Genomic DNA, 72,089 nt, shown 5'->3' with positions numbered 1-72,089 from the left:
TATAACCAGAACAGTGCTCTTAACGATCCACAACGACGCTTCGCTCCACGTGCAAGACTCGACATCCTAGGTAATAAGGTTTATGTTTATTGCCTGTTTGCTAGAACTGCTTAGAACTTTTCTCGCATTACGTTTAGATACACATGACACTACAGCATGAGAATCCCTACGTGCTTACACTTTTCTGTCATCGCCCTACTCGCGAACCACTCTCACTCACGTTACTTTTTACTATGAAGATCAAGTCTGGAAGAATTAACATGACACAAGCCCAGCTAGAGGCTCTCGTTCAAGCTCAAGTTGCTGCGGCACTTGCAGCTGCTCAAGCAGGTAGTATATCCTGTAGTTATAACTTACGCTAGGATCTTTAGATCCTACATTTCCTAAACTAGCCCTTGTATTTAAACTTTGCCCTATTCGTACACAATAGGTCAACCAGCGCAACAAGTTTGCACCTTTAAGAACTTCATGGACTGTCGTCCAAGTACTTTCGGCGGCACAGAGGGGGCAGTGGGACTCCTCCACTGGTTTGAAAAGCTAGAGTCAGTATTCGAAATGTGCGAGTGCCCTGAGGCTCGCAAAGTCAAGTATGCAACTGGCACCTTGGAAGGAATAGCGCTAACTTGGTGGAACGCCCAAGTTCAAATCTTAGGGTTGGCAGCTGCTAACGCCACACCCTGGAACGACTTCAAGGAACTCATTAAGAGGGAGTATTGTACACGTGAAGATATTCACAAGTTGGAAGACGAGCTGTATAATTTGAAAATGGTTGGATCAGAGATCGAAGCGTATACTAAACGGTCAAACGAGCTGGCCGTGCTGTGTCCAACTATGGTAGACCCTCCATACAAGCGCATCGAGATGTATCTCAAGGGATTGGCGCCAGAGATCCAGAGCCATGTTACCTCGGCTAATCTCGACAACATCCAGGATATACAGCGTCTCGCTCATCGCATCACCGACCAGGCAGTGGATCAGAATAAACTGCCTAAGCGTGTCAACGCTTCTGCTACAGTCACTCCAGCTGCTACTTCTGCTACACCCAACGACAACAAACGGAAATGGGATGGGGATTCCAGCAGGGGATCAGCTTCCGTTCAGTCTCAAGCACAGCAGCGCAGGACGAATGACTACCAGAATCCGAGTCAGCAATCATCTGGCAGTCAGGAACAGGGTGGATATAGGGGAGTACACCCACTATGTAACAAGTGTAACAGGCATCACAGTGGAAGGTGTCGCAAGGAACGTTGTCAGAGATGTCTCAAGATAGGGCACGAAGCCAAAGATTGCAGGAGCTCACGACCTGCAAACCAGAATCAGCAACTTTCACCACCAGCTCCTCAGAACCCACAGCAGCAGCAGCCACAGCGTGGAAATCGGGGATGTTTCCAGTGTGGGGCAGAAGGTCATTACAAGCGCGATTGCCCTCAGTTGAACCAGAATCAGAACCACAACAATAACCAGGGCAACGGGAACAACAACAACAACAATGGCAACGAGGCAAGAGGTCGAGCTTTCGTGTTAGGACGAGGAGACGCTGTGAACGATATTTGAACTTATAACTTGTTTTGGGTTTTCCCTTATTATGTCTCTGTTACTCAAATAAAGTTTGGTTTGAACATCAATCGTATTGGGTTTTATAAATTATTTTAACTACTATACTTTATGTTTGATATGATGGATGGTTTGATATATTTGAACGCACCTGCCGTATTTAAGGACCTTATGAACAGGGTGTGCAAACCCTACCTAGATAAGTTCGTCATAGTATTCGAGAAGTCCACTTCCCAGGCCACGTAGTGAACAAGGATGGGATCCATGTCGATCCATCCAAGGTAGACTCGACCAGAAACTGGCCTGCACCACGTACTACAGACGGTTTACCAAGGATCTCTCGAAGTTTGCTCAGCCGCTTACGCTACTGACACAGAAGGGTGTCACCTATCGCTGGGAAGAACCCCAGGAGACTGCTTTTCAGCACTTAAAGGATAGACTTTGCAGTGCACCTATCCTCTCATTGCCAGAGGGCACAGATGACTTCGTGGTATATTGTGATGCATCCATTCGGGGACTTGGATGTGTGTTAATGCAGCGCGACAAGGTTATCGCTTACGCCTCTCGTCAACTCAAGGTTCATGAACGCAACTGCACGACGCACGATGTAGAGCTGGGAGCTGTTGTTTTCGCGCTTAAGATATGGCGACACTACCTGTACGGTACCAGGTGCACGATTTACACCGATCACAGGAGTCTCGAGCATATTCTTAAGCAGAAGGATTTGAACACACGTCAACGACGATGGGTTGAACTACTGAACGATTACGAATGCGCCATCAAGTATCATCCAGGCAAGGCCAATGTTGTGGCCGATGCCCTCAGTCGGAAAGACACTCTACCACGGCGCGTGCGAGCGCTACAGCTTACGATTCAGTCTAGCCTTCCTGCACAGATACGAGATGCTCAGGTAGAAGCATTGAAGCCCGAAAACGTCAAGGCTGAAGCCTTACGTGGCTCACGACAGCAAATGGAACAGAAGGCAGACGGCGCCTACTATGTAACGGGGCGTATTTGGGTCCCACTTTATGGCGGTCTACGCGAACTTGTGATGGGCGAAGCACACAAGTCTCGCTACTCGGTACATCCAGGGTCGGACAAAATGTATCACGACATCAGCACCACTTATTGGTGGCCTAGTATGAAGGCCCACATCGCTACGTACGTTGGAAAATGCTTGACCTGTGCGAGAGTCAAGGTTGAATATCAGAAACCAGCTGGCCTACTTCAGCAGCCTAAGATACCGCAATGGAAATGGGAAGAAATTTCCATGGATTTTGTTACAGGCCTACCTAGATCCCAGTGTGGGAACGATACCATATGGGTGATCGTGGATCGACTCACCAAGTCTGCACACTTCCTACCTATAAAGGAAACGGATAAGTTCTCCACTCTCGCAGACGTCTATCTTAAAGAAGTTGTTTCGAGGCACGGGGTGCCCACATCTATCATTTCGGATCGCGATGCACGATTCACGTCAGAGCTATGGCAAGCAATGCATAAATCTTTCGGCTCAAGGCTAGATATGAGCACAGCTTATCACCCTCAGACGGATGGACAGTCTGAGCGAACGATCCAAACGCTTGAAGACATGCTTCGGGCATGCGTTATAGACTTCGGCAACGGCTGGGAAAAGCACCTCCCATTGGTGGAGTTCTCATACAATAATAGTTATCACACCAGCATTCAAGCCGCTCCATTCGAGGCATTGTACGGGCGTAAATGCAGGTCACCTCTCTGTTGGGCAGAGGTGGGGGATAGTCAGATTACGGGTCCAGAGATCGTAGTGGACGCCACAGAAAAGATCGCACAGATACGACAACGCATGGCGGCAGCACGTGACCGTCAGAAAGCCTACGCGGACAAGCGTAGAAAACCTTTGGAATTTTCAGGTCGGGGACCGGGTTTTATTGAAAGTCTCACCCTGGAAGGGTGTGGTACGTTTTGGCAAACGGGGCAAACTAAATCCGCGCTATGTCGGACCATTCGAAATCATAGAAAAGATTGGCAAGGTAGCCTACAGATTGAACCTACCAGCTGAACTCGGGGCAGTTCACAATGTCTTACACGTGTCGAATCTGAAGAAGTGCCTATCAGATGAGACCCTTATCATCCCTTTCAAGGAACTCACTATCGACGAGCGGTTGCAGTTCGTCGAGGAACCAGTAGAAATCACGGACCGGGATGTGAAGGTCCTCAAACACAAGAGAATCCCTCTTGTCCGAGTTCGTTGGAACTCCAAACGTGGCCCAGAGTACACCTGGGAACGCGAAGACAGGATGACAGAAAAGTACCCCCAGGTATTCGAAACCAACGCAACCACTACTGAGGCCGAAGCTACTACTTCGGAATTTCGGGACGAAATTCCAGATCAACGGGGGGAGGATGTGACACCCCAGGAAAACCAGTGAGCGATTGAACTTACCTAGCTTCCTCAGTGAGTGCATACCAAATTTCGGGACGAAATTTCCAATTAGTTGGGGATAATGTGACAACTCGTACTTTACCGACCCTTGTATTACGTGTAACTGTTGATGAACTTATGTGATGCTATTAACTGATTGAATGTTACGTGATTACTTGTGTTTACGAATACGTTACTTGAACCGAATGCCCAACCGAACACAAGCCCATTCGGGCCACACACTAGACTCGAAACCTCGGCCCAAGTGAGGTTTCGGCCCACACTCCTTATGCGTACATGATACATATACCATTAGGGTTAATTTTTCACAAGCTTTGCAAACAAGAACTCACGCACACAAACTCTCTCTCTCTCTCTCTCTCGGAATCGGCGATCACACACCCACCCTTTGAAGCTCTCGACTCCGTTCTCGCTTCATCTCGGTTAGTATGTCGTATGTTGTTGCATGTGCTTATTAGGAATATTGTTACACGACCGATTAGGGTTCATGCTAGTAAACAAAACAGGATCTATGTATTGTTTTCGGTACTAGGTGTTGATATGTTGAATAATAACCGGATTGCATGCTGATGTTAGTTCTGATTCCTAATAGGTCCATGTATGTGTTAATCGGTTAGGATGCATGATAGGGTTGCAAGATTTAAAACCAACCGATTGCTATATGTTTGATTATGATCCGATTGTTTATTCTTGATACTGTTATGCATTTGTTTAAAGATGAACACGTTGAATATGATATAAAAATCTGCTAATTACTAGGTTTGATCTGAATTGTGAAACTGCTTAGTTGTTTGCATAAATTACGGATTGATTGTTGCCGTTAATTATGGAAGTTGGTTAAACCGGTCGCACAAGACATCTTGGTTGCACAAGATGTCCAATCGCACAATCGGATCTGATCACACAAGTTCCACTCGCACAAGATGTTTAGATATGCATGATCGCACAACATCTTGTGGATCGCACAAGCTGGTGCGGATCGCACAAGATGTTGGGCCACACACAAACGTACAAACTGTCGTTAGGCAGTTGGGCCGATCAGCCCAAATAGAACCGCACAAGCCCTAAGCCGGTCGCACAACCCGTCTGGTCGCACAAGCTACTCACGTATTACTAGTTGGGCCGTTGTGTTGTTGGACTATTTACTCTTACGTTGTTGGGCTTAATCATTTATATACTGGGCCGGGTACTGTTGGGCCTAGGTCAATCGCACAAGACATTTGCATGATTGTTAGTCGGGCCGAGACTTTGTGTTGGACTTGTTATATGATGGGCCGGGATAGGTTGGATCGCACAACATGTTGTGGATCACACAACATGTTGGGCTAACTACTAATGGGCTGAATTTGAACGTGATATGCTTTTGTCTGTTATGTGCAATACGTGTTAATCATGATCTTCACATGCTCATATTGTGCTAACTTATGTGATACATACGTGCATTACTTGAACCGAACCTGACTCGTATGGTAACCCTGTTAGGACGTGGTTGACCACTATTAGTTCAAGAACCCTCTTTTCTTTGTGTATCTGCCGAGCAACCCAAGGTGAGTTCACACAGCCAAGGCATGGGGTTCCCAGGGTGGGAATGGGATTGAATGAATTATACGTACATACTTAGTTAACGGAACTTAAAGATATGAGTCCTCAGGGTGAGGATGGTGAATGATAAGATATGGCTAGACTAGTATACCTACTTGAACAGATCTTCGCACACACGCCAAGGGTTGGCTGTGATAATTATGACTGATCTTCGCACACATGCCTCGGGAAGGCTGCGAACTAAACATATTAGAACTTCGCACACATGCCAGGGTGGCCAGCGATACAAATATACATAGTCTAGGATATTTGGGAGTATTAACCCAAATCTTCGCATACATGCCGAAAGGGCCCGCGATGGAAACCAATGCTATATATGAACAACGAACGAACTAATACGATACATGATTAGATGAACGAATGCAATGCTTGCTATACCATTTCTATTACTGGACTTACTTACTGTGAACTCGCTCAACTAGTTGTTGACTCTCTGCTGCATGCCTTGCAGGACCTTAGGTACATTATGGAGCTTGCACAGGGAGGAGCAGGTCGTTGTGGGCAAAGGATCGTGAATGCTATTTCAACACTTATGATGATTCATACATTAATATTATTGTTTGGGTTACTTAAATGCTTCCGCTATACTTAACTATATTACACGTTCAATATGATTGGTGGTTAAGATCCTGGTCATGTCACGCTCCCAAGCGGTGATACTCCGCAGGTGGATTTTGGGGGTGTGACAAAACGTTAACATGACTCAGGCTCAGTCCACTAACCTGATCAACACGGTGGCTGCAGCATTCGCAGCCCACCCTGGAGGTAAACTCGTTATTTTAGGATGTTTAGGTCCTACCCCCGCGTCGTCTTTTCACCCCTAAACCTATTTCGCTTCAGTTCTCACAACAGGTCAGCATGCGCCTGTGCAACCACGTGTGTGTACTTTCAAGACCTTCATGGATTGCAAGCCCCTCCCTTTCAATGGCACTGAGGGTGCCATAGGTCTTCTGCACTGGATCCAGAAGGTCGAAGCTGTGTTCGCTGTCTGCGAGTGTCCCCCTGCTAATTGGGTGAAGTTTGCTACTGGCACACTTGAAGGAAACGCGCTTTCATGGTGGAAAGCGCAGATTCAAATGCTTGGTTTGGAAACCGCTAATGCCACTGCATGGGAAGATTTCAAGGATATGATCAAAGAAGAGTACTGTCACAGGGATGACATCCACAAACTCGAAAACGAGTACTTTGAGCTTAAGATGGTTGGGTCAGAGATTGAGACCTACACCAAACTGTCCAACGATTATGCTGCTCTTTGCCCAAACATGTCTTGACCTATGTACCGAAGGGTCGAATTGTACATCAAGGGTTTGGCCCCAGAAATTCGAAGCCATGTGACCTCAGCCAACCTCAATACCATTCAGCCAGTCGTCCGCCTTGCTCATAAACTCACTGATCAGGCTGTGGAACAGGGCAAGTTGCCCAAAAGGATCAGTGCTACTGATGGAACTTCTGGTGATAACAAGTGGGAAGGAAACCAAAGCAAGGATGCTAACCCCACTCAGGCCCCAACTCAGCAAAGGAAAATTGAAAACAACAAAGGCCCTCAGCAACAGGGTGGCTATCGAGGAAACCACCCCAAGTGTAAGAAGTGTAACCGGCACCACAATGGGGCATGTAATAAAGGTCAGTGTCAACGATGCAACAAGATGGGGCATGAAGCCAAAGACTGCAGGAGCCAGTTTCCGGCTAGACAGAACCAACAACAACAGCAGCAGCCAGGAAACAATCGTGTATGCTATAAGTGTGGAGCAACGGGGCACATGCGAAGGGATTGCCCTAAACTGAACCAGAACCGCAACAACAACAACCAGGGAGCTGGAAACAATGATCAAAACCACAACAATGCTGGGAATGGTGCAAGAGGAAGAGCCTTTGTGATTGGAGCTGGAGAAGCAAGGAATGACCCCAACGTTGTGGCGGGTAAGTTCCTACTCGATGATCGTTATGTTTCTGTATTGTTTGATTCCGGAGCCGATACTAGTTATGTATCCCTACGTATTAGTAAGAAACTTAAGCACCCGCCTGCGTTATTAAGTTCTAAGCATATCATCGAGTTAGCTAATGGTAGGAACATCGAGGCCTCACATGTGATCAACGACTGTAAGCTGGTACTGTCTGGTCAGGCGTTTAGCATTGATCTCTTCCCTATCAACCTTGGAAGCTTCGACGTCGTCATTGGTATGGATTGGTTATCCAAACATCGCACTGAAATCCTCTGTCAAGAGAAAATGGTTCGCATCCCCCACCGTTCTGGCAAACCCCTCATCGTTCAAGGTGACAAAGGCGGAGAAGTCACAGGCATCATCTCATTCTTAAAAGCCCAGAAGTGTTTACGAAAAGGGCACACCGCCATCTTAGCACTTGTCACCGACACACAGGAGAAGGAAAAGAGGATTGAAGATTTTCCAGTGGTACGCGACTACCCCGAGGTGTTCCCTGAAGAACTACCTGGACTCCCTCCTCACCGTCAGGTCGAATTCCAAATCGAGCTAGCTCCCGGAGCAGCACCTATAGCTCGTGCACCTTATCGACTAGCCCCGCGAAACTGAAGGAACTTTCTACGCAACTACAAGAACTACTAGATAAAGGGTTTATCCGTCCTAGTTCGTCGCCCTGGGGAGCACCAGTGCTCTTTGTTAAGAAAAAGGATGGCACCTTCCGAATGTGCATCGACTATCGTGAGCTGAACAAGGTCACCATCAAGAATCGTTACCCTCTCCCGCGTATCGACGATTTATTCAACCAGTTGCAAGGATCGAGCTACTACTCTAAGATTGACCTGCGATCAGGTTATCATTAGCTAAGAGTCCGTGATGAAGACATCTCCAAAACTGCCTTCAGAACTCGTTATGGTCATTATGAATTCCTCGTCATGCCCTTTGGAATGACTAACGCGCCTGCAGTATTCATGGATCTCATGAACCGCGTGTGCAAACCCTACCTCGACAAGTTCGTAATAGTGTTTATCGACGACATCCTGATCTACTCTAAAAGTCAAGAGGAGCATGAGCAACACCTGCGTCTTATTCTTGAACTCCTTCGCAATGAGCAATTGTACGCCAAGTTCTCGAAATGTGACTTCTGGCTTCGAGAAGTCCACTTCCTTGGACACGTGGTCAACAAGGATGGAATCCATGTTGATCCAGCAAAGATCAACTCCATAAAGAATTGGCCTACACCTAAGACTCCGACCGAAGTTCGCCAATTCTTGGGATTGGCAGGATACTATCGTAGATTCATCAAGGGATTCTCGAAGATTGCTCAACCCCTCACGACTCTCACTCAGATGGGTATTGCTTACAAGTGGAATGAAGCTCAGGAGTCCGCTTTTCAAAAGCTAAAGGATAACCTCTGTAGTGCTCCTATTCTCTCGTTACCTGAAGGTACCGACGACTTCGTTGTTTACTGCGATGCGTCTATTCATGGACTTGGTTGCGTGCTGATGCAACGCGAGAAAGTTATTGCTTACGCTTCTCGACAACTTAAGACTCACGAAAGAAACTACACTACGCACGACTTGGAACTGGGAGCAGTGGTTTTTGCTCTTAAGATATGGAGACATTACCTGTACGGTACCAAATGCACCATCTACACCGATCACAGGAGTCTCGAGCATATCTTCAAGCAGAAGGAATTAAACATGCGACAACATCGATGGGTCGAACTCTTGAATGATTACGAGTGCGCAATCAAGTACCATCCGGGCAAAGCCAATGTCGTGGCAGACGCCCTCAGTCGAAAGGACACTACACCCAAGCGCGTGCGAGCGTTGCAACTTACCATCCAGTCTAACCTCCCTACTCAGATTCGAAATGCTCAGGTTGAAGCATTGAAACCAGGGAACATCAAGGCTGAGTCCCTACGAGGATCGAGAAAACGGTTAGAACAAAAAGAAGGCGGCGCTTACTATGTAACAGGGCGCATTTGGGTTCCACTCTATGGAGATCTACGTGAACTTGTGATGGACGAAGCCCATAAGTCCCGTTACTCAGTACATCCTGGTTCGGACAAGATGTACCACGACCTCAAGACTACTTATTGGTGGCCTGGTATGAAGGCCAACATAGCCACTTATGTTAGCAAGTGCTTGACCTGTGCTAGAGTTAAGACTGAGTACCAGAAACCAGCGGGCCTACTCCAGCAACCAGAAATCCCGAAATGGAAATGGGAACAAATCTCCATCGATTTCGTCACTTGACTACCTAGATCCCAACGCGGAAATGACACTATTTGGGTGATAGTAGACCGATTGACCAAGTCTGCACACTTTTTAGCTATTAAAGAAACAGACAAGTTCTCTACCTTGGCAGACATTTATTTAAAAGAAGTGGTGTCCAAGCACGGAGTGCCAACCTCCATTATTTCCGATCGAGACGCACGTTTTACTTCTGAGTTATGGCAAGCTATGCACAAATCCTTTGGCTCATGTTTAGACATGAGCACCGCTTATCATCCACAAACGGATAGACAGTCTGAGCGCACCATCCAAACCCTAGAAGACATGCTTAGGGCATGTGTGATCGATTTTGGCAAAAATTGGGAGAAGCGTCTACCGCTAGTGGAACTCTCATATAACAACAGCTACCACACCAGCATTCAGGCAGCACCCTTTGAGGCATTGTACGGGCGTAAATGCCGATCACCTCTTTGCTGGGCAGAAGTTGGTGACAGCCAGATCACAGGCCCAGAACTGGTGGTAGACACAACGGAAAAGATTGCCCAGATCAGACAACGCATGGCGGCAGCTCGTGACCGTCAGAAAAGTTACGCTGATAAGCGTAGGAAACCACTAGAATTCCAGGTCGGTGACCGGGTTCTACTTAAAGTCTCACTCTGGAAGGGTGTGGCTCGTTTTGGTAAACGGGGCAAGCTTAATCCGCGATATGTCGGACCATTCAAAAATTACTGAGAAAATCGGTAAGGTTGCTTATAGATTGAATCTGCCTGAAGAGCTGAGTGCAGTGCACAACGTCTTTCACGTGTCTAATCTGAAGAAGTGTCTGTCAGATGAAACACTCGTAATTCCCTTCAAGGAGCTTACTATTGACGAACGGCTACACTTTACTGAGGAACCGATTGAGATCACGGATTGAGAGATCAAAACCCTCAAACGTAGCCAGATACCTCTTGTACGAGTCCGTTGGAACTCGCGACGTGGCCCAGAGTTTACCTGGGAGCGGGAAGACCAGATGAGGCGCAAGTATCCCCAGTTGTTCCCAAATGAAACATCCAGCACTGAAGCTACAACCGAATTTCGGGACGAAATTCCAAACTAACGGGGGGATGATGTGACACCCCGTTGAAATGTTCTCACTCATACTAGCTCGACAGTGGCTGCCTTAACTTTCGGGACGAAAGTTCTTAAAACTTGGGGATAATGTGACACTCTAGGTTTTCCCGAGCAACTATCTTGTAGTGACATCATGTGTATATATATTATTAAATGAAAAATGGTGTTGATCTTGATATGCTATGTGATCCTCTTGTTAAGTTATGTGTTGACAATGTGTACGTATGATATACATAGTTATATATATATACATATAGTAAGCCGAGACCATGAACCCGACTCGAGACCACTCGGTCTCGAGTGAACATTAAACGGTTGGGCCGTGTGCACTTGAGCCCATTCGGAACCCATTAGGGTGTATCGACCTTAGAACGGGTATAAAACCCATGCCCAAGCCTACCTTCTCTCATTTTTGACATTTCCATCATTCTCCCACACTCACTCACACACACTCTCCTACACTCCTTCAATCACTAAAACCCTAAAGTTCCACCAACACTCTCCTCCTTTCTTCTCGGAACAACCGGCGACTAAGGAAGGAGCTCTCGGATCTCGGTGAATCCCCACACACCTCCACATTTTGGAACCGGTTAGTGCCTCTTTGTGCATAGTTGAGAGATCTTTGATATAGATTCTTGCTTATGAATGTTTTGCTTGACTAGTTTAAATGTTCCGTGTAAGATCTTGTGATGAAATGGAATAAAAATGACTAGATGATAATTATGGCTAGCTTAGTGATGGATTTGGTGTGATGAAAATTAATAGGTGACTATTGCAAGGCATGTATTAGTATGATATTGTTGTTGAATGATGATATGCAAGGTGTTAGACAATAGGGATGTGTTGTATGTGTAGTCCTGGAAATATATGATTAGGAACCGATGATGATACCGATTTGAGTGCATGCTAGGATAAGAATTTCTTAGACACTCATGCATGTTGAATATGTAAAAACCCTAATGATGAACTGTTTGAATGTTGTTATGAATATTTGAATCTGGTTGTTTGATCTATTTTGATTAGCAATTAGACAAGAAAACATGTTTTTGTGATTTGATTGGATAGTACACAATTACATGAAATTGCAATTCTATTGCTTAGTACATCAGAGGTTCTAGAAGAACTTCATGTGCACGTATCCGTGGTTGCGAGTCGAGACCCCCGGTTGCGACTCGAGACCAACACGTGACAACTCGAGACAGACTGCAAGAACTCGAGACCGGCAAGGTCTCGACTTGAGACTTCATGATATCGACTCGAGACTGGACTCGAGACCTCTGAGGTTGCGACCCATGCCTACACTACTCGACACCAGATGCTCGTGACTCGAGATCTCCTGGTTGCGACTCGAGACCGCACGTTCTCGAGTCGAGACCACCAAGGCTGGACTGGGCTGCTTATCTCCTTTATTGGGCCAAAGTGTGTGGACTGATCATGCGTGTTACTGTTTAATCTATGTTATTGTTGCATGGTGTTGTTATAAATAAGCGTTAGAGCAGGCCTAATGACTTAGTGTATGAATAGTCAATGTGTATGCTGTGTGTTATGCATGCTACGTGTTAAATACGTGTGAGATATACGTGATTTGTTTGTATCCGAGCTTGACCCTCACTGGTAACCATGTTAGGACGTGGTGACCAGCATACTTGACCAAGTAAACTGCCTGCCGAGCAACCCAAGGTGAGTTCACAACTTAATGCATGCATTCCCGGTGGATTGGGAAACGGAACTAAAAACAACACTATCCCCCTGTGAGGGATACAAACTTACTTCCCTTGTTACTGGGAACAAACTTACTTTTCTTCCCTTGTTACTGGGAACTCTTGGTTAATTATGGTTTATACGGAATGCAGCGAGCAACACTAAACGAAACTCTATCACTTAAGTCCCTACTACATTATACCGATTAGTCGCCGAGGTCTGGAGAACGGGTTATTAGTTGATAGTGCTATTTAGGTCTAACCAGCCTCACACCGACCCTTGTTACTGGGAACGGGCGTGAACTAATAGACTCTGACAACCGTCAATGATGATAGAACATTGACAAACGGGGCACCGCGGAAACGTGGGGTTAATTAGTATTCGGTATTGGAAAAATAGTTTAGTTGCTTACTTTGGGGTAGCTCCCCATGGCATGTATAAACGGATAAGTTAACTGGTGCAACAAGTTTTTGGAATTAAAAACTAGACAAATTCGTGAACTCGCCAACATTATGTTGATACCCTACTGCATGATTTGCAGGTACCCAGTGACTCAGGAGCTTGCAGCTTGTGGATGTGTAGTGGTTGTCTAACCCGTGTGTTGGGTTCTAAACAAACTTGAACTAAGAACCTTATGTTAAACCATTTTGTCTATGCTTCCGCTACTTATCAAAACTACTACTTGAACTTAAAACTTTTGAACTTTGACTATGATATCTGCTAACCTTGTGGTTAGTGAGTATTACTTATGTTATTAATTAAATTGCTCAGTATAATTGGTGGCTGGATCCTGGTCAGTCACGCCTCCAAGCGGTGGTACTCCGCATGTGGATTTTGGGGGTGTGACACTCATGGAACACATAAATCGTACGTGTCAACCTCATCTCGCCGAATTCGCAAACCTTACGTACTGAGGATATTTGAATCTTTTTTTTTAAAGAAAGGAACACCATGAGCAGCACTTGTAGCATAACTTAGAGCCCCTGAGGGAGGAGCAACTCCATGAGGAGTCTTCCTGAATGGGGTTTCTGGATTCGAGATGTAAACTTTCTTGGTCTCATAGTCAACGAGTTGGGAATATATGCGGTTTCTACTAGATCCATTCTATTAGGAAACTTTATTTGTAAGTATTGAAGAAAATCACAATCAACTGGATCGATGAAGAGATAACAGTCCTGAAGATCACAACAAGAAGAAGAAGATCAGATAGGACAACTGAAATGCACAGCATCTACTTCAAAGAATCGCAAGTTGATCAAGAGCTGAATTGGATTATCAGTAAAGGTCATTTCTGATGGATCTGATGAAATATCATCAGCTTCTGACGATTTTGATCATCAGGATTTTTCTGATGATTTGTTCATCAGAATTTCTGATGAAGTGGTTTATCATAATTCTGATGAAATACGCCACTTGTCTGAAATTGGCTCTATCCTGCCATACTTACCGAAGCAAGTTGACATTAATGGATATCATGATGAAAAAGGCAACTTGAATGTCGGATTCAATGAATATGTCAAATGGCCACTTTTTGCAGGACTTATTGCATGAATAAACTATTGTTTATGCACCCAGCCTTCTATAAATAGAAGGCTCAACCAGCAGAAGATAATTGAGTATGAAGCTTAGCATTCACATACAAACACCCAAACTCCATTGCCCTTCTCACCCACATAATTCAAGATTCATTTGTATTAGATAATAATCTTACAATCACCTTGTTAAACTATTTTGTTTCAAAGTGATATAAACTTGATAATTCTGTAGGTCTTGTTTCTTGAAAGTCTGATTTCCATTTCCGCACATCTTTTTCACATCTACTGAAATCACTTGCCATATTACGTGAAAAGAAGTTGTTTAGGCCATACTGGGTCCAACAATTGGTATCAGAGCAGATTGAATAAACTATTTTCAAATGATCAATCGCTCATCTTCTTTTCTCTACATACGGCCAGCTTTCAATCCTGGAATAATGCTTTTAACATTGGTTCTATGTCTAAACCTCCGACTCTGGTCAGAGAGGAATACCCCCAATGGAAAATCAGGATGGTCAATTTCCTTAATGGTCATGACCGAGCTCTGTTTCAATCCATTGAAAGGGGTCCACATATACCAATGATTTATATACCAGCAGTTCCAGCAACTGACCAAACACCAGCAATCCCTGCCTCCCGTGCTCCCAAAAGTGAAATAAACTGGAGCGCGGAAGACAAGGATCTGGTGGCTGGGGATGAAAGGGCAAAGTCACTCTTAATAATGGCCATCCCCAATGACATATTTTCACAAGTTGATGCATGTGCATCAGCTAAGGAAATATGGGATCAGTTGGAAAATCTTTGTGAAGGAGGAGAAAGGATGAAGAGAAACAAGAGAACAAGCAATGTTTCCTCATATGAGAGGTTTAAAAGTTTACCAAACGAAAAATTAAATGATACATATCAAAGGTTTACAAAACTTTTAAACGAGCTAAAGAAATTTGGTATAACAAAGTCAAATGATGAAAGAAACATAAAATTTCTTGATGCTTTACCTAGAGAATGGAGAAGTCTGACCATGACTTTGTCCTCAACCTTAGAACTAGGAAACATGAGTCTTCATGACTTATACAGCATCTTGATCCCCAGAGAGGAAGAAATATTTGAACAATCCATTCAAAGAGGGGGATCTTTAGCTCTTATCTCAAACCCACAAAGACCAACCACTTCCAATGATCCACAACCTTCAAACAGCCAAAGTTTTGAAATTTCTGACACATCATCAGATTTTTCAGCCTTTGCTGAAGCTATAGCACTGCTCACAAAAACATTTGAGCAGAGGTTGAGGGGTGGAGGCCAGAGATACCAGAGGAGTGACAGAGGGAGGATGGATGAAAGATCTAAAGAAGAAGTTAGATCTAAGGATAAATGGAAGGCTGAGGTGGTGTGTTATAAGTGCAAGCAAAAATGTCATTATGCATCTGAGTGCAAGACCAAGAAGCTGAAAGACGTTGCTTATTATGAGAAGAAGCTTGAGGAAGCTAAGAGGCAGCAGCAAGTCAGCTTAATTGCTGGGACAGATACATGGCTATCTGATGACTCTTCTGATGAAGAAGAAGAAGAAATGGCCAACTTCTGTCTCATGGCACTTTCTGATGACATACCAGAAACTTCAGGACAACAGGTAAGTTTAGACAATCTTGATCTTGAACACAAGCTAAATGAGCTCATGTCAGATTTTTTAAACCTACAACTTAAACATGAATCAGATGGTAAAAAATCTGATGAGTTACAAAGGACCTTGAATAAAATTATTCTTGAAAACCAATTACTAATAGAACAAAGTTTAGATCAAAGAGCTAAAATCGATTTCTATGAAAATGAAAGAAGAGATCTTTACAAGAAAATCAATGATAAAGAAATTAATGTAAGAGGTTTTCAACAAGCAAAAGAACTCATAAATTTTATTGAGTCCACTCCAAAGAACAAAGGAGAGGGTTTGGTTTATGTAAGAACAAGTAACAGACCCACTGTCTTTGTAAAAGCAACTCAACAGATTTCTGATAAATTTTCATCAGAATCTGATTCTGAAACTTGCAAATCAACATGTTCTGAATATTCCTTTGATAAGCCCAACTTTGAACCAAAAAGAAGTGAATGCAATATAGAGTTTGTAAAAACTCCAGAAGCAGTTCACTCATCTTTTCAAAACTATCCCATCATTCCATCACAAGAAAGTATATCAGAAATTTCTGATGAATCTTGTATGTGTGTTGACATACTGAAGCTTGTTCAACAACATCTCCAAAAGAAAAAGAAAAATTTTGTTAATGGCTCAGCATATAACAGAAATTCTGATGAAAGGTCATTTAGAAGAAGTAATAAGACTAAAATATCATCAGAAAGAGTACCCAAGCATGCCTGGGTATCTAAAACCCTCTAACCATTTCATTTCAGGACCATCACGTGCATTTTGGAAATGGAGTGAAAGGGAGGATCATGGGATACGGATGTATAAGGTACGGATGCTTGACCATTGAGAAAGTAGCCTATGTTGAAGGCTTAAAGTATAATTTGCTAAGTTATGGTCAATTCTGTGATAAAAATCTCTTATCACCAGAGAAATGCTTGAAAAGATGTTTTAATGATAATTAAAAAAAATCATATATCTGATAAGTCACCTGAAAATCTGATAAATTATCGGAAAATCTGATGACATCATCAAAAATCTGATGCAACATCAGAACACCTGACAAATCATCAGAAAATTCTGGTGAATCATCAGAAAAATATGATCGGTTAATCAAAATTATCATAAGATCATTAAAACAAATTACTGCATGTCATCATCCTTATTATTCATATCTCTTGACAGCATAGTCATAAACTGCACATTATTTAAAAAAAGGTTTTATTATTGATAATAATAATATTTTTTTTTCTCTTAGTGCTGGTAACGTCATTTAACAGAAAATTTCTGGGAACTTGTTAAATATGAAACTTTCTCTCTCCTTCATTAATTACATCCCATCATTGTTAAGAAGACTGAAATGACATATTGGTAGGCTATCATGATAAATTACCAGAAATTGGCCGCCTAGATCATTTAATGCAAATGAAGTGGAGAAGAAACTTATCTCTGTTATACTTTCTGTCCTCTGATAATCATTAAATAACAGAAATTGTGGTGAAGAAAATCTACAAGTTGGTAGCTTCCATTTATGGCAAATATTAAGTTTGTTATAAATAATCACCAATTTGAGTTAAAATCTGTCATCTTCACACTTCTTCTTCACTTCACACTTTCTCACATACACAAAATGAATACCATCAAAGATGAATGCTTCCCACTTGTTCAATATCCATATCATAATCTTAGATTGAGGACCAATCTGGAAGGTCCTCAATGGGAAGGATGTCAAGTTGTGCTCAAAATGCTCATGAGTAGTAACTTGAACTATGCCCTCACTGCTCATATAACTGTTCATCCAGAGATTCTTCAAATCTTCTGGAAAAATGCAACATTATATGAGTATGAGAACAGGGAACAAATGGCCATCGAGAGTGAGGTGCTAAATCAAAAAATTCTGTTAAATGAAGCCACTATCATGACAGCTCTTCAACTCGATGATAAGAATGACATCCTGACATTCACAAGGGCTCAGAAGGATGATGTCCTGAGGCAAATGGGTTACCATACGCAAACCCAACAACGAGCAATCAACAAACATGGCTTTATCAAGCCATGGCAATATCTGGTCACACAGATGGGTGCATGCTTTTCAAAGAAGGCCATCAATCATCATGAAGTGTCTCTTAGATTGATGGAGCCTATACTGGCAATTGTACTCAAAGTACCTTACAATTTCTCTTATTATCTAATGAGAGATTTTGCAAGTAACATGTGGGTTGGCAAGCCTTTCTTGATGTATCCTCGTTTTCTGACAAAGATAATCACGAGCCAGCTAGACTTTGCAGGCATTCCTGCAAGTTATCCAAGAGCTGATGATATGCGTTAGGTGTGATATATTTTAGGTGTATATTTTTGCCCTTTTACACTTTTTAGCCAAGTTTTAAATTTATAAAACACAATATTTACTAACACTAAACACACATATGGGCAAGTGCACCCATCGTGGACGTAGTATAGTGTTGGTAAGATACCGAGGCCGTCCAAGGACACAAGAGCTTTTAATATCGGTTTATCCTCAACGTCTAATCAAATCAAAAAGGTTAGAAAAAGGTTTTTAAACTAGAAAAATAAAACTAACTAAGAAGCTGAAAAGTAAAATAAAAGTAAAAACAGATAGACAAGATGAATCACTTGGATCCGACTCGTGTGTAGTGTAACCTTTGATTATTTCCGCATTTTTGCACTTGTTTAAGAGATTATCTTAGTTATTGTAGTGGGCCCCTCTTTTGAAGGTGACGTTACCCTCAACCCAGTAGTTTGATTCAGCAAGGATACAATCGTATAGGGTCGGATTATTGAAAGATAATTAATTAAGTTATTAATGCATAATGTGGTAGGCCCCTCTTTTGAAGGTGACGTTACCATCGGATAAGTAGTCTGAGTCAGCAGGGATACAGTCCTAAGTAGCCGGGTTAAAGTTTTAATAGTAGTTTAACTTATGAGGGGGTCAAAGAGTTTGGACCCCCGCCATCCAATACCGTTGGGTATTGAAGGAGATCCTACTAAATTTGACCCAGGTCCTTTGCAGGATCTATACACTGAACAATGGCAAGACTCTTACCAAACCGTTCCCTTAACCCCCGACCAGGTAGCCAACATACCTCCATATAGACCGTGGAGATATGAATGGTGAAAATCTTTTATTTTATATAGACAGTAAAATAATGCCAAGACACCACGGACAAACGATAAGGAAGAATCACCTTCAACATAAGAAACTAGTTATTAAAGTCATTAATACATAACCATTAAAAAGTGCGAAAAGATTAAAAATAAAAAGTATTACACTAAACACTTGTCTTCACCAAGTGATGTAAGAAACTTAGGCAAACATGGGCTTTGATTGTCAAGAACTCTTACGATCAATCTTGGATCCCGAGATGACTCACACACTCTATGATGGACAATGGATGGTGGTGGTGGATGATGGTGTTGTGATGGTTGTGGGTGGTGGGTGAAGTGTGAGAGAGGTGGTGTGCCAAGGGATGAGTTGCAAGAGCTCCAAGCACTCCTATTTATAGGCTGAACAGAAGCTCGGGCACGGCCCCGTGTCTATCCTCCTCTCTTTCTTCATTAAATGCAGTTTGTCTGCATTAGTTGACCACACCCCCGTGTCCGCTGGGCACGACCCCGTGTGCAGAAGCATATCTGTACTATCAAGATTTGCCTGGATTCCGCGAATCTTATACTTGATCATGGCCCCGTGTCCGCTGAGCACGGCCCCGTGGTGGGCGATGGAAGCTTCTACCACTTTGTCTTTTCTGCTGAAACTTGGGCACGCCCCCGTGCTCACTAAGCACGGGGCGTGTTCAGCCTTCTGTTCTCTTGTTTTGCTTGGTAAGATGCTGTCGGGAGGTCGGGCATGCCACGTTTGTTCCTTTTCTTGTATTTATGTTAGATTTAGCTGCCTTTTTGCTTCTTTTGTTTATTTGAGCTCATTTAATCCTGAAAATACAAAAGGAAGACAAAAGCACACTTTTTTCCAACATTAGTACTAAAAAAGGGTTAGTTTTATGCCACAATTGATGTAATTTATATGTTGCATTTTGTGCACATCAAATACCCCCACACTTGAATCTTTGCTTGTCCTCAAGCAAAACTCCTTATAATGTGGCTTTTTTTCACTCCCAAATGGAATAGGTAGAAGAGAAGGTTTTTGGGCTTGTCATAGAGTATCGGGATTTCCAAGATTCTTTATTAAGTTTTATTTTTATTTATTTACAATCCTATTCGTCATGATTTATTAAAAACATTACATAAGATAAATTACTTATTAGGGCATAACATGCCTTTTTAAAAATTTCATTTATATACAAGTTCACACACCTCATGGGGAATCACTCAACACTCGGCCGAAGATGTATTTTAGTGAATCACTCGAGAGCGGCATGTAACTTACTCCTACTATAAGCTTGCCAAGCAATCAATCCTCCTCCTTTTTAACTATATACCTTTGTAACTATCAAGAGGACTTTTTGGGTGAAGGGTTAGGCTTGGGCTAAAGGTGGGTGGTTGGGTTAGTGGTTAGTAAAAGGGCGAAAAGCGTAAAAAGCATCGGTTTTTGAAAGACTTTTTTATTTTTGACAATTTATTTTATTTTTATGAACCATTTCTTTCAAAATATTTTTGATAAACTTGTTTATTTATTTGGTTTCATCATTTTTTTCATAAGTCATAAGAAAAACCGAGCTTTGTTACTAAAAGAAAGGGTTAAAATGAAAAACAGTTTAGGTGGGTAAAAAGGGTGTTTGTTTTGGGTTAAGAAATGAAAAGGTTTAGGCTCAAAGGGGTTAACTAGGGGGATTTTGGGTAGGTGGTAAAAAAATAATGGTGTAGAAAGAAAAATGGCTAGTCCTAATGCCTCCATCATTTACTTGCTCGGGTTTAAGTTGGTAAGGACCGGGAATGCATTGTCGTGGCAAGTTCTAGAGTTGTAAGAACCAAGCGGCTATTCACACAAGAAACGAAAAATGAGCATTTAGTGTAAAGATATGTATTTGTATGCTCAATAAAGGCTCAAAACTCACTTTTGTGGAAATGGGTTTTTATGTGATCAAGTATATATAATCAAATTTTAACTAAGTTTGTCATGCCGTTTCATAATTTTCTTATGTTGGTTCTTTTTATCACGACGCTATCGGTTGTAAATTTGTAAAAATATAACCTTGGTAGAACTTGAAATTCCCAAATTAAACCTAGACAAGTAAAAAAAATGAAAATTTTTGAAAAAAAATTGGGGTGATTAGCGGTTCCAATAGAGTTTTGTGTAAGGCTTGTTAATTAGGACTTGCAAGATTCAAAGTTTTAGCATCCCCCCCACACTTAAATTACACATTGTCCTCAATGTGTCCCAAAAATAAGTTTTTAGGTTGATTAAATGTGTAAACAGGTGTAAAAAGCAAAATTTTTGTGTTACTGGGAGCCTGGACACGGCCCCGTGTCGGGTAGACACGTCCCCGTGTTCAGGTGCCAGTAACGAAAACTTACAGAAGGTGGACACGTGGGCGTGTTGGCTGGACACGACCCTGTGTCGGGCAAATATCTGCAGAGTTTAAACAAACAGCAGATCTGGGAAGTGGGCACGGGGGCGTGTCAGCCGGACACGACCCCGTGTAGACAATCTGCAAAGGTGAAAAACAGGTTTCTGGCTCCGGTTTTCCTGTCTCGGCTTTAGTAGTACTAATGTTTAGTACTCTAAGCCTCGTATGTACCTGTTTTATCAATAAACACCACACCAACCAATAGCAAACATCCTAGATTACCAAGTTCAACATCCAAACACAAAGTTAAAAATAAAAACAAAAGCAGAAAATAAAAATAGTTAGAGGGGTTAACCTGTGGGATTACCAACCAGCCGCTCCTGCTCTTACTCCACCTGCCTAGTCCATGTCTTCATCATCGTCATCACCTCCTCCTCCATGCCCCGCCATGTACTCCTGGATGTTCCCGATGTCATCTTGAATATCGGGGATGTTTCTCTCAATGGCTCTGACCCGGTTGTACGTGTTGTTGGTGAGGTTGTATGTGTTCCTAGTGCACATGAGGTTTTCCTGCAATAAATAATGTAAACTTTGGAAGTTAGGAAAACCACCTCCTTGTGAGGAGGATTGGCCAGGATCACCGTGAGGCTGGTACTGGTAATGAGGAGGTTGTTGAAACTGTGGAACGTGAAGGACTAGCGCCTCTTGCGGGTTCTATGCATGCCCTTGCATCCTCTGGAAGCTAACCGACCTGTCTTCCGCGTCATAGATTAGGTTCATGGAGCGGCAGATGTGTACATCCACTCTTCCCGACCATGGGCTCCTTTCGAAAGACCTAGGTATGTTCACGAAGTGCTTGAAGAGACGGTATATCCATCCCCCGAAGAAGATAGGTTCCAATGCATGTTTCGGAGTAGGAGATAAGGAACATCGAGGGGTCTTCGGGTATGAATGTAGTGAAGGACTATCAAATCTCTCAACCCAACAACGCCACCGTTATCATGCCTTTGGCTAGGAGAGTAACCGAGGACCCTATGGATGTATCGGTAGAGTGGGTCCCTCAACTTAGTACTCTTAGTGCTGCTTGGGTTGTAGTGCCCTTCACCAATCTGAACCCACGCGGCTTGGCGTTCGTTCTCATCCAAATCTCGCACCCCTCCGGTGTTCTCTTCATTACCCGAATCTTCCACCGTATACAGCCCAACTATTGACCCGAATTGTGCCATTGAGATCGAGTACTTCGTTCCACCGCATCGGAATGCCACCCCATCATTGTCGAAAGGGTCGCACCTTGAATTGAACGAGAAGGTGCTATAGAACTCCATAGTGCACTCGTGGACGGAGCGAAGTCAAGTGGTTAGGGCAATCCTTAGAGGGCCGGTAATGAGGTTGTTAAACCGGTCAAGTTGGTTCACCATGGCTAACAGGTCCATACATGCTTGTCTTGGGTATTCTTCCGGTCTTGTTTGAAGTACGTCGTATCTTGCTCTAGCATCAAGCTCATTGGCGTTGAACCTTGTGAACTTCTTCGACATCTGAAAGAATACACCAAAATGTTAGCACAAAACGGTGAAATTTTCGGAGAAAACTGAAAATAGTGGGCTGGACACGGCCCCGTGCTCAGCGGGCACGACCCCGTGTCCAGGCGTCTGTTACTCAAAATTTTCATTTTTCGACTCGGTCCCGAAAACTTGAAAATTTTTGGTCAAGTAGGTGCGGTTTTTCCCGAAAATGAAACCCGAAGTGCCGTTTTTCCCAAAACAAACCGTTTACCCCTTCAATTTTATCTTTTTCGGTTCAAAAACAAGGGTTTGGGGTTTTTGTGAGAAATCAGGCAAATCTATAAACAATACAAGTGGATTTACTTCCCATAACACTAATCTAAACTAATGCTAACAGATTTATGCAAAAATTTGAGGTTCGATCTGGATGAACTTCAAGAACCCTAGATTTTTCCCCAAATTTTTGATGTTTTAACTACATGCAAGTAACTAATCTAACTACTAATGGTGATAGAATCATACCTTGATGTTGTTAGACCGAGAGGAGACGTCGAATTTTTGCGGAAAATCGCCCGGACCAGAGCGTTTTATGGGGAAACGGGGCGTGTTGAAATGAAGAAACTGTTTTGAAAAGGGGTTTTATCCCGACAATTGCGCGGACACGGCCCCGTGTCGATCAAATTTTTTTTAAAGTGCTGGTGTGAGTGCCCTGTTTTCCCAAAACTCGGTTAGAAGACTTACCAGTTTCGATGTTCATCCGCTTCTTCGTAACTTACCAGGTATGATGTTGATGCTTTTACTCGTCGACCGTTTGAAGCGAGATTTCTTCCTCCTCATCCTCAATAAATCCTTGATAGAGTTTCAGCCGTTGGCCATTGACTTTGAATGGAATTCCATTCCGAGATTTAATTTCTACTGCACCGTGAGGAAAAATATGGGTGATGGAAAAAGGTCCTGACCACCTAGATTTTAGTTTACCCAGAAATAATTGAAGTCATGAATTAAACAAAAGAACTTGATCTTCTACTCGAAATTTATTAGGTTTAATATATTTATCATGCAAATTTTTCATTCTTTCCTTATAAATTTCGGAGTTAGAGTATGCATAATTCCTTAATTCGTCTAATTCATTTATTTGACAGAATTGATTTTTACCGGCAAATTCTAAATCTAAGTTTACATTTTTTATTGCGCAGTAGGCCTTGTGAGCTATTTCTACCGGCAAATGACAACTTTTTCCATAGGGCTTATATGGGGTTGTGCCTATCGTTGTTTTATAAGCAGTTCGAAAAGCCCATAAAGCATCGTCTAATTTATCGGCCCATTCCTTTTTATTTAATCCTACGGTTTTTTCAAGTATTCGTTTTAAACCTCTATTAGTCACTTTGGCTTGTCCGTTTATTTGAGGGTGATATGATGTTGAGACCCGGTGATAGACCCCATATCTTGTTAAGATTTTTTCAAGTTGGTGATTACAAAAATGGGTACCTCTATCACTTATTAATGCTTTAGGTGTTCCAAAATGAGAGAATAATTTTTTCAGAAATCTTACCACAACTCTTCCATCAGTTGTTGGAAGTGCCTCGGCCTCGGCCCATTTAGACAAGTAATCGACCGCCACAAGTATATATTTGTTTCCTTTCGACGGTGGGAAAGGTCCCATGAAGTCGAGTCCCCACACATCAAAAATTTCACAAACAAGAATGCCATTTTGTGGCATTTCGTTTTTGGAAGAAATATTACCTGATCGTTGGCAAGCATCACATGTCTTGACAAGACTTTGCGCGTCTTTGTAAATGGAGGGCCAATAAAACCCTGAATCAAATACCTTTCGTGCGGTACTAGCGGCACCATGATGTCTTCCGCATGGACCTTCATGACAATGGCGGAGAATTCTTCTTGCTTCACTACCATGTACGCACCTTCGGATGAGTTGGTCGGCACACATTTTGAAAAGATAAGGATCTTCCCAAAAGTAATGTTTTACATCAACAAAGAATTTCTTTCTTTGGTGATATGCCCATCCTTTGGCGACTATACCGCTAGCTAAGTAGTTAGCGTAGTCGGCATACCATGGTTCTTCCTTGTATTCCACCATTTCTAAGGACTCCGTTGGAAATTTTTCGTTGATTTTCTCGTCCCTAGTTGCCTCCAAAGCTGGGTCTTCTAAGCGTGAAAGATGATCTGCTGCGGTGTTTTCTGCTCCTCTTTTGTCTTTGATTTCAATATCAAATTCTTGGAGGAGTAAAATCCACCTAATCAAACGGGGTTTTGCGTCCTGTTTCTTGAAAAGGTATCGAATGGCTGCATAATCTGTATAGACTATTGTTTTAGAAAGAACAAGATAAGAACGAAATTTATCAAAAGCAAATACCACAGCTAGTAATTCTTTTTCAGTTGTTGTGTAATTCTCTTGTGCATCGTTAAGTGTTTTACTAGCATAATAAATTGGGTGAAAATGCTTTTCTTTTCTTTGTCCCAAGATTGCTCCAACTGCAAAGTCACTTGCATCACACATGATTTCGAAAGGTAATTTCCAATCAGGCGCTATCATGATAGGTGCATTGACTAGCATTTCCTTAAGTGTAAGAAATGCTTGATTGCAATCCTTGTCAAAGATGAAAGGGGCATCTTTTTCAAGTCATTTTGTTAGAGGTCTTGAAATTTTAGAAAAGTCTTTGATAAATCGCCTATAAAATCCGGCATGCCCTAAGAAACTTCTGATTGCTCTAACGGAGGATGGTGGAGGTAATCGAGAAATAGTGTATATTTTTGCTCGATCAACTTCCATTCCTTCGCTTGAGATCTTGTGACCGAGTACTATTCCCTCCGTTACCATGAAATGACATTTTTCCCAATTAAGGGCGAGGTTAGTTTCCTCACATCGGGATAGCATTCGTTCAAGGTTATCGAGGCATTAGTCGTATGAATCTCCAAAGATAGAAAAGTCGTCCATGAAGACTTCCATCGTTTTTTCTATCATGTCATGGAAGATGGCCACAATGCAACGTTGGAATGTTGCGGGGGCATTACATAGACCAAATGGCATGCGTCGATAAGCAAAAGTTCCATAGGGACATGTGAAAGTTGTCTTTTCTTGGTCTCCGGGTGCTATCGGGATTTGAAAGTAACCTGAAAAACCATCCAAAAAACAATAAAATTTATGACTGGATAATCTTTCTAACATTTGATCAATGAAGGGCAAAGGAAAGTGATCTTTCCGTGTTGCTTCATTTAATCGTCTATAGTCTATACATACTCTCCATCCTGTGACGGTTCTTGTTGGTATTAATTCATTCTTTTCATTAGTTATTACCGTCATACCTCCCTTCTTTGGAACTACTTGGACGGGGCTTACCCAAGGACTATCGGAGGTAGGGTAGATAAGTCCAGTGTCAAGTAATTTGATGACTTCGTTTTTAACCACTTCTTGGACATTTGGATTGACTCTTCATTGTTGTTGTATTACCGATTTGTAGTCACCATTCATTAAAATTTTGTGCGTGCACATGAAAGGACTTATTCCTTTAATATCTACAAGCTTCCAAGCGATCACATTTTTATGTCTCTTCAAAATTTTAATTAATTTTTCTTTTTCTTTACTACTTAATTTAGACGAAATAATTACAGGAGATTTACCATCGTTGTCTAGAAAAGCATATTCCAAACCTTTTGGAAGTTCTTTGAGCTCAAGAGGTGGGTCTTTAGGAGACTCCTTATTTGGTTGCTCATTTTGATCAAGAACCTTAAAAGTTTGTTCTATGGCGACCTCTTCTTCAACAAAGTGGTCAATCTTTTCACTTATATCGGGTGGCTCATCTTCATCTTCAATTAGGGGGTCATTATTGCCAAAAGGATATTTCATTGAGCGCTCAAGATCTATGCTCCTTTTGAATGCCCCTAATTGAAGAGGTAGGTTGTTGTATTTCCGGTTTTTCAAAGCTTCATGAGTTTTTACAAAAGGTCATCCCAACACTAGAGGAGCGTCATCAAGGATGACAAAGTCGGTTGGGATTACCAATTGATTTGTTTGAACCAAGACATCCTCAACTATACCGACTGATTTTATTACTTTCCGATCGGATAGAAAAATGGGTATTTGAAGTGGAGAAAAATCACTAATACTTAATTTTTCAAAAATGTAATTAGGCATTATGTTAACACAAAGATCTTTATCAATGGTGACATTACTAATAAATGAATTTTGAAAAAAAATATGGAACCGGTGTAATGTTGATTTCAAAAGGGTCTTCTTTTATTAGTGAAGTTTGATCATTAGTTAACCTAACACTTACCATTTCATCAATTTTAGTGCTAGTGCATGCAATTGTTATTTAAAAAACATTGTTATACATCACTGTATGTGTATTAAAAAAAAACATACTTGCAATACAGAATTAATCCACTGTTCTCTAAAACGACACGAAAAAATAGTTTTTGTCGACGTATCATCAAGATCATCACTAATTGTTCTACACATGAATCAACATTAAACCCCAATATAAATCAACAAACTGATAGAAATCAATGCTGAGATGCACTAAAAACCGATCAAATAATTCATGTAGCTAGCGACACAAAAAGTTAAAAATAAAAAACCTGGACGATTCATGGTTGTGTAAAAGACGGGATTGAATTCTTCTTGTTGTCTTGCGTCTTGGCTATTGGAATCGCTCGCTGGTATTAGAATTCTCCATAACCATGTTCGTAAGTTAAAAAAAAGAGATGATATGTATGAATTTCGAAAAAATTGGTTGGAGATATGATCGAATCTTGGATAAAATCAAAGGAAATCTTTTTGTTTTCGAAATTACAGGACATGTAACTGCTAAATATAAAAGAACATGAATTTAAACAAATAAATTAAATGTAAAATTACAATCCTATTATTTTCATCAAAAAAACAAATGAATGGTCAAGATCTGTTCACTTTGTTCACAAACAAGGATGTTATTCACTCATGAACCTAACCCTTATGGCATATTTCAAAGTTGATTACCATGCTAATGAACTAATGGGTTAAGTTATTCTAAAAAGACTCCTAATTTAAGCAGTGTTAGAAGGATTTATAGAGTGACAAGTGTCCAATAACCTAAGACCTAAACCCACTACACCATCACCCAAAACCTAAACACCCATCCCCACCCCACCACCACCCAAAAACCTCCCCCCCCCCCCCCCCCCCCCCGCAAAAAAAAAAAAAAAAACTATACCTCACCAAAAAAAACCCTCCAAAAAACCTAACCCCCACCCCCTAAAAACCTAAAAAAAAAAAATCCTAAAGACCCGCCACCACCCAAAAAACTAAAATCAAAGGATTTTTTTTTACCGATGGGCTGGGGGGGGGTAGGTTTTTGGGTGGTGGTAGGTGTTTAGTTTTTTTTTTTTTTTTTTTTTTTTTTGTAGTGGGTTTTTTAGGAGCCTTTGTACCCTTCTTACAATTAGGAGCCTTTGTATTTGATCCTAATCCATGAACTAATATTATATTTCATTAAAATTTAAAACTTATCTTGCATTGTTAAACTTGATTTTCGCTTGTAATGTATAAGTTTTAACTTATTTCGGATATTTTCTTTTAAACTATTGAATAATATTTTGAACTGCTGAATTTTGAGAGCTATTTATTAATTTTTTCTTTATAAAATCAAATCCAAACCAAGCCAAACTTGAGCTTAGATGTTCAACTCGAATTCAAATCCGAGCCTGAGCTTGCCCTAGCTCGGCTCCGCTCGTGAATAGCCCTAAGCCCAACTAATGTAGTCTAATCTAATCCAAGCCCACTTTTGTTAAAATAAATTTATATAACCTAGCCCAACTAGTGTAATCTAAACCAAGCCCACTTTTATGGTTCATTATAAATATCCTTCTTCCCTTTTGGATTTTGAAATCGACGCCCCCTTTCTAACCTCCAATCCAACCCCAATTCGATTTGTAGAATAAACACAAACCCTAAATCACATCGCTCATTACCTCACCCGTAAATCGATCTTGCAGAACCCTAATTCTTTCTTCACTAGTTTCGTCAATTCGTTACACCGATTCACATCTACTCCAGCACCAATCAAACAATGGCGAATCGAGAAGGAGACCCATCACTAGGTTACCTAACCCGTAAAGAAACCGAGGTCAAACTCCCTAGACCAACTCGTGTCAAGAACAAAACCCCCGCCCCAATCCAAATAACCGCCGAACAGATCCTCCGCGAGGCCCGGGAGCGACAAGAGGCCGAAATCCGCCCTCCGAAACAGAAAATAACCGACCCGACAGAGCTCGCAGACTACCGGCTCCGAAAACGAAAGGAATTTGAGGATCTGATTAGGAGAGTGAGGTGGAACAAGAGTGTATGGGTGAAGTACGCCAAGTGGGAGGAATCCCAGAAGGATTTTAACCGGGCAAGGTCGGTTTGGGAGCGGGCACTTGATGTGGATTATAGGGATCATACAATGTGGTTGAAGTATGCGGAGACTGAGATGAAGAATAAGTTTATTAATCATGCGAGGAATGTGTGGGATCGGGCGGTTACGTTGTTGCCGAGGGTCGATCAGTTGTGGTACAAGTATATTCATATGGAAGAGATGCTTGGAAATGTGGCAGGTATGATGCTATCATTAATCTGTTATTTTGTCAAATATTTGATTGTTATGTGTTATTTGTAATACAAGATTAGTTGTATGTAGCAAAGGTTTAAGAAATCCATTAGTGAAGTTAGTAAAAGTGCTTCGAATGCTAGATTGTATGTTAACGAGCTGTAATCGTATATTGGTTGCTTGTTAAGTTTTACATATCTATTACTTTTTTGCAGGTGCCAGACAGATATTCGAAAGGTGGATGAGCTGGGAGCCTGATCAACAAGCATGGTTATCCTATATTAAATTTGAGTTGAGATACAACGAAATTGATCGAGCTAGAGCTATGTACGAACGTTTCGTCCAATGCATACCTAAAGTTGGGGCATGGATCCGTTTTGCAAAGTTCGAAATGAAAAACGGAGAGATCAGTAGAGCCCGTAATTGTTACGAAAGGGCGGTTGATAAGCTGGCAGACGATGAAGAAGCGGAGACATTATTTGTCGCCTTTGCTGAATTCGAAGAGAAATGTAAGGAAACCGAGAGAGCAAGATGTATTTATAAATTTGCTCTAGACCATATACCAAAGGGTCGGGCCGAAGATTTATACAGAAAGTTTGTTGCTTTTGAGAAACAGTATGGTGATCGAGAAGGCATCGAAGATGCAATAGTCGGGAAAAGACGGTTTCAGTATGAGGAAGAAGTTAGAAAGAATCCACTTAATTATGACTCGTGGTTTGACTACATTAGACTCGAGGAGAGTGTCGGTAACAAATCGAGGATCCGCGAGGTTTACGAGAGAGCAATTGCTAACGTTCCTCCTGCTGACGAGAAACGATACTGGCAACGATACATTTATTTATGGATCAATTATGCACTGTATGAAGAGCTTGACGCACAAGATGTTTCTAGAACACGGGATGTCTATAGCGAGTGTTTAAAATTGATTCCGCACAAGAAATTCTCGTTTGCGAAAATTTGGTTATTGGCAGCTCAGTTTGAAATCCGACAGTTAAACCTCTCGGGTGCACGCTCGATTCTTGGTAACGCAATTGGAATTGCTCCTAAAGACAAGGTATAGTATCCTAGTATGAGATTTTACTTTACTTATTTATGTTGACTTTTTCCGCATGTTCTTGGTTTGACTCTGTTTATATATAATTTAACAAACAGATTTTCAAGAAGTACATTGAGATCGAGCTTCAGCTCGGTAACATAGATCGTTGTCGGAAGCTATACGAAAAATATCTCGAGTGGTCACCTGAAAACTGCTATGCTTGGACTAAGTACGCCGAGCTGGAACGATCTTTGAGTGAAACCGAGCGGGCCCGAGCCCTTTTTGAGCTTGCAATTGCACAACCTGCACTTGACATGCCAGAGTTGCTGTGGAAGGCATACATCGACTTCGAGATAGCAGAAGGTGAATTCGAAAGAACAAGACAGCTATACGAACGGCTTTTGGATCGCACAAAGCATCTAAAGGTGTGGATTAGCTACGCCAATTTCGAAGCATCTGCGATTGTAGAAGTAGAACAACAGGAAGAGCTACCCGAAAACGTTCTTCTGGAACAACGGAAACTTTGCATTCAGCGCGCCAGAAGTAACAATCTTGTTACTCTCACTTGCCGTTTTTTTATTAATATTCCAATTATTCAAAGTACTGATTTGCTAACTTACTTTGTATTTGAAATCAGGAGTGTTTGAAAATGCGATAAACTACTACAGAACGTCGGCTCCGGAACTTAAAGAAGAGCGGGCCATGTTACTAGAAGAGTGGTTAAACATGGAAAGCGGTTTCGGTGAGTTGGGTGACGTTGAACTGGTGCGTGTTAAGCTGCCGAAGAAATTGAAGAAGAGAAGACAGATTGAAATAGACGATGGAACTGCTGCTGGGTATGTCGTTCGGTTCTCTTTTTCTGTATTTGATTTCGCATTTTAGTGCAGGCTTGTTAAATAAATATTATAAATTGCAGGTTTGAGGAATACATAGATTATCTGTTCCCCGAGGAATCACAAGCGTCTAATTTGAAGATATTGGAGCAAGCCTACAAATGGAAAAAGCAAAAGGTGGTTTCGGATGATGATGAGGATGATATCGATTAGCGTGATTTTTACCGTATTGTTATGCATTTGAGCCACTGCTCTTTTTTCTTTGTGTCATGTCTCTGTTGTTAAAGTTGTAATCATTTTTGTTTTTAGTCGGACCGGAGTTTTTCATTTTGATTTTTAAAGTGCATTTGCTTTGACGATGTAAAATCGCTTGGCACTCTTTGTCGTTTTGACATATGTTTTGAGTTGATATATCCTTTCGGATCAGTCACCATCGAATGCTCGCTCTTTGTACCCGACCCAGCCATGTGTGACTACATGGGATATTATGATCCCTGCAACGTATTGTAGATAGCATACTGACTCTTGAATTATTATAAGTCGTAGTCTCTGTTAGACATGAATATTATGGCATACATCGTGACTTAGGATCAAGAGTTCCCGAAATCCTCCAGTTATGATCGGTTCTGTTATCATTCTAGCAATTACTCTTTTCGACTTGAGTTGTTTTTGTGGCCAAGAAGTTGTTGAGCGGAGATTGTTTCTAGCCAACCGACTTTTGGCATCCCTTAAAATCAACAATTGTTGCTAGCTAACAATTGTTTCTATCAGTCTAGCAATTACCCTTTTCGAGTTGTCTACTGAAATTTGTTCATCTTAGACTAAATTTTTTTGACCCATTTGCTTTGTAAATATATTTATTCGAGCCATTAGACCTATTGCTAGCAAACAATTGTTTCTACTTGTTATGATCCAAACACATTCTGACTCGTTACTCCTTACTCGTCTTACTCAACCCAACCCATACGCGAAGATGAGGCAATGAGATTAAGGAACGCATCAGGTATTTTTAATATCGGGTAAAATATTAAATGACCACGCGTAACAAGCAACTTAAAAGATTTTCTTTTTCAGTGCTTGCACAAGCCAGGTTTTGCTCTGGCCTCTGTCATTTTTTCGTTTTATTTTTGTAATTTTTAGGACAGCTATTGCATTACTCGTCAGCTGTTACGTATGTTGCATTCCACTCAGTTGCAATTAAAGGTGGAGATTACCGGCATCACCAAAATTATCAGGTTTTGAGTTGTCATGTCTAGCCCGTTTAACAAACGGGACGTGCTCGGGTTGACCTGATTAACCAATTTAGTTAATTATGTTGGCCGGCTAACCTGATTAACCCTTTCTTTTACCACCCACCCGTTTAATAAGTTTACGATTTGATTACACAATTTTGGTCGTGTCAGAGTTACAAAATTTCAGATGTGCAGGACAGGGTTGAAATATGTTTTATCTTTAGCGTGTGAGAAACAATATCCAGTCGCAAGAGGAATCGAACAGTATCCGTGTTCAATGTAAGTTCTTTTAGAACAGGTTTTGCGTGTTACGTCTCCACCGTAGTGTTAATGTCAGAGATGACCAACAACTCTTAAGGTATCACGATTTTCTTTTGCGGAATTGATCTAGTTATCCATTACCTTTGTTAAGTTTACAGGACAAATGTAACTAAACCGAAAGAGAGCTAAGAAATAACTGTTCATGTTCAGCTCGGTCCTGGTCTGGACTGGGTTTTGGTCAGCCATTGATAACATAAGACTGGTTTTTGGTCAGTCATACAAAACATAGATCGTTGTCGCCTTATGGGAACCTATATGATGGAGCGGCCACCTGAATGTTGCCACGCATGGAACAAGCAAGCGTAGTTACAAAGATCTTTAAGTGAAACAGAGCCAGCAGCAAGAGACATTTTTGAAAAACTTCGCCGATCCTTCTGTGCATTTACTTCATTTCACAACCCAACTTATGAGTTGTTTTATACTTTTTAAAATTTAATCAACTCTACTGCTAATTGTTTCAGATTAGTAGAGAATGTAGTACATATTTCACATTTCTCTAAATTTCCATTAATACACTGTTTTCATATAAAAACTAGGAGTTCAATCAGTTAATTTACCAGTTACCAAATGGGACAGTATCATATTTGGCATACGCTTTTACAATCACAGGAATTCCCAAACCCGACACAACTTCATCCCTACATGAGGTTACCAAGAGTGTTGATGTTTTCCCCACACATATTGCATTAACAAGTACATAGGCGTCGCAATATACTGTAGAAAAAAATGCTTGCACTAGAATAACTTCAAAACAAAGATGCAATTTCTCATTTGTAAGCCAAGTTATATGTTGAACAACAATGCTTAAATCATTTATCTTATCAACAATGCTTAAATCATTTATCTTATCAACAATGCTTAAATCATTTATCTTATAATCTCAATTGAAGATAAAATGTCAGCCCTGCTTGTCCTCAACTTTTGCTGGTTTCACTTCCGCCAATGAGAACTTCTTCACTTTCTATACAGTTAAAGATGAAAAATACATCACGTTTCTAGAATGATCATAATCATTTCCAAAGCAAAAAACACTTGTAGTGAATTAAACTAGGTGTGAGCAAAATAACCGCCATAACCAATAACCGAACCACTATTGATTAATAACTGACATAACCAATGTTTATGGTTATGAAACTTTGTATAGCCGACTAATCGGTTATGGTTACGGTTATGAAGCTTTAGTTAACCGATATAACCGAAACTAAACCGAACATGTAATTATAAGTCTATATAATGGATTTAAGTTTCACATTAACTATGTAGATATTTTTTACTAAGATAAAAGTATGTAAAGTAATAAAATGATCTTGATGTAGATGCCCTTTTGTTTTAATGAAGAATAGAGGTATTATGATTGTAATTTTTTTTTTTTTTTTGAGAATTTAACTTATTAAAGGAAATCCCACATAGTTTAACCAAAACGTATCCTAATCTAAAAACATCCCTATTTATTTCAAACTTTTCTTGGTTAATTAACCGAAAATAACCGAAACCGAGCCATTACCGACTTCATAACCGATTAACCGTAACCGATGTTTGGTTATGGTTATGGTTATGGTTAAGGAAATTTCATAACTGAAGTTAGCGGTTATGGTTAATAGTAAAAACCGAACCTCATGCACACTTCTAAATAAAACTTTAAATTATTGATCAATAACATGGAAACCAGATCAATAACACTTGTAGGAAATATAAATTATATAATTATAATTTTAGAAAACCTGATTCAAAACTCTGATTGAATAATATCAAGTATCTAACGACACTGAAATAACTAAAACACGCTAATAATTCAAATCAAGCTCTAGAGATGTTACCTAATCATCTAAAATTCATGAAGTTAGGCAGAAATATTGAAATCTAAACCTAATTTGTAAAGTGAAAGAAAGCAAAAGGAACAAACGATTTTACCTTGTCTAGAACGCATTTCCGTAGTGAATTCAAGAGCGTAATGCATTTGTCTTGATCGAAAGGTGAGCTGGTGACGCAGTTGAGCAATTCCAGTGCTTCTTGTCCGCAAACAGCTTCAGATTTCTCCATTTTTTACAAGAAGTTTCGCGAAGAAGATGAACGAGTTTAGGGTTTATGAGGTTTCAAAACCGACAGCGTTGCACACCTGGGTTTTGACCGTTGACCAATATAATATTGTCAAAACATCATTGGGCTGCTATTACTAACTGGGCTGGGCTGGGCTGGCAATTTTAAGCTTCTTGCTGGAGGTGTTCCCTTTTTTTTTCATTTCTTTTAGCAAATTTATTTATATTACTTGTGGGACATTTTTTTGAAAGGCAAGGAATGACGTGCCAACCGCTGTGATACCGAGTGTTACGGTCAAGATCGACTACTCGATCGCCGTCAGCCCCTTGGCTCTCCTAGATGCGCGAAAACCCGACCTTCACTCGCCCGAAGGCACGACAATAGAATAATCGATAAAACCTCGGTTCCTATCCAATACGAATCAGCGCCACCCGTATTCGTCCTTCACCTGGATGCCGCAGAAAATAATGGAGAGAGTGGGAGTCGAACCTGGATCACAAGGAATACCAAGGTGATGTTTGTTTTTTCAGAAGTAAAACGTCTACAGTCTGCGGACCACATCTGCAGACATCTGTAGCTGAAGAGGTGGACCAAACCTCTGCAGTCTGCAAGAAGAAGACTGTTTGTTTTTTTAACTTTTGCAAGAATTGAACCCTGGTCTCTTCTCAAAAGACACATAAACTAAACTGGATTCAATGTGCAAATCAGATCAACTCGTCTACGCTAAATGTTCTGGTTCGTCTAAAGCTCTATCCTATATATATATATATATATATATATATATATATATATATATATATATATATATATATATATATACGAACTCCTCATATAAGTTTTTAAGTACAGGTAAATAACCATTTGACTTCAAAAGGTCAAACACTATCACACCAACACTCAATTCGAATATTCAACTGAAATGTTCAAATCCACATAGAACACACTTAGTAAACAAGAATAATGATACGAATACTTACGGAGTTGCAGCAGTGGAAGAAACAGTTGCAACGATGGAGGAATAACGACGAGAAGGTTTACTCCGGTAACTCAAAGGCTGAATTGAGAGCTGAACTCCGATGAATAATCTAACCGTAGGCGTGAAGAAGGAAGAAGTGTGTGAATTCCAGTAACCGAAAGATGAATATGAAGGTGAGATGTGAAGTAGTGAAAGAGATTGTGTAGCAGCCATGGAGGATCGAACAAAACCCTAGGGGATTCTGGTGTTTAATCTTGTTCGTATTGAGATATGATTCGTACCTGGGTGAACGAGTGGAGGGGCGGCGAAGGTGGAGGGGCGGCGGAGGTGGAAGGGGTGGCGGAGGAGGTGAGGTGTCGGATGGAAGTTGAGATGGGTGCTAGGGTTTGAGGTTTGAAGATGTGCAGGTGTTTTGAAAGAGAGAGGTGTTTTGAAGAGGTTTGAAGAGGTTGGTCCACATTTGCGTGAGGAAGAGCTCTAGAAGAGCTTTTTTTAATGAAATCTCTTCCAAAAAACAAACAGGCTGCGGACCCAAAGGTCTGCGCGTGGTCTGCGCGGCGCAGACATAAGAGGTCAGGAAGTACTTCTTGCAAAAAAAACAAACACCCCTAAGTCTTTCCCAAACCACTCCATCACTACCTCATTGGCATTACTTGTGGGACTTATCCATGACGTTCTCAATTTAAATGCTTTTAGAAGCTGAAGCCTTGTTTATTGTTTTTTTATAATTAATAAAATTTCAGTTAGCTGTTAAAAGAGACACTATCTGGTGAAAACACATAAGTTTTATGTCTAAGACAACGAATTATGGTCTCGCTTTACATGGGAATTAAATATTTAAATAGGATTATAAGAAAACAAATAGTCTATTAGTATTTTGGGGTGAGATAAAACTTAGAGATTATTAAGTCATGGGTTTGATTCTCAAAAGAGGGGTCTTCCCAAATTTATTGGGTTTCCTCCTAAATTGGTTTATAGACATTATTGCCTAGTGAATTTGGGATATGATGGGGTGGTTCCGCTGGTGGCACGAAGATACTCCAGTGATCCAAATTTGCCGTTAAAAAATGCTTTTATTCTACGTTTGTGTTATCTTGTACATGTTGCCATTAAAATCTGTGTTCGTGTCAGGAATTAGGACAGTAGTGTTTCGGGGTATTCACTTGTGAGAGATACGCTAACAACAACTCACGATCAAAGGTAACCCATTTGTGTGTGATCGTTTAAGACCACTATCAATGTATTAGAAATTGGGGCGGTATTTCCCAACACAATTCAAAACATGGTACATAAATATCAGAGTCGGATAACATAAACCACTTATCAAACATGTTTACCCGTTCAAGTTTAACGTTTTTAAACATTTCTTATTTATATCTTAAACATGGTACATAAATATCAGAGTCGGATAACATAAACCACTTATCAAACATGTTTACCCGTTCAAGTTTAACGTTTTTAAACGTTTCTTATTTATATCTTAAAGGCTTATTTTTATAGTGTTACAACTAAAAGTTTGATATATATATATATATATATATATACATACACACACACACTAGGTTATAACCCCGTGTATTACACGAGTTGAATAAATATATTTTATATACTAAATAATAAAACAATATATCATTAAAAACCTCATTTATTGCATGGTTTGAATAAATTTAATTTTATATATATTAAATAATAAAAAGTTATATCTATAAGAACCATATGTATTGTACGGGTTAAATAAATGTAATTTTATATACCAAATAAAAAAATATATCTTTAAAACCATGTGTTTTACACGGGTTGAATAAATGTAATATTGTTTACCAAATAATCAAAGAGTTATATCTTAAAAAACCCTCGTGTATTACACTGGTTGAATAAATATTATTTTATATACCAAATAATAAGAAAATTATATTTAAAAAAAAACTGATGGATATACTCGGTACGCCATAGATATGGTGATTACGGAAGTGATTATTGAAAAGAATATACAATGGTCAAACATGTTATTCAAGAAGCAAATAAGCAGCTATTTGAGTAATAAAATATAAAATAGATTATATTTTAAAAAGCCCGTAATAAATCAATTATATTAAAAAAAACTAATGGATATACTCGGTACACCATAGATATGGTGATTACGGAGATGATTATTGAAAAAGAATATACAGTGGTCAAACATGTTATTCGAGAAGCAAATAAGCAGCTATTTGAGTAATAAAATATAAAATACATTATATTTTAAAAACCCGTCATAAATCTAATTTTATATATAAAGTAATATTAAAAATTATATACAATTTGTCTAAAAATTATGTAATAAAATCAATATAATAAATTTTTTAATAATGAAAAAAAATAATATATTATCACAAAGTTTGGTTTTGTTGATTAAACTAAATAATAATATTTAGTAGGAGAGTTATTTATAATTAATTAAAATAGATTAAACTAAATAATAATTATCTATAAGAGATTAAACTAAATAATAATTATCCATGATAGATTAAACTAAATAATAATTATCTATAAGACATGGCCTAATAAGATGACAAGTGTCCCGAAGGTGGTTTCTTTTATTATATAGTATAAATATAGATATATATATAGTAAGGATTATTTCAGAACCCAAAATATTTATAGAATTCGTAGAACTCCTAATAAACAATCTTTTTACTTGTACATTTTTTGTTTAGGATTATTTTATCATTTATTATGTGTATTTTTATGATTACATACATGTTAAGAGTAATTTTATCATTTTTTATATGAAATTTTATAATTACACATATGTAAACTACTTTTAACATGTATGTAATCATAAAAATACATATAATAAATAATAAAAAGATCCTACATATAATGATTGTTTATTAGCATCAACCTCTTCAGGGTGGTCGGGAGGAATCTCTATTTCATGAGTTGCATGATATTCTTAACTAGATTACTCTTTCTTCGGCTCAAGATAAATGGGTTTGGTGTTTCCAAGGGATGGATGAGTTTACACTTAAGTGGGTGTATTCTTCATTTTGGGACGTCACAAACTAGATGGAATAGATTGGTTAAAAAAGGTCAATTTCTTTGTTTGGAGGATGTTGATTAATTGAATACCTAATTGGGTCAATTTGGATAAAAAGGGATTGATGTGCCACTTGTGTTATGTTCGTTGTGTTTGAAGGATTTGGAGACTTTTGAGTAGGGATGAGCAAAATGGATCCGGTACCGGTATCGAATTTACCGAACCGGGTACCTTTTCGGTACCGACTTTTAACATTTTCGGTATCGGTTCGGTACCGGTCTGGTACGGTACCGGTTCGGTACCAGTATTTACCGGTTTTTATCCTCAAATACCGGTACCGAACCGTACCGAACCGGGTATATTCCGTACCGGTACCGGTACCCACTTTTGAGGATTTTCGGTACAGGTTCTTTCGGTACCGGTACCGGTTCGATACCGGACGGTACCGAGCTCATCCCTACTTTTGAGCATCTTTTTTGAGATTGCAAGGTGAGTGAGAGACTTTGGTGTCTGGTTGCTTCTTGGATAAAGTTGGTGTTGCCTCATTCTAAACAACCCGGTGATATTATCGAGTAGTTGGATGTGTTACAGATGAAAGATGTAAAAAATGGTGGTTGAGGCTATCATTTTTACGTTTTGGTGGATGATATGGAGGCTTAGAAATGAAATGGTTTTTCACTCCAACGATAAAAGGAAAAAGAATGTGTTTGATATTATTGTCGCTCTCTTTCTTATGGATTGTCAACAAGGATAAAAACACACTTGTTTTGTGCCAACTAGTGGATTTCTAGTCGTGCTTCTCTATAGAATTCCCACTCTCTGAAAAAAAATAACTAAAAAAATAAATAAGAGTTAATTACATAGTTAGTCTCTGTGGTTTGCACAAAATAACATACTTAGGTACTAATAGTTTAAAATCACCTTCTAGGGTATTAACTTTTCATTTTGTAACGTTTGAAGGTATTAATTTCTAGGGTATTAACATAGTTAGTCCCTGTGGTTTGCACAAAATAACATATTTAGGTACTAATAGAATGTGATTTTAAGCCTAAAAATATCCTTAATACCTTCAAACGTTACAAAATGAAAAGTTAATACCCTAGAATGTGATTCTAAACTATTAGTACCTTAGTATGTTACTTTGTGCAAACCACAGGGACTAACTATGTAATTAACTCAATAAATAAATTGCAAGAGGTTTATTTGAGTTGAAGTAATTATATTATATTATATTATATTATATTATATTATATTATATTATATTATATTATATTATATTATATTATATTATATTATATTATATTATATTATATTATATTATATTATATTATATTATATTATATTATATTATATTATATTATATTATATTATATTATATTATATTATATTATATTATATTATATTATATTATATTATATTATATTATATTATATTATATTATATTATATTATATTATATTATATTATATTATATTATATTATATTATATTATATTATATTATATTATATTATATTATATTATATTATATTATATTATATTATATTATATTATATTATATTATATTATATTATATTATATTATATTATATTATATTATATTATATTATATTATATTATATTATATTATATTATATTATATTATATTATATTATATTATATTATATTATATTATTTATATATACCATTAATTTGCAACTTGTTTGTGCATTATATTATAGTTTGCACTTTTTAGTTATTAGGTTGTATTATTTTTTGGGTTTTTTTTAATATTTAGCTTTTTGTACTTTTGACAAATTACTTTTACATCTTTTATAATTCAACCTCAACATTTTTTATTTTCAATTTTGGCTCCTTATATTTTTCATCGTTTACAATTTTTTCAGGTTTACATTTGGTTCTAAATTTTGCGAGTTACATGCGTTTGTGGGTCACTGTTTTACTCCTATTTTCCCATTTAACGGACTTGTCGTAACACGCGGGTCCTAAATCAACTTTGGTTATTGTTTTCCGTGTTTTACGTTCCGCATACGTAGTTCAACATTTTTACATCTACTTTTCGTTCGGTTTTATTTTTTTACGTTTTTCTTTCTTTTTATATGAACTTTTTCGGTGTTGGTGGTCACTGGAGGTGCTGTGGCATTGGTGCTACTTGGCACGGTTTTACGTCCCCGCCGCAACCCATAAGACTAAATACTAGTTAGTTGTTAAAAGTATTATTAACACACTACGTATTACTCATATTCACAAATGATAGTAAAAGGTCCAACCAAAGTGGCACGAACACTTATAAACATACGGGTTGTGTACTTGTGTTTGGATCACCTGTGTAATGTAATAATGTATTGAATGAATGAGTGTGAAATCACAATCTGGGTTGGTTAAGACCTTTTCTGCCACACTGGAGGTCACGGGTTTGGCCCCAGTAGCTCCAGTTTTGTTCTTTTCTTGTCCATTAGGCGCAGATGTGGGTCTGAACTCGGCCCCAGCCCACTAGAATTCGGTCCACAATTCTCTGTTGGCACGTTAGACACTTTATTCAACTTCAACCCACTCTTTTAGAATTTGAATTTATTTTGGTCACCTAATTAGCTCATTTCAAATAAATTATAGAGTAAATTACAAAAATCGTCCTTTACGTATGTCATTTGTTGTAAACTTTGTCCTTTGTCTTCAATAAGTATAGAAAACGTACTCGATGTTTGCAAACCCTTGCAAGTTATATCCTTTTAGTTCCTAACTGAGTTAATTTTTGTGGTTAAATCTGACCAAATGAACCTCACATGAGGGTATTTTTGTGGTTAAATCTGACCAAATGGACCCCTCATGAGAGTAAAATGACCCAAATACCCTCATGTGGGGTCCATTTGGTCAGATTTAACCACAAAAAATTAACTGAGTTAGGGTTAAAGAACATAATTTGCAGGGGTTTGCAAACATCGAGTATGTTTTCTGTAATTATTAAAGAAAAAGGATACAATTTGCAATAACTGACATACATAAAGGATGATTTTTGTAATTTACTCTAAATTATATTGGTTAGTTTAGTTTTATAAATATCATAATACTTTAGCTTTTTATAAAACTAATTGAATTGGTATTTGAAAAATCAACAAGTTAACTATTATAAATATGTTCTTTTATCAAATACAAGCTATTGTATAAAATATGGGATTATATTTTGGAAAATCTTTGTCTTTAAATTGTAACAGAATTTGGATATAATGAAGTTTTACAAATCAAAGTCTTACAAAACTATAATCCTCAATGACATTCAACAATGAGGTTGAACTGATTTAGACTTGGTAAGAATGAATGAAAGGTATTAGGATTTGGGTTCTAACTTCTGGTCACATGTAATGTAATCGACAAATTAACCAATATCTATACTATATTATAATGCATGAGGCAAGGGCATTTTAAGATACTCAAAAATAAGAACTTTTCCCCCCTTTATTTATAGAAAGACCCCTAAAGTGAGGGTAGTTTGGTCTTTTAAACTCTATTTATTGTTTAGCCCCTAAAATTATTACACTTAAATCCCTAAGGTTTTAACAAAATTATAGATAATTAGTTACAATTCACCCCTCCATAACAAACTTATAATTTTTTTACTTATTCTTGACATATCTTATAAACTATAATGTTTAAAAAAAATCCAAAGATAGCATGACGACCTACATATTTTTGTCGACGTTTCGGTAGTTGTCTTGTTCAATATCGACGCACTGATTAAAATGTATAAGTAGATAATGCTTTAATGTACAGGTGATTTAAGAAAATAACAACAAATAATCTATATTATATTATAATGCATGAGTGAGGGGCAATTTAAGATACCCAAAAAATAAGAACTTTTACCCTCTTAAATTATAAATACACCTCTAAAATGAGGGTAAATAGGTATTTTAAACACCAATTATATTTTAATCCCTCATCTTATTACACTTAAATCCCTCCATTTTAACAAAATTAGGACAATTAGTTACACTTTTCCCCCTCCCAACAAACTTATAATTCTTTTACGTATTCTTGTCATAAACTATAATGTTTTAAAAAAATCCAAAGGTACCGTGACGACCTACTCATTTTTGTCAACGTTTCGATAGTTGTATTGGTCAGTATCGATGTGCGAATTAAAATATACAAGTAGATGATGCATTAGTGTACAAGTGATTAAAACCTTCCGTACTTTTAGTCATCATTACAAATAAAATATAGATTAAAAGCTAAAAGCCCTATCATTTTTAAAACTATTGTTGAATAATTGATTAAATATTTTCATTTACACTTTAGTTAAATATCAACAAAACTTCTTACTTTAAAGGGATAATAAAATATTATAGTTAACCAAACGAATTTTTTTTTTAAAATTTAAACTCTAAACTGTAGTATTAAAGTTTATCCACTACTCTATATAATATCAATATTACTAGGTTAGAGCCCGCGTGTACACGCGGTTTAACAAATGAAAGTACTTTAAATTTGTTTAGAGCCAATACAGATTTGTTTTGAAACATCATGTATGCCTAAACTTTATTACATATCCTTAAAACTTTTCATATGTTGAATAAATTCACAATGGAAATGCAATCATTGGGGTCTCACCTTCATTGACAGTGTCATGATTTGTTTGTAATCCACATTAGTTGTGCCAAGAATCGATATCAGTGTAGGCACTACTTTAGAACCAAAATCATAATATCTCCGTTGTTTTGTTTTGTGCCAATCTGAAAAACAAATGTCAAAACTAAAAAGTTTTACAAAAAAAATTGGAATGAAATCATTAAAATTGGTATATGAGGGTCTCAAACAGCAACTATAAAAGATAAAAGAGTAAATTCCTTTTTTGAGTCCCATCATCATAGTGCAATGGTGGATGACAACTTCATCATAATTTATTTCATGGTACTTCCTAGAACTTTACGACAACATTACAGATAACAAAAAAAATTAGTATAGTGCATTAGTGTTGCAGATGCTCTCTCCCTTTCATGGGTATTAGCATAATAAAAACGTATTCAGCCACCCTAAAACTTGCCTGAAGAATATTAATTTTAAGACTTTTAACAACTCTTGTACCACCTAATGTTAAAAAATAAAAGACCTTAGACATTTAAATGTTAAAATAGGTTTTGGTTAAGACGGTCTTTTTTTTATTACTGATCGAAGCAGGTTAGGACAAAAACTTGTTGCCCATTAATATATTCAGTGCCTTAGTTATGATTACGAAAAAAAATTAAATAATAAACTGAATCTTAAATTAAAATGCGTAGAAGGCTGTACACATTAAAATTAAAATTTTTGCCACTATCAAGTTTCAGCCCATTACTGTTTTAGCTAAACGTTTAACTTGACCTGTTTGAGAAAAAGCACAACCCAAATTGACCCAATAAGAAGATAACAGGTCACACTTACCTGACATCATACTCTTCATCGGTGTTTCCACGGATTATAACAAATTTGAAAACATCATATTGGTGTAACCAGGTAAGCTTGGGTATATTGAAAGCATCAGTTTTGATAACCATATGGACATGAATCTTGAGAAAGACTAAGGTTGCTAAGCTATGAGGTTATTCAACACATAATCTTTATTAAAATAATGAAAAGTATGAATCAACATAACAAACTTACCATGAAGAGAATGAAGAAAATACTATGAAGAGAATGAACAAAATTATTGCCACATGATGCTGTTAGGGTTTGAGGCTTGAGAGATGTATACGGTGAGAAAGAAACAAATAGGATAGGTTATTGAATTAATAATAAGAATTTGTTAGATTAGAATAATAATATTATTATTTGTATTAGATTAGATTAAATATTATTATTATTAGTGTTAACAATTTTAATCAATTGAATGAGCGAATGACAAGCGTCCCAAAACAGGTTTCTTGCTGTTAGGGTTTGAGGCTTGAGAGATGTATACGGTGTGAAAGAAACAAATAGGATAGGTTATTGAATTAATAATAAGAATTTGTATTAGATTAGAATAAATATTATTATTATTTGTATTAGATTAGATTAAATATATATTATTATTATTAGTATTAATAATTTTAATCAATTGAATGAGAGAATGACAAGTGTCCCAAAACAGGTTTCTTTTATTATATAGTATAGATTTTGGTCATTTACAACTTTTTTAAATGGTACAAGTCTTTAAAGCTTATTTTACAACCATTTATAGCACCCCACAATATTCAAAGCTTCTTAAAACCCTTTTCAAACACATACGGGCGGGACAAAACGGAAAACCCAAATTCAAATTTAAAATCAAACCCACCTCTTCTCTTCTCTTCCTTCGTTCTCTCTCTCTCCCTCTCTCTTTCTCTCTCTTACACTGTGTTCCCGAATTTTATTTAACGATAGAAGAGAAAGGAAGGGGAATTATAAAGGAATGGAAAGGAAAAGATGTGATTATATTCGTGTTCCCGAGTTTAATGAAAAAAAGGAAATTAAACATTTTATGTGTTCCCGAGTTGGGAGGAAAAGAAAAGAAAGTTTATTTATAATGAATTAGATGGTAATATAGGAAATTTAAAAAAGTCTAAGATTTATAATAATCTTTTCTCACCAAATCTCTCCAAACTGGGAGGATGAATATTTGCATCAATCATCCCCTTATTTCCTTTATTTTCTCACAACTTCCCTTCCTAAAAAAATCTCTGTAACACATTTTTTACTCTCTTCCTTTTAATTCCTTTCTCTTCCTTGTTAAATAAAAAAAAATCTTTTCCACCTAGATCTACTCTCTCTCTAGCGATTCACCCTTAAATCAAAGAAAAAAAATATATCAATCTGTTTCCTTGTGCCTTGAAGCTTGCGTTGTGTTGTTGGTGGTAGCATACGGTGATGGCGGAAGATTCTAGGGTTCTGGTGTTCAAGTGACGTCAGAGAAGGCAGCCACGCATCAGGTTTTTCTTGGCCGTCAGTCTACAAGATGGTAAGCTTTTATTCATTTTTTTTATAGTTGATTTGTTGAAGAAGATCGATGTTGTGGTGGTTTTTTGTTATGATCTGATCTGGTTATGTAGAATCAGGGCTTGCAACTCTGTTTGAAGTGCATCTTTCCGTTTGATTTTCCTGGTAGAAGAGGGTCCCCTCCAAGTATTTTTCTTAGGGTTTTTTAGTTGTCTGTTGATTATAATTTAAGAAAAATAAATTGCAGGTTGATTTGAAGCTTCTTTTAGCATAGATCTTCGTGTGGGTAATCTTTATATACATTTTTGTATAGTTTTTCTTTTGCGTCTTTATACTTTATTAGGGTTTTTGATAAAACGGGGGGGGGGGGGGGGGTATATAATTTTCATAAAGAACAATTAAAGCTTTGGTGTAGGGTGTTCTACGGGTTAGTTAAATGGCTTTCGGAAATTTCATAGCAAACCTGATAACCGACCCTTATTTGCTGGTTGAGCAAGCTTTGCCATTTGGGTGCTGATCATACATTGATTACAAGGTAAATTAGCTGAGTGATGATACAGTTTCAGATTTGTAGCTTGATTATTCATTATCAAATTAGTTTGGGTCTAGAATTTGTATCTATTCTGCTGACCACAGTTGGTTTTGATACAAATTTGATGTATTTATTTTATCTACTTCTACTCGAAGTGTGTTAGGTCCTTGAATAGTTCGTAGTCTAAAGTGTTGATTACCGTGGAGGGTGGAAAGAAAGAATGAAAGACTGGAAATTGCACCGGCAAGGGAATCTTGGGGCTAAGTTTAATGATTCATCGAATCAGGATATGGAAATGTAAAGTTCATATCTTTTATTAATATTAAATTGATAATATTTAAACATACCATTTTGAACCGTGCCTTTTATGACCCGTTTGCAGGCTTGTTTTTTAATATATAAAAATTGGATCTTTATTATTGTAACGTTACTGATCATGCAGGTTAGATGAAGCAATACAACCACTTTCAAGAAAAGTACCAATTGTATCCGTTAAGAACAATCTTTATCGGAAGGTAATCGTGGCCCAACTTTTTATTCTAGCGATCTTTCTTCGGTATAGATTGTTGAACCCTGTGCATGATGCATTCAGGTTATGGTTAACTTCTATATTCTGTGAGATTTGGTTTGTTTTCTCTTGGATCGGTTCCCCAAATGGTTCCCCCTTGATTGCGAGGCGTATCTTGATCGCCTTTCTTGGTGTTTGATCTCAAACGGGTTGTTTAAAACTCATCTTGGTGATGCAGCCATGAACAGGAAGGCGAACCAAATATGTTATTATTGTGCAAATACAATTTTGGTCATCACACTTATCATAAGGTAATGGGCATCTATAAATCAGTGGTGGAACCAACACATCTTGGTTAGTGGTCATTCTCTTTTATATTCATTAAGGTTGAAATTCATGTTTTTGTTAAAAAATCTAAGATTTTATAAAAAAACGACTCCTCTTCTTTGACGGTATTATATAAAGTGTAATCGGGTTTTAATATAGATTGCTTTGAATGCAGAGTTTTGCGACTGCATGGCTTGTTAGTTCTCCCGGATTGTTTTGGGGCTTTGATGGGTGGTTTGTGGTTGGGACTGCAGATTCAGCCAATGTGGTGAGGGTTTAGTTACATTATAAATTTAGTGGCTCTAATATATCGGGTCAAGTTATTCTACAAAGTCTTCTAACTGTAAGAAGTGTAAGAAGGATTTATAGAGTGATAAGTGTCCAATAAGCTAAAACTAAACCCACTACATCACCACCAAAAACCTAAACACCCACCCCCACCCCACCACCAGCCAAAAACCTAACCCCCGCCCCCCCCCACGGAAAAAAAAACAAAAAAAAACTATACCTCACAAAAAAAACCCCAAAAAACCTAACCCCCTACCCCCACCCCCCAAAAACCTAAAAAAAAATCTATAAAAACTAAACCCCCACCACCACCCAAAAACCTAAACCCCCACCCCCTCGGCAAAAAAAAAAAAATTTTTTTTTTTGGGTGGGTGGTGTGTGTGTGTGTGTGGGGGGGGGGGGTGGGGGTTTAGATTTTTGGTGGTGGTGGATGTTTAAGGGTTTTTTTTTTTATTTTTTTTTTGTAGTGGGGTTTTTTTGTTTAGTGGGTTTTTTTAGGTTATTGGACACTTGTCACTCTATAAATCCTTCTTACACTTCTTACAATTAGGATCCTTTGTATTTGATCCTATCCCTAATATATCTACTGAATTAACTACTAAAGTGAAACTTTCTTGTGTATGTACCATTCCAGCTCCCCTGTTTGAGACGAAGAGGTTTCCTTTCACAACAGTTTTTTACATGCTAATGGCTAGAGCACTGGCTGTTCTCGTTGGATATTACATGTATATGCAGGTCTTTTTTCCTAATTCTATTAGTGTTTATATCATCTCGTGTGTGTGTAGATGATAGTTTCTTTGTACTATAGAACCCACAAACGGAAAATTAGATTCTGAAAGATCACCCGTGTCTTCAAGGCTAGGCACGAAATTGAAAGAGATGCAAATGGAATACAGGTTTGTTGTTTTTTTTAAGTATTACATTTAGTAAAAACGGGAGCCAGTAAAAACGGGACATTTTAGAAGATGATTGAAAACAAAGCCACGGGTAAAAGGCACCTTAATGCGGTATCACTGCGCAAAACAGGTCTGGTGGTGTATTTCTATATTTTTCTTGCGTCTACACAGTCAAAAGGATTTAGTGGTGTATTTCTATAATTTTTTGTCTCATTTACAATTAGAAAACAATATCATTACATACAAATTATTTTCATGTTACATAACAGTAATGTTGTTCGTTTTGTTCCAAGAACTTTGTTTCACCCGGACTGGATACCAACTACACAAGCGGCATGGTCGAGTACTCTTGTACTGTTCATTTGGGTCGCCCGGTTATCATGTCGGCTGTTGAACTGACATCTGGATTGTTGGTTGGGCCAGATTTTTAAAGCGTTTTAGTTTCCTTTTTTAAAATTTTTTTGCCTTCTAAAATAGTAAAATCTCATTTACTAATTCATTTTAAACTAAAACCTCCATGGTTTGCTCATTCAAGGCTCTATTTTGTTAGCATTGCCAATAAAATAAAGGATAAATTAGTTCCCTATTTTGCTTTTATTAGTTATACATATTTTTAAAAATTTTAAATTATTTATGATGTCAACACAATTCTAAAACGAGTCTGACCAATCGACCGTTCATTGACCTGTCCGGATATGTTCTATTGTTTGCAGGCTAACGCGCATGATGAGCTGCCCGAAGCCCTTTTGGGAACTTGGTGGTTGAATCATATGTACACATCGAAATTGATATCCATCGACTATATGAACATCCTGCTTAAAGATTTTAATTTTGGGTATAGATGATTCTTTAGTTCAAGTTGAATTGCAAAATGAAAACTTATTCTTGACTTTGTATCTCTTTATTGTTTTATTCAACAACGCTTGATTCATGAAAGTTGTATTGTTTAATACATCATGACAATCCATTTGAATTCCTTCTGCTTCCATTTGATACTTTAGCTTCATAGCTTCCCTACATATCGACACTTTGATAAATAATCATCAACGCACTTTCACAAACCCATCAGACAAAGCATATCTTTTGATAATAACATGTATTAACTGAAACTTTTAATAATTAAAGCAAGTGATTCAACTTTGACATTCTAAAATCAAATAAAGAAAGGTGGAAATGGACGAGTTAATACAATATGATGAAAATGATTAAAAAAAATACACACAAGTAATTTTAGGTAGGTTCATAATTATTTGATGTTAGAATATGAAATGTTGAAAATCAACTAAATGTATATGAATGTTAGAAGGAAAAAGTTATAGATTGATAAGATAAGACGTAAAACACGTGTTCATATAATAAATTTAATTTATATTAATATGAAATGTAAAATCAATGCGAAACGAATATAAATAGAATTCCATGATGGTAATCTCACAATTGGTTCAATAAACTTATAAACACAGGTTCATAAATTCTCTAAAACTGTATTTGAGTAACTAATTTTCTCAAATTAATTATTATTATTAACTTATAGTTTGCCATACAATATAAATAGTTTAAAGTAAGTACACAAGAAAAATTGAGAATATGAGCTAAAGCTTAAAAGCATAGTGTTTTGTGTGCTGATATTTGCTTATTCGTGTGTTTGATTATTGGTGTGTGGAAGTACAATATAATTGAGATATCTGTAAGGCTCATGTTATAGATAGACCACACCAATAAGAAAATTAACAGACGTACTATACAATGTATCATGAGAGGATTAATAAACTAACAAAAAATGAGTATGACATGAGTCACCAATAACCAAACCGAATGGTTTTAAAATCTCCTTAACCGTAATTTTGGTTTCAGTGGCAATGAAGACTCAAAGCTAATAAACCAACACTTTTGTGTTTCCCGCCGCATCGCGCGGGCACCCTACTAGTCATAATAATGTATGAACTAAATATGAAATATGACGACACTATATGTTTTAAGGCGCGTGAAGCGGCGCTAAGGGCTTGCTTTGGTATATAAAAATTCTTTCTTGTAAGAAGCTTTTGTCCTAATGCCAGTTGCATTTTATTAAGTCTCCTCAATTTGATATTTTAGTTCAGCTTATATCATGTTATATGATTACCATGATTCTAGACTCGCGTCTTCAAACTTGTAGCATGTAATATATCTTTTCTTTTTCGAAAATTGTACTTATCAGTGTATGTTTTCGCATATGATAAAGACTTTTGAACTTGTTTTATGACCTTAGAATAAGTTAGGTAGTTGGACTATTAACTCACATTTCAATTATATATTAGGTAGTTTCGGCTACCACTCATACGTGAGATATCGTTATGTAGTTAGATTACCATAACATACTTGTTGTTTGTTACCCGAGCATGCCCTACTTGGGGTGACTCAAGCATGACATTGCGACACCAATGACATGGCACCAAGCGGGATGATGAGTTGAGATCACATTGTTCTCATTTAGTGCCATACGAGTACACATTACACATACTATTGTTGCTGCTGCTGTTGCTGTTTTTAAATTATCTTAGATTCTTAATTTAAACCTAAAATTATAAAATTATTTTACCAGTATTTGTCAAGTTATAAGAGTTTTAGGCTTTTGTTCTAGCTAACATTGGAAGACCATGCCTTCTCACTAATATGTTCCCATATATCACTAATATGTTCATGTTATTCAGTGTGGCTTTCGGTAAACCACCTTTACCGATTCGGTAAAGTGTGGCAAACCATTGCCAACCTTTTGCCACATTAAGTGTTTGCCAAAATGGGTTTAAAATCGGTGAGGCTTCACCGATGCGGGAAAGGAGGAAGGAAAGAGAGAGGGGGGTGTGGGGTGGGGTCCATTCCAATCTCAACCAATCACATCTTTTTCCTTTTATTTAAAAAGTTTACCACTTCACCAAATGTTTAAACCATTGCCAACACTTTTCAGTAAAGTTTAAACATTTTTGACTGATTGACATGGCGCGCTCTGATTGGTCGGTTTTTTGGTTTACCACTCCAAAGTGTTTAACTACTCCTTACACCCTAAGGAATGGTTGAACATTTGAGAGTGGTAAACTTTAAAATCAACCAATAAGAGTGTGCCATGTCATTCAACCTTAAGAGTTTAAACTATGCTGAAAAGTGTTGGCAATGGTTAGACACTTTATGAATTGGTAAACTATTTAAAAAAAAGGAAAAATGTGTGATTGGTTGAGAAGGCATGGACCCCACCACACACCCCCTCTCTCTCTCTCCTTCCCTCCCTCTCCCCGCTTCGGTGAAGGTTCACTGCCTCTCCATCTTTACTAATCGGCAAAACCCACCGGCGGCGGTGTTACCGCGCGGTAAACCGCTTTGCTGACTGGGTTTGCCGCCCACTCCGGACACCCTAAGGCCTTGGCGTGTACCCTAACCCTAACATTTGAGGTGCTAAGGGTGATATAGCATGTTACCCGGAGTTACACACCACTCCCTCCTTGTGTTAAGGGGCATTAAAAGGGTTGTTTGTTAACATGTTAACGGGATGTTAAGAGAGTATTTTCTTTTACATTTTTGAACCAAAACCCACTAAAAGATAGGGTTAGGTGGAGTCAATGGAATAAAGGTGAATGAGGTGAAATGAAACGAGGAAAGGTGAAATGATGTGGCAGCTAGGTGAAATGGGGAAAGTGGGTGATGAGAACAAGTATACGCAAGGCCTAATGAAAATGGGAGGCTGGTAAGAAGTTTAAACAAATAGATAGTTTAACTGATAATGAATAACTTTAGTTTGTCTGATAAACTTCTCTTTGAATATTAAATCACTGAATATTAATATAATAAAATATCATGGGATGTTTGTTTTGATCCCGACGTCTCTAAGGTGTTGTTTATTTTTTCAGAGGTAAAACATTTGCAGTCTGCGGACCACATCTGTAGATATATGTAGCAGAAGAGGTGGACCAAACCTCTGCAGTCTGCAAGAAAAAGACTGTTTGTTTTTTAACTTCTGTAAGCTGCTGAATGGATAAATAAACTGATTTATTAACATCTAGAACATCTAATCATAACAATTTATCACAATGAACATCTAAATTCCTTAACAAACAAAAAAAATTAACACAATCATAACAAACACAAAAAATTAACATAATCATAACAAACAATGGACTAAAATCAAAATAAAAGCACCAAAAATTTCACAACAAACAATGGACTCAAATGGAGTACAATCACGAATCATTTTTATCATTCAAGATATCTAATTAAGAACTAACATCATAAGAAACAATCAAGAACAAACAATGGACTAAATGGAGTACATACCTTTGATTGAAGAAGAATCCGATGACTGGGCAGAGGTGGTTGAGAGCGGTAGCAGCTGGGCTGAGGTGGTGGAGAGCAGCGGCGGCTGGCTGAGGTGGTGGAGTGAGAGTGACGGGGGCTGCCTGAGGTGGTAAAGAGCGGTGACGGCGGCTAGCTGAGGTGGTGGAGTGAGAGCGACGACGGGTGGCTAAGGTGGTGGAGTGCGACGGCGGCGGTGGAGGGGTGGAGGGAGGAGGCCGACGGCGACGGCGACGGAGGGGTGGAGGAGAAGGAGGTGTGCTAGGGTTTTAAACCTGTGTGTTTTGTGATATCAGGGTAAAAAGAAAAGGGAGAAGAGTAGGGTTGTAAACGAACTGAACGAACACGAACAAGGCCATGTTCGTGTTCGTTCGTTAAGGAAATTAACATGTTCGCGAACTGTTCACGAACACATACCGAACATAAGTTTATGTTCGTGTTCGTTCGTTAAAGAAATTCAGTTGTTCACGAACAGTTCGTGAATACTGGTCTCGAACGCAAGCAAATAAAAATGAATGCCAACGAACATTTAACTTGAAAATAAAAAAATAAAAACATTGTTATCCTTAAACATTGGATATAAGTAGTTAAATACAACCATCAAATGATAAATAAAAACACAATAAGTTTACCACACCACCAAACGATGAATAAAATTTAACTAACTTAGACATAATTATACCAAAAAATGTCTTAGAATGTCCAAATTTTAGCTAACTTAGAAAAATATAGGGTTTCAAGTTTTCAATATGTTTAGATAAAAGGTTTATTATTTATTATATTTTTAATATAATCAAACGAACATATTACCGAACGTTCACGAATGCAGTCGAACGAACGAGGCCTGTATTCGTGTTCGTTCGCTAAACTAACCAAAGGAAATTTTTTGTTCGTGTTCGTTCGTTAAGCTAATCAAACGAACATAAACGAACTTTCCGTCGAATGGTTCACGAACTATTCGCTGAACGTTCGGTTCGTTTACAGCCCTAGAGAAGTGGTTAGAAGATGACAACCCAAGTCTACACCAAAAAGAGGACGCGCAAAGGTTTTTTAATGAAAGGTCTTTGAGAAAACAAATAGTTTACAGACCCAAACGTCTAGTGTGGTCTGCGCGAAGCAGACATAAGTGGCCAGGAAACTCTTCTCTGAAAAAACAAACAGCACCTAACACTAATCGGAGTTAAAAGGGCTTTACAAGACCCAACTTATAGTATATCAAGATTTCTAATTTATCACTAATAAGGTTTTCAAATATCAGAACATGAGTTGTCATAAAACAACAACGAATTTGTTCAAAATGTAAAATCCCATAACATTGTTTTAAAACATGCTAACAAACGCAAAAGTAACTAGTTTTTAGGAGTGTTCGGCTTTTCGTCCGGCTTGATTTTGATTCGGCTTCCTATATTGGTATTACGTATCATACAATAATCGTTCAAATGATTAGTAAGTATGACATTTAAACCATATAGATTAAAATCGGAAAACAAAATAATCTTTTTTTTTCCAGTTCAAGGGGTCCCCTCCCGTCACGGAGGGGAGACATGGTGCCCTCGCGTGGCGCGAGGGAAGGCATTTTGACTAGACTGTTGACCAGGTGCCCCCGCGCGTCGCGAAGGTGCCTGGCGTGGCCACGCCACTTTTCTTGAAAGTTTTGGTAGCTGGGTACTTCCCAGCCTTAACCAATTTTTGCCATTTTTCATCCAATTCACATTCAATTCATTCCAAACCCAATTTATTCGCTTAGGGTTCATTCTTTAATGTTTTTAAACTATAACCAACTACCCGGACCCATAATCTAGATTGTTCACTTTTATTATTCTGTTTGAGTTTATTACCCGTTTGACCTGTTATGAGACTTTGAGCGATTTAGATCATGTCTTCCACGTCCTTGGCAAAGCTTTTTATAATTCTTCCCAACTACAACCAAAGTTATAGTTTGTTTTTCTTAGAAATAACCACGACATCGACAAGCTATCCAGTTACTCGGATAGTCCCTACACTAGATAGACGTTAAATTATCCAGTTAAGTATGTGTAGAAAGACAAAAATACCCTTGCTAATATACCAATAAGTTAATTAAGTATTCAATAATTGATAAAATGTGCGCCCACTCACTATTAAATAAAAATCTATAACAAACCAATCCCAACCCTAACCCCCACCCCCACCTTTCTTCTCCTCTGGAGCTTCTCAGATCCAGACGATGACCACGCCGACAATTCCTTGAACCAAATATCTCCACCCTCCAATTCTTCTCCAGTTAAAGAGTAATGTGACGGTGGAAGGGTGGTGCAACGGAGAAAGGGTATCACGATGGCAGCGTGGTAAGTCTCTGACGGTGGGAGGGTGGTGCAATGGGGAGGTGTCCGACGGTGTGACCTACAACTAGGACGAAGTACCGATTGCAACTCGTTGGGAATTTAGAAATCTCAGGTTCACGTCGGAAAATCTAAAAGTGTCACACCCCCAAAATCCACATGCGGAGTATCGCCGCTTGGAGGCGTGACTGACCAGGATCAAGCCACCATTCAAATTGAACATAGTATGTAAATAAAAATAAAACCCAACACAATATAATTGGTGTCCAAACAAAACATAGTTTAAGTTGTAAGCGGAAGCATAATGTTTAAAAAAAGACCAAAGTATAAGTTCAAATATATCAAATGTTTAACATGGCATAAGACTATCCATGTCCCACAACGTCCACGCCTCCCCGTGCAAGCTCCAAAAGTACCTAACAACCTGCAAGGCATGTAACAACGAGTCAACAACAAAGTTGAGCGAGTTCACAGTTGGTTGTTTAGTTATAGTATTCGTTTCGTAAACCATATGTTTGTTTTGTAAACCATGTATCGTATTAATTCGTATCGCGGTCTCCCAGACATGTGTGCGAAGATTAGTGGGGGCTTCCCATGTGTTACTAGACCGTGTGTATCGACTGCTACGAAAATGTAAGAGGTGCCCTAAGTCAATGTCTATCAGCATTGACCCTTTGCCCATAGTCCATTAGTACACGCCCGTTCGAACGACACGGTGTGAGGTTTGTTAAACCTAATAGCGCTATTAACTAATGACCCGCTTGCCATAGGCCTCGGCGATTAAGTCGATATAAATGAGGGACTTCAATGATAGAGGTTTGGTCCAGTGTGTAAATCTTGGCATCCTACCTACGGAGGATGGTTGTAGTTACCGTTTAAATCATTAACCCATTCCCAACCCTTGGGAATCCCATGCCTCAGAAAGAGTGTGAACTCACCTTGGTTTGCTCGGTTTGTTAAGTTACTTGTTCTCAGTTAATCACAACGTCCTAACACAGTAACACAGTTACCGACATCAATCAGTCTCAGATGCACATAATCCGCATATTGCATGAACAGTTAATTTACGTATTCCTTGTTCACATAACACACAACTATTGTACATGCAGCACACTCATGTAATTCAAGTCACAACAGTTACTTCATTAACTCAGTATCATCAAGTAATCACCTAGCATGTAACGGCCCTAAATATAATACTCACACACATAACTTTAAACACTTATTGTTACAAAAAGGCCCCATGCTAAAACAGCCCAGAATACTTACCCGAAGCCATGCAGCCCAGCCTATGCATTATCGGCCCAAACCCCTTTTCGTTTCGCACATGGTCAAGCCCAGATTGTACTTATATTATTTACAGACCTATTAAATGTGTTTTTAATTTACCCATTAGTGTAGCCCATAACCCCACATCTCCTGATGATTAATTAAATCAGACAAAAACACATCTGAAAGCAATAAGAAATTCAATCATCATCATCATCATCATCGCACATACCTATGCATGATCCCTAAATTCATGGTGACATTTAAGGCACTAGGAAAACATCCAATCAAATCAATGAACATAATCAAGTTAACAGTTAATGCACTACCAATCATTATGCCATACATGAATCTTTAATATCATAACCTTTTTCTAAATTTGTTGACCACCGATTTATAGATTATGATCATATAAAAGACATAGATTCTGATAATTTGAAGAGCACCATGTGCGACCCACTCGCATGATCGGCAACAATGATATCAGATACTCGAACGAAACCAAAACAAACAATTATTAACAAGCAATCCTACCTTATAATTTAATATCTAGGATATAACATAGAAACTTCATACACTTCACAGTTTACATTTAATCGCATCTATTAACTTTCATGCGCAAAAATCATATCCCACCTATCCTCTACACACACACACACACATATATATATATATATATATATATATATATATATATATATATATATATATATATATATATATATATCGAACAGGTCATTCATCAACAACAACATGTGCAAGAATCAACACCTATCATCTACACCTATAGGCACATAACGAAAAACAAACATAAAACAATGCTAACATCGAACCGAAACCGCGACGAAACCGGTAACTAGAACTATGGACGAGAGAGATCATACCGGTGTTCGTCGGAGGTTGAACTTGCCGGAGAAGAAGATGGTGATGGCTGGTTCGTTGCGGGATTCCGAGGAAGGAAGGAAGGACGACTTGTGATGGTGAGAGGGGTGGTTTCTTATTCTACCGAGGTGTGTTATGCGTGGGGGTTTTTCATTACGTACATGAATATATATATGCATTTAGGGCTGAATAGGGGCGATTGGCGGTGGAACTGGTGTGCGTGTGGGCCGAGTTATGGTTAAGGTGGGCTGAGGTTTTGGATTACATAGAGGTTTCTCACAACCAAAAACTTAACCAATTCTAGCACTTACGTAATATTATTATTACTATTATATACTCACTTAATTATTTTTTTTTTTTTTACTAATCCATCAATTTTAGGAACTAATAAATCACCCACCAATAGTTATAATAATATATATATCTATACATACATATATCAATCGAGTTATGATTCAACGGTTCGGGTCAGTTTGGCACGATATACATCAAATATAATCAATTCATCAATTAATAGAGGCGCATGATTTGGTTTATAAAAGTAAAACAAACGGGTTGTTTCCTCAAAGTTACGGGTTGTCACATCATCCCCAAGTTAAAGGAAATTTCGTCCTGAAATTCTGCACGTAGACACTGAGGAAGCTAGTTAGGTTGCGTGGTTTCCTGGTTTTCCTGGGGTGTCACATCATCCACCTGTTGGTTTGGAATTTCGTCCCGAAAATTCCGCAGAATGATAGGAATGAGGTCGATAGAAAAGGTCTGATCAGCAAGAACAAGATTGCAACCCTAAACTATGCGTGTGGCCTCTAGACTTTTACCGTTTGCTAGTTCTACTATATGCTTAGTGTTCAAAAGTGTTGGGGTACGATTAAGCATTTGACTAACTTTTAAAGACACGAAACAAGTACCGGCACCCGAATCAAATAAAACAGTAACATAAAAGTCGTCAAGTAGGAACTCACCCTGACCGATCACGAAGACACGTCCCCTAGCACCATTGTCGTCGTTGTTACCCCCATTGTTGTTCCCATTTCCTTGGTTGTTGTTGTTCTGATTCTGATTCAACTGGGGGCAGTCTCTTTTGAAATGGTCTTCAGCACCGCACTGAAAGCATCCTTTGTTGTTACCCTGCTGCTGCTGTTGCTGGTTCTGTGGAGCTGGTGGTTGTTACTGCCGGTTATGATTCGCAGGTCGTGAGCTCCTGCAATCCTTAGCTTCATGACCCATCTTGAGACACCTCTGACAATGACCCTTGTTGCACTGACCATTGTGGTGCCTGTTGCATGTGTTGCACTTCGGAAGATTTCCTCGATATCCACCCTGCTTTTGACTATCAGAAGACTGCTGACCCGGACTCTGGTAGTCATCAATCTTTCGCTGCTGTGCCTGGGACTGAACTGAAGTCGAACCCTTGTTGGAGGCTCCATCCCATTTTTGCTTGTTATCACTAGGAGTAGCAGAAGTAGTAGTAGAAGTAGTAGTACCGATACGCTTAGGCGACCTGTTCTGTTCCACTGCCTGGTCTGTGAGACGATGAGCAAGACGAGTAACATCCTGGATGGTAGCAAGTTTAGCCGAAGTCACATAGCTTTGAATTTCTGGCACAAGACCCCTGAGATACAGCTCGATACACTTGATGGGAGGATCCACCATAGTTGGACACAAGATGGCCAGCTCGTTTGATCTTTTCGTATACGCCTCTATTTCTGACCCTGTCATCTTCAGGTTAAAGAACTCCACTTCCAACTTGTGGATGTCATCACGACTATAGTATTCCCGCTTGATCAGTTCCTTAAAGTCGTTCCATGGGGTGGCATTGGTAGCTACCAGCCCCAACATTTGCACTTGTGCGTTCCACCAAGTCAATGCAACGCCTTCGAGAGTACCAGTGGCGTACTTCACCCTACGAGCCTCAGGGCATTCACACATTTCGAAGACTGACTCGAGCTTCTCGAACCAGTGGGGGAGTCCAACTGCCCCTTTAGTGCCACTGAAAGTACTTGGACGACAGTCCATGAAAGTTTTGAATGTGCAAACAGGTGGCTGAGCGTTCTGACCTCCTGCTTGTGCGGCTGCAAGTGCCGTAGCAACTTGTTGGTTAATCAAAGCCGTCAGCTGGGCTTGTGTCATGTTAACGCGTCCACTCATGATCTTCACAAGTAAGAGAACACAAGTGAGGAGTGCGTCGTATCAATACACAAGTGTGGAATGACAGAAGAGTGGGAGCTAACAGGGTTTTCAAACAGTAGTTGCTACGTTATCTAAGCATATCATGAGCAATGTAGTATATATCTAACAAGTAGGTAATGTAAACATAAATCATATCACCTAGAACGTTGAGTCTTGCACGTGGAGCGAAGCGTCGTTGTGGATCGTTGAGCACTGTACAAGTTATAGTCTGATTTTAATAAAAACTTTTTCCCCTTATTAAAACCAAGTTCACTATAACCAATGGCTCTGATACCAATCTGTCACACCCCCAAAATCCACATGCGGAGTATCGCCGCTTGGAGGCGTGACTGACCAGGATCAAGCCACCAATCAAATTGAACATAATATGTAAATAAAAATAAAACCCAACACAATATAATTGGTGTCCAAACAAAACATAGTTTAAGTTGTAAGCGGAAGCATAATGTTTAAAAAAAAACCAAAGTATAAGTTCAAATATATCAAATGTTTAACATGGCATAAGACTATCCATGTCCCACAACGTCCACGCCTCCCCGTGCAAGCTCCAAAAGTACCTAACGACCTGCAAGGCATGTAACAACGAGTCAACAACAAAGTTGAGCGAGTTCAGTTGGTTGTTTAGTTATAGTATTCGTTTCGTAAACCATATGTTTGTTTTGTAAACCATGTATCGTATTAATTCGTATCGCGGTCTCCCAGACATGTGTGCGAAGATTAGCGGGGGCTTCCCATGTGTTACTAGACCGTGTGTATCAACTGCTACGAAAATGTAAGAGGTGCCCTAAGTCAATGTCTATCAGCATTGACCCTTTGCCCATAGTCCATTAGTACACGCCCGTTCGAACGACACGGTGTGAGGTTTGTTAAACCTAATAGCGCTATTAACTAATGACCCGCTCGCCATAGGCCTCGGCGATTAAGTCGATATAAATGAGGGACTTCAATGATAGAGGTTTGGTCCAGTGTGTAAATCTTGGCATCCTACCTACGGAGGATGGTTGTAGTTACCGTTTAAATCATTAACCCATTCCCAACCCTTGGGAATCCCATGCCTCAGAAAGAGTGTGAACTCACCTTGGTTTGCTCGGTTTGTTAAGTTACTTGTTCTCAGTTAATCACAACGTCCTAACACAGTTACCGACATCAATCAGTCTAAGATGCACATAATCCGCATATTGCACAAACAATTAATTTACGTATTCCTTGTTCACATAACACACAGCTATTGTACATGCATCACACTCATGTAATTCAAGTCACAACAGTTACTTCATTAACTCAGTATCATCAAGTAATCACCTAGCATGTAACGGCCCTAAATATAATACTCACACACATAACTTTAAACACTTATTGTTACAAAAAGGCCCCATGCTAAAACAGCCCAGAATACTTACCCGAAACCATGCAGCCCAGCCTATGCATTATCGGCCCAAACCCCTTTTCGTTTCGCACATGGTCAAGCCCAGATTGTACTTATATTATTTACAGACCTATTAAATGTGTTTTTAATTTACCCATTAGTGTAAATTAAACCCAAAATTTGACGTGCTGTCGTAGGTACACGCAAATTTAATCCCAATAACAACTAATTAGCTAGCGGTAAGTGGGTATCGAACTCAGGGAGTATGTGGAAAATGTGTTTATGTTATAGTTTTGTGATTTAACTACAATTAACCTACAATGCAAAAATTAAAATTCAAGAGTTGATTGTTTTGGTTTTAAGAACTACTATTAACTACTTAAATTGCAAATCAAAGATTAAGTTTGTAAACAAATTAGGAACAAGCGACCATCCTAAATTTCCAGTTTGCTTTTGACAATTGTGTTCAAATTCACTAGAAAGAGTCACATAGACATGACTCATGTATGATTGTTTGTTGTGATAAAAGGGAACTAAGTACTCGGATTATGACAATGCGAGGTTGTTACCCGATAACCAATTGATTAATATCCAACCCTAATCCCTCCCATGATATCTCGATTGTCAACGACACCAAGAACGTACGGTTTAGAATATGATTATAACCTCAATCAACAATTTACAAACAAACATTCACACACCATAATAAACAAACAAACATTGCAAGTCTATTATTCTAGAAATTCGAATCCAAACACAAAAGTCATAGATAAACCTTCAATTCAGGATGATCACCATAAGTTTAGCCACACATAACTTGGTGAATCATCATAGCAACAAGTTCAATGTTCATACGAATCGAAAACACCAACAAATTGTTTAGAAAATGTTTCAAGCTCTCAAGAACACCCAAAATTCGTCTCCCAATGTTGTGTAACCGAATGGGAATGATTGTGTGACAACTCGTATTTCCAAACCGATCTTTGTACCTTGACGTAACGTATGTGCACGATATGTGATCTTATGCAAGTGAATGATTGTATGAATGTTACGTGAATTGTATTAATTGATTTAATGCATGTTAGGTTATGTGAATATGCATGTGCTTTCTTGAACCGAACCACACAACACACATAAACCCAAGTCGCACAAGCCCATCTGGGCCACACTCTTGTAATCGGACCATACGGGCAGCCCAAGAGGGGGTTCGTGTAACACCTCGAATTTTGTGTCCAATGATGTGTTAACACGTGTCATTTGTTTACACGTGGCATCTATAATAAATAAAGGACTAATTTTGACAAACCTTGAAAGTATATAAATTCGAGGGTTATAAATGTCAACAAGGGTAAATATACTGTATAGTATCCCTAAATAATGCTTAAACCTTCAAACGAATAAATTATAGATCGTACAAAAACAAAACGCGAAAGAAAGTGAGAGATTACAAACTACAGGGGTTAACTGTGTCAACATGTTTAATAATACCTCTGAGTGACCCTTTAACGTTCCAAAGACTTTGTAACGGTATTATACCCTCACTAAAATAATATATATGAATTTCGCGAAGTTTCGATATGAAACGAGAAAGTTACGTTCGAATTCGTAGAAGAAGGGTTAAAAGCGTCAACAGTGAAAGTTAAGGCTTTCCAATATAATTAATAAATAACCCGGGGACTTAATAATGCGGGTAAATAACACGAGGCCCCTATCGGTAAATAACCGAGGGCCAAACCGCAAAGTTACCCCTTCAAAACCGAAAGGTCAGGTAAATCATTACGAAAGATTTCGTTATTAATTACCGGATTCTGATAATCATGACAAAAGATTTTAAAAATCTGAAAAACAGACTTCTCGCGACCCGCGTGAAGGTTAGGCTTAAGTGTAAGCGGGCCGCGAGCCTCCTAAATAACACGCCTGAAATTTGAACTTTAGGCGACCCGCGTTAAAGTGCATGGGAACTCCCATGCGGGTCGCGTAAAGTGCCCAGATGCAGAATTGTTGTAACTACATGGCTTTTGGAGCTTATGAACGACCAAACCTCAATCAATGAGGCATGGGTGCCCCCTACTCGACCCATAACCCTCTAATACACCTGCCATTCATCCAAGGGCACTTGTAGAGTTGTGTGTAATGATCTTGAGCCATGACATTTGCTATAAATAGCACTAGTATGCAACATAACATTCACAACATCAAAACACACACCTCTGATCATTTCAAGAGCCCTCAAGTCCTCTTCTCTGCTCCATAAGCAAGAACACAACTTCTGTAAGTGATCTAACCCTTTGTGGTGTCACATTTCCTTAGTAAATGGCTAAGAACCAAACCGTCGTAACTACGGTTTGACTTTACAATAAATCAGTAATGGTTCAGTCTTATGACGAATCAAAAGTGGTTATGAGTCGGTATTTATGTGGGTAATAAACCTCTAAAATGGTTCCCCCTGATCACCACTCTAACTATGTCAAATGTCGAGTCAAACGTGCGGTTAAAAAGTCAACAGAAAGCTATTTTAGCGATTTATGCATAATCTGTAATGTATATGTTATGGAACATGTTTTGATAATCATAAAACATGATAATAAGTATATAAACATGTTTGCGCTCGTTTGAATCGATCATTTGCTATATTGAACCGGTTCGGAGCCGAAAGTCGTAAAAGTTTGACTTTTGCTTTGACTTCAGTTCTGACCCGTTTTAGTGAGGTATAAATATACCTTAGGACTCTCTTAGGACCAGGTCACATGTTGGTATAAGCCTCTGTGGTCGGTTCATGAGTTATCCGAGTCTTTTGCGCAATTCCGTCATTCGCCTAAAAGTTGACCGTAACGGCCTTTTAAAATTAAAACGAGTATTTCGGACACGTGAACGGACCAAAACCTTGCTTGTTAAATTATAAGCATGTCCTTAAAGTTTCACATCAATCCGAGGCCTAGAATGAGAGTTATGCTAAAAGGCGCACTTTTAAGAAAGTTTTGTAATTAACGGCGCAATTAGCATAACGCCCATCTAACCCAAGTTTTCGTCACCAAAACTTTTACCCACTGTGGTAAAATAATATTTTGGGAATTTTAAAGATTTTTAATAATTTTTACCTTGCTCATAACCTGCGGTTATGGCTACGGTTCGGTAAATACCGAATATGCCCTTTTTGGCCAAAACGGGAGTTCTACAAGGTCTTTTGACCCGATTCCAGTTGCCACTGATTTTAAATAATAAATAAAGTATTTTAAGCTCTATAAGCTGTTCGGGAAACTCAGATTTTTTGTAGAACTCTAAAAGCCCTTTTAAAGTCTTTAAAATGACCGAAAAGCCCCTACGGGGCATAATATTAACTTAAACTCGTTACGGGCATTACGGAAGGTATCCTACTGATACCAAAATACTTTTAAGGCATATTGACTTAGGAAATAAGCGTAGGACACTTATGGTTAACCGTTTCGCCTATTCGCGCACACGGTACGGCTCATGGAACTAGTTTTCGTGCAATAGCCGATATGGGTCAAATTATATTATTTGAACCCCAAGATCCAGAGTACGAACTATAAACCCATATAAAACAAGTCACTGAACTTGTTGGGTCCAAATCATACTCCATTCACGGTTTTCGCCTTTTCGTGCGAATTAACCATATCTATGTATCGGAATCAACCGGTTTAAGCTACGGCTAATATAAGGACCGTTAGGATTCTAAGAGGTTAATTAAAACCTTCGTTCCAGATTAGGAGCCCCAGTAAAAGCTATCGGTGACTTGATCTAAATTAAGGATTTATACTTGCAAAGGTAAATACTTTAACTTATTTCCCCTATATGGGCTTGGGTTACGGTATAATAATACCGCTTGATTGAGCATTATATAATTCCATCGCTTAGGTGGTTAATTGATTAAATATGATCGGCTCATTTAAACAGTTTTGTTGCTTATAAGCCTTTGGGGGGTTTAATGACCGTTGTCCCGGATATCCTTGGCATCATTTTACGAAATGGCCACGACCATCGACATCCCGGTGTAGGCGTACACCCGGTATAAAGTGTCGACATTAAAATTAAAAGACGTAGCCGTTGGTTTTTGTACTACGGTTTTACGCAAACGTGGTGTGTCTATAAATCTTTAACCCGGCACGACCCGGGCTACTGAACGCATAAAAGAACATGTAAAACGTTCACAAGATCATTATGAATTTTCCCAAGTTATAAAAGAGTTTGTGCCTTGTGCATTCAAATCAATTTTAATAAACATTTTCAAATGTGTCAGTTGAATGTATTTACCAGTGTAAACTGACGTATTTTCCCCCAAAAGATTAAGTGCAGGTACCTAAACGTAAATTGGCTGGTATTAGCTCCCTAGCGTCGGGATAAGTCTCGCAAGCTTGATTGCAGTATCTGATGGAACAATACTTTATGTTTATTTACGATCCACTGTGGATATATCCAACCCCTGTAATACATTTTGATATTACAATCAGAGGTTGAAATTATATATTTATCTTATGCTTCCGCTGTGCATTATATAATTGTGTGGTTTGACTATATTGTTGCCAACATCGTCACGGTAATCCCCCACCGGGCCCACCGGTGAGACACGTGGAAGTCGGGGTGTGACAGGTTGGTATCAGAGCCAACATTGAGTGAATTAAACACAATAGGCATTGTGTTTAATCTCAATGACACAATTGCACATACTTGAGTCTAGACAAGAACTTAGGACAAATTCGGATTATTACTCCTTTTTGTCTTTATTTTCGATTGATTTTTAATAAGTTTTGGAGCAGGAAAATGCCACCTGTTATATTCCGAGGAAGAGGAAGGGGATGTAGAGGCCGAGGAGAAATCGTGACACATCACGATAACGAAGCTGGACCATCTGGTACAAGACATCCTTCGATGACAAGGAGCGAAGAGCCACAACGACGAAGAGATCTTTACGAACCCGCGAGGCATTCCACTTCGCACAGCTCGACGCCATCCTACCGTCACTCCTTTGGGCCAGACTCAGAGAATAATCCCAATAACCCACAACCTTCCTTCATACCTCTACAACGTTCGGTTTCGCACCGGAATTATGACGACCCTACTCCCTACTACATAGGTCAGTTTAATCCGGCTGACTACATACAGGAACCTTCAGGTTTTGTTCCACTAGGGCCACAAGACCATTTTTCTGAAGATCCCATGGAGGAAGATGAGGATCCAACTGAACCAGCTCGTGGTACGCCCACCCATCCGATAGAAGTTTCTGATGGGTCATCCTTCCATGGAACGCCCTATCAAGGACCTGACAGTTTCCAAGCGATGTTTGACCGACATGAGTGGTACTACACACCACCTCAACAGACATCTCAACAACCGAGACATCCACAGGATCCTTCTGAGGATTCACGCTTTGAGGCAGTTACGCCACCACATCCGCCACCGGCACAACCAGTAATACCTGATCCGCCGAGGCGTAGGAGGACAAATACTCATATGTCTACACGAGGAGGAGGGGGTATCCACTTCAGCACTCCTCGACATTCTAGTAGTAGCCACTATCCGCCGCTACAAGAAGAAGGACCTTCAAGTCCTATACAGGAAGCGAACTCCGCACCAGCTGCACGAAATTCGCCACCATTCAGGTATGACCAACCCATACCTGCTTATACGGGTCCGACGGCTTACAACCCGTTTGAACCATCACAAGCACAATACAACTACGGCTATGAGCGCGACCCATATGTGGTGTCGGCTAGATATAATGCGCGCTACCCTGACGGAGCACATGGAAACATGGGACCACCGGACTACTCAGCTCACGGGTATCCAATACCTCCCAGACCTCCAGTTCCGCATCAAGCGCCACAACCACGTTTCTCTCCTCCTGAACAGGAAGAAATACTCCATCGACTAGATCGTGTGGAGAGAGAGTTCGAAGAAGAAAAGAAAAGCCACCGAGGATTTCTCAAGGGCTTGGCGAACCTACTAAAGGGCAAAAAGAAGAAACGTGACCATTAGCCCTTAATAGCTGTACTACTGTAATTTCTACTTTAAAATAAGTCCCTGTGTGGACAACTTATCATATTTCAGTCCCTACGTGGACTTATCTTTAGTCCTTGCATGGACACCTATCTTGTATTAGTCCCTGCGTGGACTTATCACTTATTTTAAAACCTCTATGGAGGTATGTACTATTTGAAAGACCCGTTTAGGGCAATATGTAATTGTATTTGAGATTTTGGAATGTATGTTATGAGTTTTGTTTTAATATATATAAAAATAAATCAAAACCATTCCTTTTATATTGATCTGCCTAAATAAAGAATCTTTAAAGGTGAAACCTAGCTTGGGGTCTTTTAAGATCTAGTCAAGATGGTACGACCTAACTGAAAAGATTCTGATTCCCTGTTAACCTCTGTACGCATGTTAACATTCATGGCAGATGTGATTCGTTATAATCACGCACGTCATTCTTATACAATAATCCTTTAAGGATTTTAAAACCCAACTAAATGATATATAAATCGTGGGTTAAATCACCAATAAAGGTGATCAATATTATAAAGACATCCATTAGTGATGCAATGCCTACGGGCCAGTAATATAAAGACATCCATTAGTGATGCAATGCCTACGGGCCAGTATTATTAAAACATCCATTAGTGATGCAGTGCCTACGGGCCAGAATTATTAAAACATCCATTAGTGATGCAGTGCCTACGGGCCAGAATTATTAAAACATCCATTAGTGATGTAGTGCCTACGGGCCAGTATTATTAAAACATCCATTAGTGATGTAGTGCCTACGGGCCAATATTATTAAAACATCCATTAGTGATGTAGTGCCTACGAGCCAACCATATTAAGACATCCATTAGAGGTGTAGTGCCTATGGGCCATAATAATTGTCTTATAAAGACAAAAGGCAGTGGTAGTCTATGACTCTCTGTCAGAAGGAGATGAAAGAACTACGGTTCAAATCTCCATGCCTTTGATTCTCTGAAATCTCGGCTAACATTATAAAACATCATCATGATTAGGCTTTATGCCGCCAATACTATTTATATAGTTAAAATAGGATATATTCAAATCCTAATATTTAATGAAATAAAAAGTTAACCAAATATGGTCTCTGTACCATGGTTGACAAATTGTCATAAAAGACAATCATATAATAATCTCCTAAATTAAAATTTTGTTATCTTCTGTAACAAATTCAAGTTACAATGGCGGATCCCAATGGAGAGAACAACCACACAGATGAAGATGACTATGACAATGCGTCAGTGCATTTGACAGGCGCACAACTGAAGGCTCTGATTGACAATGCTGTCCAGGCAGCTATTGATCATCAACATACTGAGTCTCAAGGCAGAACTGTGTCAAAACCACCCTCTAAACCTAAGACACACTCCAAACCACCCTCTGAACCCAAGAAAGATGACGACAAACATTCGTCTACTGAGCACAGCGTTCATCGCGATAGAGAATATACTGATGCGTCAAGTGCTAAGGGTTGCACCTACAAATACTTTGTATCATGTAAGCCCCGTGAATTTACAGGGGAGAAAGGTGCGGTTGACTGTATCACATGGCTAGACGAGATGGACACGATAGTGGACATCAGCGGGTGCGCTGAGAGGGACGTGGTTAAGTTTGTGTCCCAGTCATTCAAGGGCGAGGCCCTGGCGTGGTGGAGAGCTCTGGTGCAGGCTTCAGGTAAGTCTGCCTTGTACAAAATGTCATGGGGGGAGTTTATTACCCTCATAAAAGAAAACTACTGCCCTCAGCACGAGGTCGAGAAGATTGAGGCAGATTTTGTCTCACTAGTGATGACAAACCTGGATTGTCAAGCATATCTGACAAGTTTTAACACTATGTCACGCCTGGTGCCATACCTTGTGACACCAGAACCTAGAAGGATTGCCCGTTTCATTGGGGGCTTAGAGCCGGCAATCAAGGCTAGCGTAAAGGCCTCTAGGCCGACGACCTTCAGGTCAGTTACTGACCTCTCCTTGTCTCTTACACTTGATGCTGTCCGTCTGAGGGCACAAAGGAGCAAGGAGGCCGAAAAGCGAAAACGTGAGGATGATACCTCACGAAAGTCTGGGAAAAAGCACCGTGGAAACGGTGAGGGCAAGAGAGGGTCGGAGGCAAAGAAAGAGGGGCAAGCTGATGGAAGACCTCACTGCAAGATCTGCAAGAAACCTCACTCCGGGAAGTGTAGGTTTGCGTCTGGTTCACAGTCGCAACAAAAGACTCCATCCTGTGGGCTATGCAAGTCCAAGGATCATAAGACAGTGGAGTGCAAAAAGATAAAGGATGCAACCTGCTTTAATTGTAACGAAAAGGGGCACATAAAGAGTAATTGCCCGAAGTATGCCAAGAAGGCGGAAGAGACGATGAAGTCGAATGCGAGAGTTTTTCGCTTGGATGCAAAGGAAGCGGTTAAGGACGACAATGTGCTTACAGGTACTTTTCTCGTAAATAATATATTTGCAAGAGTACTGTTCGATTCTGGCGCTGATAAATCCTTTGTAGACCAGAAATTTTGCCAACTACTAAATATGCCAATCAAAACCCTTGACGTGAAATACGAGGTAGAGTTAGCAGACGGCACGATAGAAACCGTCTCTACTGTTCTAGAAGGATGTGAAATGTCCATTAGGAACCATTCTTTTCCTTTATCTCTACTTCCCTTCAAATTGGCGGGTTTTGATATCGTGCTAGGCATGGACTGGTTATCCCATAACCAGGCCCAAATCATTTGCGGCAAGAGGCAAATAGTTTTAAAGACTCCGAGTGGTGAATCTCTTACCATTCGAGGGGATACGCATTTCGGATTGCCCGAAGACGTATCTATGCTAAAAGCTTCAAGGTGTTTGAACAGAGGCTGTGTAATTTACATGGCTCAGGTGATAATTGAAGAACCAAAGCCGAAGATCGAGGATCTTCCTGTCATTTCTGAATACCCCGAGGTTTTTCCTGAAGAACTACCTGGTTTGCCACCAGATAGACAAGTGGAGTTCAGAATTGACATCATTCCTGGAGCAGCTCCGATAGCAAGAGCACCTTACAGATTAGCTCCGACGGAAATGAAAGAACTAAGGACCCAGTTGGATGAACTGCTGGCAAAGGGTTTTATAAGACCTAGTTCATCTCCCTGGGGAGCTCCTGTCCTATTTGTAAAGAAGAAGGACGGATCGATGCGGTTGTGCATCGACTACCGAGAGCTAAATAAAGTTACCATAAAGAATAGGTATCCTTTACCAAGGATCGATGATCTATTCGATCAGCTGCAAGGAGCAAGCTACTTCTCAAAGATCGACTTAAGGTCGGGTTATCATCAACTAAGGGTCAGAGATGAAGATGTACACAAGACTGCATTTAGGACTCGCTATGGTCATTACGAGTTCCTAGTGATGCCTTTTGGGCTCACAAATGCACCGGCTGCGTTCATGGATCTCATGAATCGCGTGTGCAAGCCGTATTTAGATAAATTCGTCATAGTCTTCATAGACGATATCCTGATCTATTCTAAAAGCCAAGATGACCACGAGAAGCATCTCCGTTGCATTCTCGAATTACTACAGCATGAGAAACTCTACGCCAAATTCTCGAAATGTGAATTCTGGCTACGAGAAGTTCAGTTTTTAGGACACGTTGTGAGTGAGCGTGGTATTCAAGTAGATCCCGCTAAGGTAGAGGCAGTCATGAACTGGCAAGAGCCAAAGACGCCTACCGAAATTCGTAGTTTCCTGGGTTTGGCAGGATACTACCGAAGGTTTATTGAGAACTTTTCAAGGATTGCTGCACCCTTGACTTCTTTGACTAAGAAGAAAGAAAAGTACATTTGGGGCCCAAAGCAGCAAGAGTCCTTCGAAATACTGAAGCAGAAGCTGAGCAACGCACCTGTGTTAACCTTACCTGAGGGTACAGATGAATTCGTAGTTTACTGCGATGCATCACACACGGGCATGGGGTGTGTGCTTATGCAGAAGGGCAAGGTGATTGCCTATGCTTCAAGGCAATTAAAGGTGCATGAAAAGAATTACACCACCCATGATTTGGAGTTGGGTGCCGTTGTATTTGCACTAAAGTTGTGGAGACATTACCTTTATGGTATTAAATTTGTGATTTATTCTGATCACAAAAGCCTCCAGCACCTGTTCAACCAGAAAGAGTTGAACATGAGGCAACGCCGTTGGATGGAAACCCTGAATGATTATGACTGTGAAATCAGGTACCATCCCGGCAAGGCGAATGTAGTCGCCGATGCCTTGAGCAGGAAGGAAAGGGTAAAACCCATTCGAATCAATGCCAAGAGCATTGAGGTTAAGAATAATTTAATTGAAAGGATTTTAGCTGCACAGCGAGAGGCTGTGTTGAAAGCTAATTATCCTAATGAAAAGCTGGGAGTAACTGAGGAGCAGTTGACTCTTAGCAAGGATGGAATTCTTAGACTGAACGGACGTATATGGGTTCCGATATATGGAGGACTACGAGATGTTGTACTCCAGGAAGCCCATAGTTCCAAATACTCAGTTCATCCTGGTGCTGACAAGATGTACCAAGACTTAAAGGCAAATTATTGGTGGATAGGCTTGAAAAAGTCTGTAGCCGCCCACGTAGCAAAGTGTTTGACTTGTGCTCAAGTCAAGGCCAAGCACCAAAAGCCGTCTGGCTTGCTACAACAGCCTGAACTTCCCGAGTGGAAGTGGGAATGTGTAACTATGGACTTCATAACCAAGTTACCCAAGACCAGGAAAGGAAACGATACAATATGGGTCATAGTCGATAGGCTGACTAAATCAGCTCATTTTCTACCCATCAAGGAGACGTATAGCTCCGATATGTTAGCCCAACTTTATGTTGATAAGATTGTAGCCTTACACGGCATACCTGTGTCTATTATCTCCGACAGGGATACTAGATACACATCTCATTTCTGGAAAAGTTTCCAGCAATCTTTGGGCACGCGTTTAAACTTTAGTACGGCTTACCATCCACAGACGGACGGTCAAAGCGAGCGTACTATCCAAACGCTAAAAGACATGCTTCGTGCATGTGCGATCGATTTAGGTGGTAACTGGGATAAAAACCTACCCCTGATCGAATTCTCCTACAATAATAGCTACCACACCAGCATAAAGGCTGCGCCTTTTGAGGCATTATATGGTAGGAAATGCAGATCGCCTGTTTGTTGGGCGGAAGTAGGAGAGGTCCAATTATCGGGACCAGAGATTGTTTTCCAGACAACGGACAAGATTGTCCAGATCCGGGAACGTCTCAAGGCTGCCCGCGATAGGCAGAAGAGCTACGCTGATCCAAAGCGTAAGGATTTTCACTTCGAAGTGGGTGAAAAGGTATTACTTAAGGTGTCACCCTGGAAGGGGGTGATGCGTTTCGGCAAGAAGGGCAAGCTGAGTCCGAGATACATAGGGCCTTTTGAGGTCATTGAACGAGTCGGATCAGTTGCCTATAAACTAAACTTGCCTGAAGAGCTCAATGGAATTCACAATGTGTTC

The 72,089-nt window shown here is 39.2% G+C and overlaps 1 protein-coding gene and 2 long non-coding RNA genes across 15 annotated transcripts; 2 read left to right on the top strand and 1 right to left on the bottom strand.

Moving 5' to 3' along the window:
• Nucleotides 1-28,589: 28,589 nt before the first annotated feature.
• On the top strand, nt 28,590-31,604 carry LOC110867993 (crooked neck-like protein 1). The gene is made up of 5 exons (XM_022117077.2): nt 28,590-29,316; nt 29,525-30,363; nt 30,462-30,888; nt 30,983-31,181; nt 31,262-31,604. Exons 1-5 carry the CDS (start codon nt 28,791-28,793, stop codon nt 31,389-31,391), a joined length of 2,121 nt encoding a protein of 706 aa, XP_021972769.1. The 5' UTR covers nt 28,590-28,790; the 3' UTR covers nt 31,392-31,604.
• A 1,839-nt stretch (nt 31,605-33,443) lies between these two features.
• LOC118480323 lies at nt 33,444-36,215 on the bottom strand. Its single transcript, XR_004861883.1, has 3 exons — nt 35,746-36,215; nt 34,643-35,257; nt 33,444-33,692 (listed from the first exon to the last, which is right to left on the bottom strand). It is a non-coding gene; the product is annotated as an uncharacterized LOC118480323 (long non-coding RNA).
• Nucleotides 36,216-45,479: 9,264 nt separating this feature from the next.
• LOC110867994 lies at nt 45,480-49,213 on the top strand. 13 transcript variants are annotated; one of them, XR_002552071.2, is made up of 11 exons: nt 45,482-45,708; nt 45,800-45,851; nt 45,934-45,968; nt 46,102-46,221; nt 46,374-46,515; nt 46,661-46,733; nt 46,811-47,080; nt 47,229-47,321; nt 47,976-48,076; nt 48,150-48,237; nt 48,951-49,213. It is a non-coding gene; the product is annotated as an uncharacterized LOC110867994 (long non-coding RNA). The 13 variants fall into 13 exon arrangements; XR_002552072.2 differs by having other exon boundaries at nt 45,934-45,972; XR_004861876.1 differs by having other exon boundaries at nt 45,481-45,708; nt 45,934-46,221.
• The last annotated feature ends 22,876 nt before the right edge of the window (nt 49,214-72,089 follow it).

The sequence above is a fragment of the Helianthus annuus genome, chromosome 7 (genome assembly GCF_002127325.2).
Source record: "Helianthus annuus cultivar XRQ/B chromosome 7, HanXRQr2.0-SUNRISE, whole genome shotgun sequence".
In the NCBI taxonomy this organism is placed as follows: Eukaryota; Viridiplantae; Streptophyta; class Magnoliopsida; order Asterales; family Asteraceae; genus Helianthus; species Helianthus annuus.
This window is presented reverse-complemented; position numbering and strand designations above follow the sequence as displayed.

Coding starts and splice junctions, on each gene's coding strand:
- LOC110867993 (XM_022117077.2), top strand. CDS start 28,791: ATGGCGAATCGAGAAGGAGACCCATCACTAGGTTACCTAACCCGTAAA. Junction 30,889..30,982: donor TTGCATTCAGCGCGCCAGAA/GTAACAATCTTG, acceptor ATTTGAAATCAG/GAGTGTTTGAAAATGCGATA. Junction 31,182..31,261: donor GACGATGGAACTGCTGCTGG/GTATGTCGTTCG, acceptor TATAAATTGCAG/GTTTGAGGAATACATAGATT.